The sequence below is a fragment of the Monodelphis domestica genome, chromosome 5, assembly GCF_027887165.1.
Source record: "Monodelphis domestica isolate mMonDom1 chromosome 5, mMonDom1.pri, whole genome shotgun sequence".
Taxonomy (NCBI): Eukaryota; Metazoa; Chordata; class Mammalia; order Didelphimorphia; family Didelphidae; genus Monodelphis; species Monodelphis domestica.
Window position 1 is genome coordinate 98,262,005 of NC_077231.1, and position 72,089 is coordinate 98,334,093.

At 43.0% G+C, this 72,089-nt stretch overlaps 1 protein-coding gene across 1 annotated transcript; it reads left to right on the forward strand.

Moving 5' to 3' along the window:
* The first annotated feature begins 27,793 nt into the window (after positions 1 to 27,793).
* Positions 27,794 to 48,602, forward strand: RASD2 (RASD family member 2). The gene is made up of 3 exons (XM_001366574.4): positions 27,794 to 28,183; positions 36,341 to 36,620; positions 43,285 to 48,602. Exons 2-3 carry the CDS (start codon positions 36,350 to 36,352, stop codon positions 43,812 to 43,814), a joined length of 801 nt encoding a protein of 266 aa, XP_001366611.1. The 5' UTR covers positions 27,794 to 28,183; positions 36,341 to 36,349; the 3' UTR covers positions 43,815 to 48,602.
* The last annotated feature ends 23,487 nt before the right edge of the window (positions 48,603 to 72,089 follow it).

The window sequence follows — 72,089 nt, forward strand, 5'->3', positions numbered from 1 at the left end:
ATAGATGTTGCTAACCATCCCTCAGTCTAACTTTAACTCTCTCTCCTAATGCCTCACCCTTTCTAAACTTATCCTTTGGCTGCTATCTCTACTCCTTCATAATTTCTCAGGCCACTACCCTTGCCCTGCCTATATTTGCTTCCTCTCTCAGCTCTGGCCATATAATTAACCAATTCAGTGCTACACTACTCTCATATCTCTTGTACCCAAGGCTCCCACCCTCCTTCCTGCTCATCCCTGCCCCAGATCCAGACCTAGCTTACTCTCAACACTGACCTCCTCTTCTCATGCTCAGACACTGCTGAGTACAACTCAGAGACTCACAACTTCCCTAACTGGTACATCACAAATTCACATTCTCCAACTTCAACTGAGTTCACACTGCAGAAAGGCAATTCTTTTTATGCCATTCTAATTGATTTTCTATTTGACTTCCCATAGAAGTTATTCCAAATTTTCTATGCCCTCATCAAGCTTCCCACATCTCTCCCTTCCTTAATTTTTGCAGCTATAGACCTTGTGGCTTATTTACTGAACAAATTGAGGCCATTTGCCATGAGATCTTCTCTTCTTTAATTGAAAACTCCCTTGATATCATCCTCCATTCTTGCCTCCCTGTCTCCATTTTCTAATAATATAGTGGCAATTCTTCTTTCCAAGACTATCCCCTTTATATGTGCCCCAAATCTCATTCCCCTCCAATGGAATAAAAAGTACAGTCTAATGATTGTCATCTTCTCTAGCAGATTGCATCTCAATTCTCTTCTCTCATAAAATTTCAGCCTCAATTTATCTACTGGATCCTTCCATATTGCCTTCAAAATGCCCATCCCTGATTCTGAAAAACCTTACTAAAACCCTAATTACCATCCCCTCACACTATTATTCTATATCTCTACTGCCTTTCTCAATCAAACTCTTAGAAAATGTTCACATTCATCACCTTCATTTCTTCATGCTCCTCAATCCTTTGAAACCTGACTTTGGACTTTATCATTCAACTGAAATTGCTTTCTCCAAAGTTACTAACAATCTCTTAGTTGCCAGATCCAAAGTTCTTCTCTTATTTCCAGGTTTCTTGGCCTTTCTGCTGTATTTTGGTACTACTGACCCCCTCCCCCCCTTGTTCCTATTTATTTCTTAAATTTGGGTTTTTATCATAAGCTGTGCTGGTTTACCTCCTGCCATCTGACTTCCACCTTTGCTGGATCATCATGATCCTAATTTGAATATTTCCCCAGACCTTCTGTCCTGACCCTTTCTTCTTTGTGTCTCTGTCTCTGTCTCTGTCTCTCTGTTTCTGTCAGCCTGTCTGTCTGTCTGTCTGTCTCCCCTCATCAGATTTCATGGCTTTAATTATCATCTCCATGCAAATGACTTACAAATCTAGCTTTAGTCTTTCACCCAAGCTTCAGTCCCTAATTTACCAAGTATCTTTTAGACATTTCAAACTAGATATCCAAGACATCTCAAACCCAACATATCTAAAATTGAACTCATTACCTTTCAAAAAACCCATCATCCCCTTCCCTCAAACTTCCTTATTTCTGTTGAAAACATTACCCACATGATATCTCAGTTTCAGAATCTTAGCACTATTCCCAACTCCTAATTCTCCTCCACTCCATAGACTGAATCTGTTTTCAGTTCTCACTGTTTCTACCTTCACATCCAGTTTCCCATCATTTTTCTCCCCTCTCTGTTCACTCACACAGCTACCTCCTTAGTTCAACTCTGACTTCACCCTCTTACTAGCTGTGTAACCAAGACTAGCACTTTCTCAGGGCTGCTTTCTACTTTTGATGTCTACCTGCCATCCAACTCATCCCTGTGGCTCCAAGAAGCTGTGGCATGCACAGTGGTCGCACCCTAGTAAAGCCATTTCTGAAGATGGGTTAAACCAGGTTGAATTAACTGATATCTACCCCACGCAGGTAAAAACTTCCCTAGCAGAATAGGTAGATGGGTATGAAAGCAGAAAGGTGCTGTGGAGCACTTGGGACTTGGTCAGACATGGAGATGCCAAAGTGATCCATTCCATCCTGAGCCATCACCGGTCATTGCTACTGGACTCCAGAGAACCTTGGAAGAGGGAGTGAGGCCAATAACTTTGGGCAACAATACCTCGTTTTATTTCAATTTATACTTGAGTCAAGACTTCACCCTTACCATTTGATATCTTTACCTTGGCAGCTTACTTTCTGGTGATGTGCACATAGATGATGACACATAGTGATGCAGGCATTGCAAGAGTTAGGGCAGTGTTTTGGAGACTGAAGGAAAATGTGGAAGAGAAGAGGTATTAGGCTGCCTACCTAACTGAAAGTCTACAGAGCCATTGTGATGATCTCCTTGCTGTAGTGTAGGCCTGTGAAACCTGGGCCATCTACCAACGCCATGAGGAAATTGAAGCATTTCCATTTGAATTGTCTAAGGAAGATTCTGAAGGTCACCAGGCAAGATTAGGTAGCAGATACTGAGGCCCTTTCTTGAACCGAACTGCCCAGCATTCAGATTCTGCTGCAGAGAGCAACCCTGATGGGTTGACCACACTGTTTGAATGCCAATTGCACTTCTGCTAAAAAAATAGTTTACAGTGAACTCACCAAGGCAAACACTCACATGGAGGTCAGAAGAAGTGATACAAGGACACTCTTTGGATCTCTCTGAAAAACTTTGGGATCAATTGTGAGACATGAAAGACACTGGCACAGGACTGTGTAGAATGACATTCCCACATCAGAAAGGCAATGGACTTCATGAGCAAAGCAGAATTACAGTAGCTCAAAGGAAACATGAGTGCAAATTTAGAAATCTCCATTCCAAATGTTCATATGGGCTATTTGTGCCCAATTTATGGTAGTTTGTATTTGTCTAATTAGTCATAGTTGGACACACTGTATGTTGACCTTGACATAATGATGTCATTTTGGTCCTCTTCAAATATGAAGGATAACCTACCCAAACTTATTTATCTATTTAGTGCCATACCCATTGAACTTCCAAAATTTTTTTTTTACTGTTCTAGAAAATACCATAAAAAAGTTCATTTGGAAGAAAAAAGGATCAAGGATATCCAGGGAAATAATGAAAAAAAATTCAAAGGAAGGTGGCCTTGCAGCCCCAGATCTCAAACTATACTATAAAGCAGTGGTCATGAAAACAATTTGGTACTGGCTAAGGGACAGAAAGGAGGATCAGTAGAACAGACTTGGGGTAAATGACCTCAGCAAGACAGTCTATGCTAAGCCCAAAGATCCCAGCTTTGGGGACAAAAATCCACTATTTGACAAAAACTGCTGGGAAAACTGGAAGACAGTGTGGGAGAGATTAGGTTTGGATCAACACCTCACACCCTACACCAAGATAAATTCAGAATGGGTGAATGACTTGAACATAAAGAAGGAAACTATAAGTAAATTAGGTGAACACAGAATAGTAGACATGTCAGACCTGTGGGTAGGGAAAGACTTTAAAACCAAGCAAGACATAGAAAGAGTCACAAAATGTAAAATAAACAATTTTGATTACATCAAATTAAAAAGTTTTTGTACAAACAAAACCAACGAAACCAAAATGAGAAGGGAAGCAACAAACTGGGAAATAATTTTCATAACAAAAACCTCTGACAAAGGTCTAATTACTCAAATTTATAAAGAGCTAAATCAATTGTACAAAAAATCAAGCCATTCTCCAATTAATAAATGGGCAAGGGACATGAACAGGCAGTTCTCAGCCAAAGAAATCAAAACTATTAATAAGCACATGAAAAAGTGTTCTAAATCTCTTATAATCAGAGAGATGCAAATCAAAACAACTCTAGGTATCACCTCACACCCAGCAGATTAGCTAACATGACAGCTATGGAAAGTAATGAATGCTGGCGGGTATGTGGCAAAGTAGGGACACTAATTCACTGCTGGTGGAGTTGTGAATTGATCCAACCATTTTGGAGGGCAATTTGGAACTATGCCCAAAGGACAATAAAAGACTGTCTGCCCTTTGATCCAGCCATAGCATTGCTGGGTTTGTACCCCAAAGAGATAATAAGGAAAAAGACTTGTACAAGAATATTCATAGCTGCACTCTTTGTGGTGGCAAAAAATTGGAAAATGAGGGGATGCCCTTCAATTGGGGAATGGCTGAACAAATTGTGGTTTATGGTAGTGATGGAATACTATTGTGCTCAAAGGAATAATAAAGTGGAGGATTTCCATGGAGACTGGAACAACCTCCAGGAAGTGATGCAGAGTGAGAGGAGCAGAACCAGGAAAACATTGTACACAGAGACTGATACACTGTGGTACAATTGAACATAATGGACTTCTCCATTAGTGTCAATACAACGTCCCTGAACAATCTGCAGGGATCTAGGAGAAAAAACACTATCCACAAGCAGAGGACAAATCGTGGGAGTAAAAACACAGAAGAAAAGCAACTGCTTTACTACAGGGGTGGAAGGGACATGAATGAGGAGAGACTCTAAATGAACACCCTAAGGCAAATACCAACAACATGGAAATGGGTTCGAATCAAGGACACATGTGATACCCAGTGGAGTGGAATAGCGCGTTGGCTATGGGAGGGGTGGTGGGAGTTGGGGAGGAAAAGAAAATTATCTTTGTTTCCAAGAAATAATGTTGGAAAATGACCAAATAAAATAATGTATAAAATTAAAAAAATATATATGAAGGACAACCACCAACGAATTCTTCTATAACTGAGAGGACTGGCCTCTCAGATTCCTTCCTGTTCTAAATCTATGCTCCAATGAACTGGGGTTTCAGGTGGGAGGTGGGGATCCAGTCCAAAGTCACACTTGTCTTAAACAACAAAGGCAAAATCCAGCTTCCATTATCTGGCTCTAAGTCCAAGAGTCTTTCTGCTCCACTCATCACTACTTCCTTCTCTTTGGATATGGACAGACAGAAAGGAAGGAGGAGGGAGGAGGGTGTTCCAGGTGAAGAGAAACCGCCATCTGTTATTTAACACATTTAATTCAAATTCAACAGACTAAGTTTATTAAATATCTAATATGTGTCAGGCACTGTGCTAGGAGATAGGGAAACAAAGACAGCAATGAAAACAGTCTTTGGTCTCAAGAAGCTGACAGTATTTTTGGTGAAAAAGTAATGACTGATCCATCCTGGAAGCATTTATGAAGCACTTATTATGTATCAGGCACTGGGCTAAGTGGTAGGGACCCAAAGACAAAAATGGAAGGAAGGAAGGAAGGAAGAAGGAAGAAAGGGAGGGAGAGACAGAGGGAGGGAGGAGAGAAAGGAAGAAATGCGAAATTTGAAATCCAAGAGTTCAGAGTTTAGCAAATACTTTTGCCTGGTATTATCTTGGACAAGCTATTTAACTTTTCTGAGCCTCAGTTTCCTCTTCTATGATTATGATTACTAGGCTATATGACCTCTGTGCTCCCTAAATTCTAAATTCTATGCTCGCATTTCATATTTTGACAAGCAGCAAAACAGTCTGTTACTTTCATTCTCTCTCTTTCCTATTTCCCTGTGAGCCCTTTTACTTCTTCCCTGTGTAACAAAACAAAAACACACTTTGAAATTTCTGAATAGAAGGAAGTCTGGAAGCTGGATGCTTCCTACAAAAGAGACCAGATGAACAGGGAGCTTGCCAGCCATGCCATCTGTCTCTCCCTCCCCCCCCCACTCTCTCTCTCTCTCTCTCTCTCTCTCTCTCTCTCTCTCTCTCACACACACACACACACACACACATACACATACACATACACATACACATCTTTTTCTGTTTGGGATCTTTTTGTGTTTTAGAAGCTATAATGTGGTGGGGCCAACAACAACGAAGCCAAAATAAAAATTAATTGGAAGGTCATCTCCAAGACTGGCATAATTTCTTTAAGTGGGTTCAGCTACCCATACTCCTTACCCCAGTCTCCTTTCCTTCACACAGAAGTAGGGTCTAGTAAAGTAGAGACCAACTAGAGGTTCCTAGAACTTTGACCCAGGTACTGACATGCAAGGAGCAAACTTTTTCCTTTCCCTCACACTTTTCTGGTCTTGTCCCCTTCCTCATTAGAAAAAGAATTGTCAGTATTACTACTACTACTATTATTAGAAGAAGAAGAGAAGGAGAAAGAAAGAAACAAACAAAGAAACAAAGAATCAAAGAAAGGAAGAAAGGAAGAATATGTTGACAAAGAACCCTGAATCAATGGCTGTCATCTAAATATGTTTATAATCAACCAATAAGCTTTTATTAAGTGCCTGCTACTACTAACCTTATCATCAGGAATTTCATCATCCTAGGACAGTGATGGTGAACCTATGGCACAGGTGCCAAAGGTATCTCTGTGGGTATGCACTTACCTCCTCTCCACACCCAGAGTTCAGACTAGAAAGGCAGAGTGACTCAGGTGGAGCTGCTCCCCTCTCCCTCTCCACTGCACCTGATGACATTTTTTTCACATCCCTCACCCCCTCTGCCCAGCAGTCCAATGGGAGTATACAGAGGGTAAGGTGGGCAGCTCACAGGTGGCAGAGCTGGAGGGGAGCAGAGGACTTAGACTACTCCCTTGCCCTCTCTACACCTACTGAAGACATTCGTCACTTCTCCCACACCTCCACCCAGCAGCCCAATGGGAGCACTTCCTCCCTCCCCTGGGTGGGGTAAGGGGTGGAGCAGGGCATGCTTGGCACTCAGTGAGGGGATGTGGCCCTATACTCAGTCTCTAAAAGGTTCACCATCACTGTCCTAGGACATTGCATCAGTCTCAGTCCTCCCACCTCAACAGGTACCCTCAGTATTCCCTGACTTTCTGATTAGAGTGATGAGCTCCTCCCAAAATCATTTAAGGAAGGTGCTCTGGGCATCTAATGCTTTAATTCCCATCTGGCTGCTCTCTTTTGGACTTTTCCAGCATGTCCTAATTCCCAAAAACTTGAAAGGAATCGCTTTCCCCAAACGTCTTTTGGTGTTTTTATCCCTAGCCTTCAGTGCAGTGCTTGGTACATAGCAGGTACTTAATAAAGGTTTATGGAATAACCCCCTACCAGGCACAATGCTAAACATGGGAGATCCAAAGAAAGCCAAAAAAGAAAAACATTACAGAAATGGAGGAGCTGATAATTTGAGACCAGAGCACTAGAAATGGCATATACAAAAGTTACATATTAAATGATCTAACATGTAGAATGCTTTGCAACCCTTGCAGCACCGTCTAAATGCTAGCTTTCATTATTATAGAAAGGTCATCTTTAAGGAATCTGCACTTACTAATTGGTGCAGATTCTGAAAGAGGATGGTGGACACTGGGAGATATTGTTGCACTCAATCAACGAGTACTTATTAAGTGTCTACTACGTGCCAAGAATTGTGCAGGACACTGGAGATTCAGAGACAGAAATGAAGCCGTCTCCTTCCTGAAGGTGCTACTTTCTTTGGAGGGAATCAATCTGTAGCTAATAATTATGCCAAGCTGCCCTTCCTGCTACCAGCCCATTATGTGTACTCTTGGGGGCTTCGCATGTTGAAGTTGCTGGCTGCATCCAGCCTTTAGGGCTGCTGAGAGGATGAAGCAATCACCTTATTGGCTACTGAGAAAGAAGGGCAAGGGATTCAAGAGATTTTTTTTAAAACCTTACCTTCTGTCTAGAATCAGTTCCGTGTACTGATTCCAAAGCAGAAGAGTAGTAAGGGTTAGGCAATGGGGGCTGAGTGGCTTGCCCAGGGTCACCCAGCTAAGAAGTGTCTGAGGCCCAATTTGAACCCACTTCCTTCCATCTCTGAGCCTAGCTTTCAAACCACTGAACCACCTAGCTTGCCCCCTCAACTATCTTTAAAAGGGAGTGACCTGAGGGATGGTTAGATGGCTCAATGGACAGAAAGCCAAGCCTGGATTCAGGAGGATCTGGGTTCGAATGAGACCTCAGATCTTCTTAACTGCATGATCCCAGGCAAGTTACTTAATCTCAAATTGCCGAATCCTTATGGCTCTTCTACCTTAGAATTGAGACTAAGAGGGGGCAGTTGGATAGCTCAGTGGAATGAGAGCCAGGCCTAGAGATGGGAGGTCCTGGGTTCAAATTTGACCTCAGACATTCCCCAGCTGTGTGACCCTGGGCAAATCTCTTAACCCCCATTGCCTACCCCTTACCACTCTTCTGCCTTGGAACCAATACATAGTATTGATTCCAAGAAAGAAGGTATGGGTTAAAAAAAAAAGAATTGAGACTAAGAAAAACAAAGAAATGGACAAAAAAGAATTACTAATAAGACAGAAGATAAGAGTTTAAAGGGGGGGGAAATAAATAAATGAATGAAAACAAATAAACGAATGAACAAATAAACAAATAAAAATAAAGGGGAGGGGGGAAGGATGCTCTCTGCCCTGATCTCTGCCAAATAGTAGACTATATCAGCACTAGTCTATCCCTGGAGAAGTAAGGGGGGAAGGCAATCTGGTTGGTGCCTGTGGTAACTATTCCCATGACAGATGGAGCAGGTACTAGGTTTGCTTTAGCTGAGTAAGCATCTTCTGCTTTGTATTAAACAGGTGACCAAAGGGCGATTCCGAGATGGACACATTTAATCTTAGCGGCGATCTTGCAAGTCCAAAATCCTGGGTCCTTTGGCCAGAGGTAACAGGAGACAGGGAGATTTCTGCCCCTGGAGAAGATGGTCAAGGCCAAAACTCTGCCATGACTTGCCATAAGACATCTACCTTGAGAGGGACAATGATTCTGCATTGGAGGAGAAATGGAACAATGCCTCTTTCAACAGTCTAGCAGATTGGTTCATATTCCAATATTCACATCTCAGCCTCCTGGAGGAATATAACAGTGGTCAGTTACTACCCCTTTAAGTCTTTGTGAATGCACTCTTCTACTCGCCTTCTGTGTTCAACTTTTCTTTATCTGTAGGAAATCAATAGCGGCCCCATACCTGATTTATATTATACACTCAGTACCCTTCTACTTCCCCCATCGGAGAGGACCACAGCATGAGCTAAGTCGAAGCTATGCCATTCTTTTCCTGGGGCCACGGGATGGGGATATAAAGAGCTAAAGAGAATGAGCAAAGGAGTCCAAGTCCTCTCATAGGATGCCAGGCTTCCCCAGGACTAAACCCAGGTGTCATATACATGGGTCACAGCTGAGACAGGACCAGGATGCAGCGTTCCAGCAGCAGTTATGACTGTTAGATGAGTAGAGATGACACATAAACGAAATAAACGCATGGTAAATTGTACAGGGAATTAGCAGCCGAGGGGATCTGGAAAAGCATCATGTAGAAGTTGGTGCTTGAGTAGAATTTCAAAGGAAGTCCCAAATTCTAAGAAACTGGAAGTGGCAATAAGGGTTCAAGCCCTGAACACTTTGGGAGAACTAGATCTGCAGAGAGGAGAGGATCCAATTAGATGATAATCTCCTGGAGAACAGGAACTAAGGGATATGTTAGTTTAGCACTAGAAAAACAGGCTTGAATCTAAGTTCTGCCAAGGTTGTGGGTCTCTGGGAAAGTCATTTGATATCTTGGGGCCTCAGTTTCTTCATCAGTTAAATGAGAACTAAATGGGTTTTTAAGTCCCCTTCAGCTCTCAAATCAATGATCCTGACCAGGGAAGGTGGCATTGAGACCAGCATCCTGGAAAGAGTCCTGTAGGATCATTATTAGTCAGTTAACAATGGCAGAACTAGGGTCTGAGGGTTATTCCCAGGGCTATCGACTCTGGCTTTCAACAGCATTTTAAGCATGAGGGTGGATAAGGGCTAACAGGTGCAGGCTGATCTGCAAATGAGGCAGGATTCTCCTGATAACAGCAGGGAACTGGGCCCTCTGGGGAGGCCTCACTATTCTAGCAGAAACAGACAAAGCATCCTTTAAAATCATTTGGACATCAATATAAAAGTGTCATCCAATTTAGAAATTCAGCTGGAACACAATGTTGCTGCAACACATTTCTGTGAAGCAATGCCTGTGCCTATGCACACAATGCCCAGGGACTTTAGACATAGTCTGAGAAGGGCTTATTCTTCCTCTTCTACTGAGCATTCTCTCTCTGCTCCCCTTAAGACATGCTGTTATTCCAACAATAACCTTGCCAACTTCCCTACTTTCATAGCTTGAGACCATTAAACCTAGAGGAAAACGTCTCAATCGAGGCGTCACAAGATTGGATTCTATTTTTGGCAAGTCCAGGGTGGTTGGCAAGCCTAACAAATGAGCCTTTCTCAGCTCAGAGGAAATGAACCACTATTTTAGGCAACACAAACAGACATGAAGGGTCCAGATCAAGGGAGGTGACAACCCTGGTCTTCTCTGCCTGGGACAGGCAAGGATCCTGTGCCCAGCCCTGGAGACGACTTTGGATAGAGACACTGATGGGCTGCAATGGATCCTTGACAGCCTGATGGTTAACCAAGGAAGATGGAAAGCCACGAGCCTGAAACCATTTCATATGAGGAATGATTGAGGGAAGTGGGATGTAGAGTCTAGAAAAGGGGAGCCTGCCCTTTCCCCCACGATCAGTAACTGAATTTTCATGGCAATGCTCTCCTTTGGTTCCATCTGACTCTCCTTCTCAGTGTCATCATCCATACTGACCCCCCTCTCTGTGGGTATTCTCCATTGTCCTATACTGGGTCTTTTTCTCTTTTTGCTCCATTTCAGGGGTTCTTAACTTGGGGTCCATGGATAAATTTCATGTCATCTGTGAACTTGAATGAGAAAAAAATTACATCGTTATTTTCACTCATTTTAAACTAAAATTTAGCATCTCCTTCAGTTACTGAAAAATATTGATCTCTGAAGACATTATCATGCTGCCAAAAGGGTCTATAGCACACAAGAACATTTATAAGCTGTCTATGTCTCTGTCTGTCTCTATGTTTCCCTCTGCCTATCCGTATCTTTCTCTCAACTTCTCTTTCTGTCTCTCAATCTCTCTTTGTCTCTGTCTCTCTCAGCTCCCATGAATCTAATTATGTAAATGATTCCCAGATTTTTCTCTCCAGCCTTAGACTCTCTCCTGAGAAAGACTACTTTACCAGCTGCTTTTTGGGGTATTTTAAACTGAATGTTCTGTAGTTACTTCAAAGACAACATCCTAAATCAAGCTCATTATATTTCTGCCCTTCTACACTTTCCATCCCAACTCACCTTTCTTCCAAACATCCCTGTTACTGTCAAGAGCAAGGGCACTGCTCTCTTTTTCAGTCCCTCAGGTTTATAACCTCAATATCATCCTTGACTCCACACCTTCTTTCACCCTAGCTATTAAAGCAATTGCCTAGTTCTAGCAATTTTACTTTCATAGGCATCTCTCTTGCTTTCTCTTTTGGTGTTTTATTTCCATTTAATTTTATTTTTTACCAATTACATGTAACAAAAAATTTCCACATAAGTTTTCCAAAGGTATATAACCCAAATTGTCTCCCTCCCTCCCTTTCCTCCTTCTTCCTGGAACTGGCAATCAATTCAACCTGGTTATTCATGTATTGTCATGCAAAACATAATTCCATATTGTTCATTTTTGTAAGTGAATGATCCCATCAAACCCAAAACTCAAATAAACAAGTGAAAAGTTGTATACTTTAATCTGTATTCTGACTCCAATAGTTCTTTCTCTAGATGTGGATAGCATTCTTTGTCATAAGTCCCTTAGAATTGTCCTGGATCATTGCATTGCTGAGAGTAGCTAAGTCCATCACAATTGATCATTCCACAATAGTACAGTTACTGTGTACAATGTTCTCCTGGTTCTGCTTGTTTCACTCTGCATCAGTTCATGTAGCTCTTTTCAGCTCTTTCTGAAACCATCTTGTTCATCATTTCTTACTGCACAATAGTATCCCATCATCATCATATACCATAATTTGTTTAGCCATTCCCCATTTGAGGGACATCCCTTTAATTTTCACTTCTTTGTCACAGGCATCTCTCACATCTGTCTCCTTCTCTCTACTAGTTCAGGCCATCAGTGACTCATCTCTCTTATAAGTAACCTCCGATTTGTTTTCCCTGCCTCAAGTCTTTCCTCACTCCAATATATCATCCAAACAACTTCCAAAGTGATTATTCTAAAGCAACGTGTCAAAACCCAGCCAGCCCCAACAACACTCCCTAGTGGGACCCAATCAGATTAAAATGGAATTGAGAAATCTTTAAAAAAATAAATAAAAATTCAATAAAACATAGATGATACTAATTTGTGGTTTTCTGAGTCAGTATGTGATTTTTCTACTTAACATCCCTCTTGTAAAGTACCTTGTCTCTCTCCTACATAGTCAATTCCAGTTGCTCTGATTCCCTGCAGGGTGAACTACAGATTTCCCTTCATAACCTGGCTCCAACTTCCTGCCATCCTCACTAAATCTGGTCAGGTTCATCACTTTGTTTGCTACAGGGTAATGGATTTCTCATTCACAAAAACTTGGAAACTATCTGCTAAGTCACAGAGGGACTGATTTATGTCAATAAGAGGATTACCCACAACAATTAAATCACAAATCCTTGATATATTAAAATAGAACTAATAATTATTGACAATACCTTATGTTTATATAATGTGGTATATAATCATTGCAAATCATTATATAGTAATATATTTAAATTTTTAATTCACATTTTAAATATTTTTAAATTAAAAAAAATTTAGCTAATCTAAATATTTAAATGAATATTTATTTTGAGTCTCACAAATTCCTAGGGATAGGATTTAAAGGTATTATTGTCCCTGCTGTTTTTTTTAAACCCTTACCTTCCATCTTGGAGTCAATTGTGTGTATGGGTTCCAAGGCAGAAGAGTGGTAAGGGCTAGGCTGTCGAGGTTAAATGACTTGCCCAGGGTCACACAGCTAGGGAGTATCTGAGGCCAGATTTGAATCTAGGACCTCCCATCTCTAGGTCTGGCTCTCAATCCACTGAGCTACCCAGATGCCCCTTGTCCCTGTTTTACAAATGAGGAAACTACAATTCAGAGAGGCTAATTTACTTTCCTGCACTCATATTGCTAGTAAGTGTCAGAGGCAGGATTTTAATCCAGGGCTCAAATTCACTACTTGATCCACAACATTGTCTCTCATGGAAACCAACACTGTGGGGAGTGTGGTCACACTTCTGGAACTCTCATTTCCCTGTCATGTTGAACCTGGAAATCTCAGTATCTGGCACTCCCCTAAAGGGTTGCCACTTGCTTCCCTTGCAAGCTCTCAGGCTTACAAGTCTTCAACATGTGGCAAGGTTTGACTCAAAATAGGAAACCTGCTAAAGAAAGGATCCTGAAGAGACAGACAGCCATGGTCCCAAAGAGGAGCAGAGAGGAGAAAAAGGAGGAAAATGAGTAGAGGAAAGAGAGATGAAGATGAGTAGAGAAGGAGGAAGGGAGAAGAACGAGGCAAAGAAATAGAGAAGAGGTAGAAAATGAGCAGATAGGCCTATTACTTGCACCCAAAGACAAAACTATAGCAAGTAATTCTGCAATCTGGGCAAATCTGGGCAAAGAACCACAAAATAGGCTTCCTTTGAACAGCACAAAAAATAGCCTCCAATGGGATTGTCAAAGCAGAGTCACGTGTACTTGTTGGGGGATGGGGAAAAAGAAGAGGAAAGAGAGACCTCAGATTTGGGCCAGCAGGACCAGTGGATGGAGAGGCCCAAGGATTCTATGAGGTTGATGTTGGATGGGCCACCAGGGGAGGGAGCATGGCATAGACACAAGGAAAAGGGTGCTGGCCTGTAGTCAGCAAGACCTGGGGTCAAACTCTTAGCCATGAAACCCAGAGAAAGTCACTTGATTTTTCTGGTCTCATTTTATTTGTCTTCAAAACGGAGGTGCTGGACTCAATGTACTCAGTTCCCTTCCATTTCTAAATTTATGGTTTGATGTCAGGGCTAGTCCAGGAAATATCTTACCTAGGGAATAGCAAACAAGGATGGAAGTGTTCCATCTCGTAACTTCCTATTTTAACTAATTACTCTTATTCCCTGTTGAGATGAATTTTTTTTTTATCTTCAGAATGAGAATAGTGCCCTCTAAAATTTATCACCCTAGGATGAAGCCCTCTTTGCCCTGCCATAGTTATGGTTTTGACTAAATCTTAATAATGCAAATAGAATCAAAGATTGAGAGTCAGAAGGACTTCATTCTTTCATTTGACAGAGGAGAAAGCTGTGGGCCAAGGAGTAGAGTGACTTGCCCAACTTCACACATTAAGTAGTAGTTATAGGATTTGAACTTGTGTCTATTGAATCTACATTTAGTGCTTTCCCCACTGTATCATTATACTGAATAGAGGGAGTCAGGAAACTTGGGTTCTAATTAGTGGTGTCCTAGTGCCAGCTTATACTGTTGTTGATTTAAATTTTTAGTTGAGCATTCATACCTCAGACATTAGCAAATCAGGGTTTGATTTATTTCATGAATTGATTAGACTTAAAATGTTAATAATTCAGATTATACTAAAACTGAGCCCCCTTTTTACCCCCAAGAAGGGAGATCCATATACCACTGGTTCTAGTCTTTGTCCTTCCTCTGACTGTGTGACCTTGGGAAGGTCACTCTCCTTTCTAGGTTTTGTTTTTCCCATACCTAACATGGAAAAGGTTAGGCTAGATGATATCTTGGGTCCTTTTTGGCTTGGATATTTTCCATATTCTGTGGGTGTATGTCCTCCTAGTCCTCCATGCTTATCCAAATCTTCATTTCTCCTTTACCTCCCTCTGTGCTGAGAGTATGATGAGGGTTATTATGCAGACACATTATTTCTTCCTCGACATTTATATAGCATTGAAGTCCTCCATTACTGTCATTTTCCCAACTTTCTCATTAGTGGTTTTAGGATTTTTTTTAAAGCCTTTTCATTACAAAGTAAAATATGTATGATCCCTAAATAGAAACAGTAGGAACAAAATTGCATTTGGGGTAAATGTCTCTCTGGCATCTTCCATTTCCATTTTTGTTGTCTTCCTTTTCATAACCCAGAGGTATGGTAAGTCAGTGCCTCAATGTGATCCAGAGGACAATGCCTGCCATCCAGAGTATGGACAGCCATTAGCCTGAGAGTCTAGGGATCTGAGTCAGGAATACAAGTTTCTTAGATGCCCCCCCTTGTTGTTTAGTGGTTTTTGACCCTTTGGACCCCATTTGGAGTTTTCTTGGCAAATATACTGGCATGGTTTGTCATTTTCTTCTCCAGCTCATTTGACAGATTGAGGCAAACAGGGTTAAGTAACTAGTCCAGGGTCATACAACTAGTATGTGTCTGAGGCTAGATTTGAACTCAGATCTTCCTAACTCTAAGCTCCCATGCTATCCTGGACCAACTCTGCATGAGGGACCAAACAGCATCACAGATGGGTCCATCCCTCCTGCCTATAATGCCACTACTTCCTCATGTCTGCCTCTTCAATCCCCTAATTCCTTCAGAGCCCAACTTCCTACAGAAGGCCTTTCCTGATACCTCTCTCTTGAAATTACTTGTTTTTTTCTTATCAGTGAATGCATTTTGTCCATTCAGGAGAATGGAAGCTCCTTGAGGGCAGAGATTGTTCCATTTTTTGCCTATTTATCCTTAGCCCCAACTGTGATTGGCATGTATTGAACTGAATTGAATCAGATTTCTCCTGCCTCATAAATGAATAGGAAGAAAAGAGGGATCTGTTTGGCATTTGGGAAATGAGAGAGGGTACTGTCAGTGCACAACACTCCAACAGTTTATTTTAATGTATTCTTAGGATCTGAGAAGGAATCACTTCCAGACAAATGCTTTAAAAATGCCTCCCCTTCCTGCCACACACAGCCCAGAAAAACTGTCCGTTTCTTGAAGGTGGCTGGGAGGGCTAGGGAGAGAAGAGGTGCCTTTAGTATTGATTGGATGTTGCTGACCTTGAAGCAAGCCCTTGTAAAGATCCAAACGTTGTCCCACAAATGCTCTGTTGATGTTGTCTGGCTGTGAATCTGGGATGCCACAATCTGAAGACTGCAAGGGCAGGGAAGGGCCACGTAGTGGGCATCAGCAGGCTACAACATATTCCTACCTTTGACCTACCCATGAGAACTGAAGTAAGGAATATCAGGAAGGAGATCTATGATCAAATAAGGAGATGGTGCAGCCATGCTACAACAAAGAAGCAGAAGAAATGAATAGCCTGAGTGCTGGGTGGTACCCAGGAAATGAAAAGAAACACAGAAGAAGGCTTCTAGCATGCTGGGTAGATCCTCTGTGGAGGGTTTGTGGGAGACTGTAGGATACACTGGATGTGGAAGCATGAGTAGAGGGCAGTTCAGTGGCTCAGTGGATAGAGAGTCAGGCCTGGAGATGGGAAGTCCAGGGTTCAAATTTGATCTCAAACACTTCCTATCTGTATGATTCTAGGCAAGTCAATTAACTCCCATTACCTAATCCTTACCACTCTTCTGCCTTGGAACCTAAGACAGAAGGTAAAAGGGAGAAAGACAGAGAGACAGAGACAGACAGAGACAGAGAGACAAAGACAGAGAGAGAGATTGAAGGCATGATCTGTGATCTGTACAACTGGAACCACATCAAAGATCACAGATCCATTGGAATACTAAGGAAAACAAGTGAAATAACGATGCTAGCAGTATCTTACACATAGTAGGAACTTGTTAAATTTTTTTCCTTTTTTTAAAAATGAGTTTTTATTGATATTTTCTGTTTGTTCACCTCACCATAGTTATCCCAAGTATCCTTCCTCCTGTCCAGAAAGCCATCTCATAGGACAAATAGTATTTTTAAAGAGGATAAAAATGGCATTTAAATATTGTAAATGTTGAAAAGAAGGAGAAAAAAGGTTATAAGGAAGGAAAGAGAATAAACGATGGAGAGAAAAAAAGAAAAAATGAGGCAAATAGTGGAGAAAATAAGGGAAAGAGAAAGGAAGGGGAGGAGGGGAAAAGAAAGGAAAATTTAATTGAGCAAATCATCTGCCCTTTCTAAATCTCAGTTTTGTTGTCTGTAAAATGAGGAGAGTGGTCTGGATGACCTCCAAAGTCTCCTCCAGTACTCAATCTATTCTGGGTCTCACCCTCACTGTGTTTAGAATTCTCAATTCGATTCTAGATCTTATGTTTTCTAATTCAGAATTCATTTTGACTCAGCCTTTTCTGGGAACCAAAGGCCCAGGGAAAGCTATTGCCCATCCCCCAAATCCCCACCTCATCCTGAAACTCCTTTAACTAGGGGATGCACTGGGGAGAGAGCACTTAATGACAACATTGGTATTAATGACAGAGCTTTCATTCGCCAAGGGCACAGGGATCATTTCTGCAGTAACAGTTCATCCCCTCAACCCCCACCTTACTGACACATCAAATCCCACCTCCCTAGAGGGAGGAGGCCACAGAGAACCAGTCTGGAAGCCAAGGGTCCACAGTGACTCAGAGCAGGAGATGGAGTTCCCACTGTCTCTGAGTTACTGTGTTTCACCCACAAGGGTCTGAAAAGAAATGTGAGACAGTACGGTTCAATGGAGAGGGGCTAAGAAAAGAGAGGAGGTAGATGAGGGGGAAGAAGACATGTGTGTGCAGAGGCAGTGGGGTATGGTGAGGTTGCCTCTGGACTTGAGGTCAGAAGATCTACTATCAAGCTCAAGTCTCTTGTTCATTAGCTGTGTGACCCTGGTAAGGAGAAAAGGCTAGAGCACTGGATTTGGAGTCAGGAAGACCTGAGTTCAAATTTGACTTCAGATGCTTAACTAGCTTGAGACCATAGGCAAGACATTTAACTTTTCTCTGGTTCAGTTTCCTCATCTGTAAAATTAGTGTTGGACTAGATGGCTTCTAAGATTTCATCCAGCTCTAAATCTGGGGATTTGAATCTTCTATATATTGTTCCTAGGTACCCCTTTGGCCAAGTAGATTAAATTGGATTCCTCCTCCAAGTGATGGTTCATCAAATGATAGAAAAGAGATATCTTGTCTCCCCCTGGATTCTCACCAATTCACCAATCTACAAGCATCGAAGTGCTTTGAGTTTGTGCCAGGCGCTGTCCTTGGTGCAAGGTATATCAACATAAATGAGGAAGTCCTTGCCTTCAAAGTGCATACAATTGATTGGGAGAAAACAGGATGGCATTCTCAGACCTCTCTAAGCCTTGCCGTCTCTACTCCATGTGCATTTATCCCCATCTCTTCCCCACCAGAAACTTGTACTCTGTGCCTGGGACCACCTTGGGCTCTGGTAGCCTTATCTTGCCAGGATCCAGGCCTTCACCTCACTTTCTGGCCATTTGCAGACCACTCTCTACTTCCTAGGCTCATCTCCCTCCTTTCAAGCATACCTTTATGCTTTGTCTTTCCCCATTATAATGGAAGAGCTTCAGAAGCAGAGATAGACTTGTTTGCTTTGTACTAGGCAGCTAGAAGGCACAGTAGGGTATTAGTCTTGGCATCAGGAAGACCTGAGACCCAGTTCAGTCACTGACACTGGGTGATCTTCTGCAAATCTGTTTGCCTCAGTTTCCTCATCTGTAAAATGAAGGTGATAATAGCACTCACCTCCCCAGGTGGATGTGAAGATCAAATGCTATGATAATCATAAAGTGCTTAGCAAGGTGCCTGGTGCAGAGTAAGTGTAATATGAGCATGATTAGCTAGTATTGCATTTGTATCCCCTATGCTTGGCACAATGCCTGGCACACAGGAAGTACTAAATGTTCTAGCCATAGATATATATATATATATATATATATACATACATTAATCAGCCAGCTGTTATTATCATGTCCCAAGCACTTCAAATTTCAAAACAAATGTTAAATTGATCCTGACCTCAACGTGTTTACATTCTATTGGCAGTTACAATGGGTATATAGCAATCAATCAAAACACTAAACATTTATTTAGCATTTATTTTTGGGTCAGGCATTAGAGATGCAAAGAAAAAGCATGAAATCTTTCTTCCATTAGTGAACTTCCATTCTCTTCTCCAGGTCAACATCTCTAGTTCCTTCAGTCAATTTCCTTATGGGAGGGCATCTGACCTCTGATGCAATGCACTTACAGATGCCTCAATCTAACAATCAATCAGTAAACATTGATTAAGTACCTACTATGTGCCAGGTACTATGCTAAGTGCTGGGGATACAAAAGAAGGCAAAAGAGTCCTGGCCCTCAAGGATCTTACAGTCTAGTCCCATATACTGCAAGGATATTCCTGAACCCATTCAATGGTCACAGAGGAAAGAAGGCAGGGAGGAAGAGGTGTAAGATGGTGGATATTGGCTGATGACTCACAGGCTCCAAATGACTGAAGAATGAGGCTTGTTAAATATTTAACAACTCTTTCAGTGTCTGTCAGGGGTCCAGCCAACAACCTCATTTTGTTCCAGGCTGCTTCTGCCTCTGGGTGGCATTCAGAAAGATGGCCTCCTGTCTCATCTGGTTTCATCTTGCTTCATCTTGCCTCAACACCCAGAAGAGTTCCTTACAGACAGCTGCCTACCTGCCCCTGTTGGGCTTTTGTGTCTCTGTTTCCCCTTTTCCCCATCCCCAGAGCTCAACTACAGAAGCAGTGACTTTTACTCAAACCGACCAGAGTTCAATTGATTTCAACTGCAGAACTATGAGAGATAACTACTTCTAGCCACCAGCCTAGGTGCTATTGTTGTTTACTCATTTTCAGTAGCATCTGACTCTTTAGAACCCCATTTGGGTTTTTTTTGGCAAAGATACTTTAGTGGTTTGCCATTTCCTTCTCCAGTTCATTTTACAGATGAGGAAACTGAGGCAGACAGAGTGAAGTGACGTGCACAGGATCTCACACAGCTGGGAAGTGTCTGAGGCCAGCTTTGAACTCAGATCTTCCTGGCTTTAGTCCCAGCACTCTATCCACTGTCCTACTTAAGTCTTCTCTTGTTTGGGTGGACACTCCTAGAGCAGGTCCTGGGACCAATTGAGACCTGTTCACATTCTGGACAAAGCTATAGTTAGTAAATCTCATTAGGTACTTAACCATAGAAGTCAGAGCAAGAAGGCCCCTGGAGACCATCAAATCCAATGGTCTTACTTTACAAATGAAGAAACAGAATTCTAGACAGTGGAACAGTCTAGTTGGAAAAGCGAGATCAATCTTGGAGATGGAAGGAGCCTCAGAACCAGTTCAGAGCTTCTTAACTTTTTATGTATTGAGGAAAATTGATATGGAATTACATAATTTATCAGTAGCATTTCTTTGGGAAATCATTTAATTTTCCCCAAGTTCCTTTGAACTATTAAAGTCAGGCGAAAACAGTCCACTTTATAATCTACTGCCAGTCTCAAGGTATCTAATTTGACTTTTCAAAGTCCTTACCTTTAAATGAAAATACCCTTTCTGGGAAACTTGTAAGTAAAGTGTTGAAAGCTGGCAGCTTTCTTATTTGGTAAAGACTCACCTCCCTTGTGATGAAGTAATGAAGGAGGAATTGAAGTCTTTATGTCCACTTACTCTTGAAATATCCAGCAGTGGGGACTGCCAGGGGAGGTCCAAGGAATGAACTGTCAGTCTAATCAGAAAGAGGTTAGAGCTTCCTATGTTGAGCAAGAGTCAGGGCTCAATAAGCTTATTTTCTGAGAATGAGGCCTATAGAAAAGTTAATGGAACTCATGTCCCCATTAATAAATTGTGTTTTTCTTGGGGAAATGCTTTATTGATTAAATATTCTCATATTCTTTATTGGCTAAAATTCCAGTATCATGGTCTTCTTTAGCAGTCTGTTGAAGCCTATGAGTTCCTTATCAGAATAATGTTTTTAAATTCATAAAATAAAATACAGAGGATTATAATCATAGCAAATTATATTGAATTAATTGTCCACTTAGTTGTTTTTTTTTAAAGAAGTTTTTCAATCTTGGGTTAAAACCATGTTATACCATACCAGAGGAAGAAACTGAGGCTGAGACTTGCCCCCAAATTCACCTGGCTAGTGAATGGTGGATTTAGGTCTTGAGAGACTGTTGACGCTGAATCCAGAAAACTTCCATAAGTTTTATTATTTAGTTGTCTAACCTATTAATTAACTTTTCATATGTGTATTAGAACCAATCAGTGTGACCTTAGGCAAGTCAGCAACCTCTCTCAGTTTCCTCTTCTGTAAAATGAAGGACTTGGACTAGATATCCTCTGAGGCCCCTTCCAGCCCTCTGATGATCCTACGGCATGTTTTCAAATGCTAGCTCTGCTGCTTATTACCTGTGTGACCTTGGGCAAGTCACCAAAACTACTCATTCATAAAATGGGCTAGATGGCTTCTAAGGTCCCCTTCCAGTTCTAAGTCTATGATTCTCTTCAGAAATGGGGAAAAAAATCTTCTAGATGCCTAGAACACGTCTATCTCTGCTCCACAGTGGACCCAATTCCCCTAAGCAGCCTGGGAAAATCTACAGGATGCCAGGTCCCTGGGCAATTGCGATAGATTCATTATCTACAGTTCTAGGAGAGTTGGAAACCTAAACTGGAGGAAGGACAGAAGGTGGAGAAAGTAGATTAAGTGGTCCCCCTTGGCCAGACAAAGAAACCTTCCCACTGCCGCCTTTCCTCTCTTTTCCCTAACATCCAGGTTGCCCCACCCACCAACCCACTGTTCCTCAGGCCACTGAACACATACTCTTATTAACCCTCTGGGCTTGTACTGCCTCTGCCTCACCCCGGAGTCTTTCCTGCCATTACAAAAGCACTTGTAGCCTCACCACCCTTAGCATCCCCAGAGGTGGCTGGTGGAAGCAGCCTTCCTCTGATTTCTCTCAGTTGCAATGCCTTCCTTCCTGAAACTCAGGCTAATGGCTGCCTTGGGGCCAGAGGGGTTGGTTATTGCTGCCTATGTGGAGCCCTCTTGGCCAATCCATGCTAATTCCATTCTTTGATTTCGGAGTTCACCACCCTTAGGAGAAGGGAGGAGAGAACGTGTGGCCAAGAGGGAGACTCCTCTGTCTCCCTCACACGGGTAAGTCCTGTTCACTGTGTTCCATGAACTGTGACCAGCACCTTCCATTTCCCTATTGCAAAAGGCTGCTCCATCCACTATGTGAGCATCCTCTCCATCGGGGAAGATGTCCACCCCTTCAGTGCCTGGGTAGTTGTGAGTAGTGTAGCTGGGGAAAAAATTCCTTCCCAGTGACCTCTGATGAAGGGCTCCTCCAGCTCAGCCCGGCTGGTCTTCAGATGGCAAGTGCACAGGACAGCACTGAGCGCCTCCCCAAACCTGATCCAGCTTGCTAAGATCCACTAGATCTTATGCTCTATTAGGACAGCTTTGAAAAGCTGAGCTAATCCCCAGATGATGAGGAGCCATGATCATAGAACCACAGGAGGAGCTAGAAGAGAACTTTGATAGAACTAGGAATCACAGGAGCTGAGTTGTGCCCAACTACCTGTGTGATTTGTTCGAGTAGCATTACCTGTCTCTGCCTCAATGTCCACATCTGTAAAATGAGGAGGTTGGGCCAGCAAAACTCAAAATCTCTTCCAGATCTCTCTCTATCAACTTGTGAATTGGAAACCTCTCATTTTATAGCTGAGGAAACAGATCCACAGAGAAGTCCTAGCCAAATATTTTACAACCAGAAAGATCTATAGCCTCCCAGGTTTCCTTCAAAGCCCCTCTTGGTTGCCTTCTTCTCCATAATACCTTTTCCAGTCCCAGTAGTTGCTATTGCTTTCTCTCTTTAGCTAACTTTGTATCACTTACCGTATACTCTGTGTTTACTGATTTATGAGCTATGTATCCTTTCAGGAGCAACTGTGGCTCTGTGAATAAGGGCACTGGGCCTGAAGTCAGGAAGACTTGAGTTCAAATCCAACCTCAGACACTTCTTAGCTCCTGGACCCTGGGCAAGTCACTTAACCTTTGATTGTCTGACAAAAGGATCCAGGGGATCCCCTGGAAAAGGAAATGGCAAACCACTCCAGTATCCTTGCTGAGAAAACCCCACAGATAGCTATGATCCATGAGGTCACAAAGAATTGGATGCAACTGAACAACAACCACAGCTACATCCTCCCAGTAGAATATCTAGCTCCTTGAAGGCAAAGCTAGTTTTGTTTTTCTCTTTGTTCCCCTAGTTCTGGGCCTGGCACAAGGTAAATGTTTAACTCCTGGAATATGAGTCTGATCTTCTCTCTCCAAATCCCTTTTCTCCAACACAAAACTGTCCTCCCAATCCAAGAACATCTTCTGAGACCAATAAAAATAAAAGGGGGGGGGGAGAGGATAGAGAAGAGAGTCACAGACAGACACACCCAGACAGAGACAAAAGAACCAAGCATTGACCAGGAGCCAGGCTGCCTGGCTTCTATTTTCAGCTCAATGAGTGTCACTTTCTTCTTGGGGGAGACATAGGACCCCTCTGGAATCCCAGCCCCTATAATACAGCTAAACATTCCTACAAATTCTGCTGATGTCTTCATTTAATTAACCAAGTATTTATTTAATGCCTACTGTGTGCCTGGCACTGAGCCTCCAGCGATCAAGAATGCAACATTAAAAGGGCTTTTGAAATCTGAGGCTTCTCTATCGTTCAGCTGTTATGAAACATCAAGGTAGATACACTGCAAATGTGAAAAACATGGGCAAGTTTTATTAGCTCTCCAGAGGCTGGGAACACTAGGGGGGTGAGGGGAACACAGAGAAAAAGCAGCCAGTAAAGGACAGGGATATCAGACCTCTGATGTTTAAATATAACAAAGATGGGTCATGGAGCTCTGGGTCCTTAAGGAGCCAAGTATAGAGAGAAAAAGACAATAATCAGCCACTGAAAATCCCAAAATCACTGAGGACTCCTGAAGGGAGAAGCAGACTGAGTCAAGAAAGTAAAGTTTAGATTCCCTGCTCTGCTCAAGAAGTCCACTAGCTCCCTATTGCCTCTAGAACCAAACATGCACTATTGTGTTTGATGTCGAAAATCCTCCCCAACTTGGCTCCAGCCAGCCTTTCCAAATTTATCACTTACTGTTGTTCGGAAGTTTTAGTTGCACCCAACTCTTCATGGCCCCAATTTAGGGTTTTCTTAGCAAAGATACTAGAGTAGTTTGTCATTCCTTCTCCAGCTCATTTTACAGATGAGGAAACTGAGGCAAACAGGATGATAAATGATTCACCGAGGGTCACACAGCTAGGAATCACTTCCATGTTTTAGAACCCCTGATTTTCTTCAAAGCTCAACTCAAAAGCTCTCTCCTGTATGTAGCCTTTCATGATCTCCAACTATCATCCCACTCAGCTGCCAGAGGCTCCACCTGAAATTTCTTTGTATCTATCTTGTGTCTTAGAGGTGCTCAGGTGTCCCACACAGAGAAGGCAAACTCCTTTGAGGGCAGGTATGCTTTGTTTTTGTCTTTGTATCTCTAGTACTCAACTTGTTGATTGATTGCTATGTGACTGGGCAAGTCACTTCCCCTCTCTGACTGGGCATCAGTTTTCTGTTCTGTAAAATAAGGGTTAAACAGGGATGATGCTTTCCAGGTCTACAATATTATGACTGAGTCCTGAGACCTATCAGATAGTTATCCAGGGCACTTCCTATTCTCTTCTGGAAGGGGAAGGTAATAGTTCAGTACATGCTTGTGGATGTCACTTGATTTTCCCAATCTTCTGGAGGAAGTACATAAGTTCATAATTCAAGAGCCAGAAAGGACCCCAGAGGTCTTCTAATCCAATTCTTTCATTGTACAGTTGAGGAATCTAAGACCAAGATGTAGGGACATGCCTATGGTCATGGTCACAAAGGCAATAAGTATCAGGTGACATTTGAACACAGGTCTCAGTGGACAATGGACACTGGGATTAGGGTAGAGTCAGAAAAACTACTCTTCTTGAGTTGAAATCCAGCTAGTAAGTGTGTGGCCCTGAGCAAGTCATTTAACCCTGTTTGCTTCAGTTTCCTCATTTGTAAAGTGAGCTAGAGAAGGAAATGGCAAATAGTATCTCTGCCAAGAAAACCCAAAACTCATGAAGAGTAAGACACAATTGAAAAGGACTAAATGACCTCTGATTTGAGTCCTCATATCACTGTATTGCAATGCCTCACTTGGCTCTTTACATCCTCCCTCCTTTCTTCCCTTTCTCCCTTTCTCTCTCTTTCTCCTCACGACCCTCTCTCCCCTTACCTTCTTTCTTATATCAATCCTAAAACAGAAAAGCAGTAAGGGCTAAACAATGGGGGCTTAAGTGACTTAACCAGGGTCACAACTAAGAAGTGTCTGAAGCCAGAACCAAAACCTCCTGTCTCTAGGCTCGGCTTTCAATCTACTGAGCTACCTAGTTACCACATACCTCCCCCCCCCCACACACACACACATTGTCCCTTGAGGCCAACCCCCAAGAACACATTAGACACTAGACTTGGATGAAGTTAATTAACCAGGTCGCTGGATTTGAGATGTAAGTCATCTGGTCCAACCCTTCATTTTATGAATGAGGAAATGGAGGAGGAAAGAGGAAGACTTCCAATAACACACAGCTAGGAAACTGGGATTCATACCCAGCTATCTCCAAATCTCCAGTTCTTCTCCTTGCTCTGACCATTCTCCCAAAGGAGAGTCACCCAGAGCAGCTCCAGGAAGAGGGGGTAGCAATGCCTGACACTTACATGGTATTTCAGATTTCTTTTCTAACTTTCAGGTTGGGCCAGGAATCATCTCCCTTGCCCCCATTTTCCAAATGGAGAAACAGAGACTGAGAGAAGTTAAGGACTCAAAGTCCCATAGTAGCAGAGTCAGACCTCAGACCCAGGCTTCTCAATTGGCAATCAGACAGCTTTCTTTACTCCCAGCCTTAGTTTAGTGCCTAAGATTCTAGGGGAGAGGATGAGTGCAGAAGGAGGGACAGAATCCAGGGAAGCAGTAAGATGCCCACAAAAATATCACTGCATTTGAAATCAGAGGACGGGGTTTGAATCCTAGCTTTGCTAGTGCTATTAACTATGTGATGTTGGGCAAGTTGCTTCTCGGCCTCAGTTTCCTGCTCTGTAAAATGAGGGAGTTGAACTAGATGGCCTTGAAGGTCCCTTTCAGGCTCTAAGCCTAGTCTTGTGCCATAAGGATTGGACTACAGAGCTTTCCTGTTTTCTTTTTGCTCCAACCGTATGCCAAGGAGGGCTTGGATGAGGTTGGGCAAAATAGATGGGGGCTCTGTGGTTCTTGAGTCACTCCAGTGCATCCAAGCTGAAGCAAGCTTCCCTCCTGCAGGGTGTCTGGGAAGGCCTGGACAAGGTGACTCGGAGCCCCTTCCTAGGAGGCACGTTCTTTGCCCATGTGCTCTGCATGGCTGAGTCTGATATCTGAGACTGGAGTGTTTGTGTTGCAGGAGGAAGAGGAAGGGGAAGAGGAGGAAGGTCGCAGCTACTTCTCGAGAGGAGAACGGGAGAAATTTTTCTTTTTTGAGGGAGGCGGGGGTCTGCCACCCCACAGGGCCAGCTGGATTTCCCAAAAGCCTTGCGGGTGGGGGTGGCTGGGAGGAGGTGGAACCAGAGACCCTGAACCCTTTCTCAGGAGGCGGCCTCGGCCGGGATTCCGGGTCCCAGGCTTCTCCCGTCCGTATCCCTGCGGGATCTCTTGGGGAACAGGTGGTCCCAGCCCAGGCTGTCTCCCGGAACCAGGTGCATTTTGCATCCCAACAGTCGCCTGCATCAGTCAGCCGCCTGCCTCCCCATCTTCACCTGTGCGGGGCAGAGGAGAGCGGCCTCAGCGAGTCCCAGTCACGGTGCCTACACTGAGGGGCCGAGGAGCCGCCCATGCCTCATCCCAGGGCCGCCCCCCCCACCCCGCCCCCTTCTCCAGCTACTGCCACACGCCAGTGCACGAGGAGCTAGCTGATTGCGGCGGCCGGGCGGCCGGGTGGAGGGTGTGTGTGTGTGTGCCTGCGGGGGAGGGGGAGAAGCAGGGGAGGGGCCGAGCTCTGAGCCCAGGTCGCTGATTGGAGGAGACCAGTGCTAGGGGGTGTGGTGCTGAGGGCCGGGGGCGGGGAGAAGGGTCAGCGGGCTATAGACACTGCAGTGCCAAGAGCAGCAGCGGCAGCCGGGGCTCAGCGGTCCCGCGGAGAGAGAACTACGGGAGGCTCGAAAGGGCGGACAGACGGACGAAGAGACGGACAGACGGATAGACGAAGAGATCAGAAACGGTGATACAGGCCGCCGGGGGCAGAGCCCTGGAGGAGCCGATCCCTTGAACAGAGACTTTAAAATCGCGTTTCCCCACCCACGCACCCACTAAACACCGGGAGACACCTCAGTCACCCCAAGGGAAGAGTTGGAGGCTCAAAGACACCCCGAAAAGTTCCCGAGGTGACTTTAGGGCCTGGGAGGAAGGGGGTGAAAAGGAACCGAAGACTAAGCACCCAGTCCAAAGAGAACTTTAAGAGGGAAGGCCCCCAAGGTGCCCCCCTGTCTCCTCCTCACCTCCCCCGTTCTCTAGAGAGGACGGCCTCCCGGGTTCCCAGGTCGCTCCTTACATTCGCTCCCTGGGCCAGTCCTCCAGGACAAGCGGCAATTATCTCCGGTGCTGCGGGCAGTGCCCGAGAGCAGCCAAGGGGCAGGGAAGAAGGAACCGGCCCTGGCAAGGTCTCTGGGCTCACAGGTGGGCACCTCCTGAGGGTGGGCGTAGAGGACCTCAGCTTCTCCTTCACGTGGGCAGAGGGTAAGGAATCTGGCAGCTAGGGAAGCAGGGACCCTGCCAACTTGGGAACCTTCTAAGAGGAGCGGGGAGGGAAACAGGTCAAACAGATCCATAGGAAACGGGCGGAACTGGTTGGGCTGAGAGCAAAACTGTTTTCCAGGGCATCTGGTTTAGATCCCGGGATTTTGTAACCCCTGATACCTGCCTTGGGTGAGCACTCACTGCTTGCCGCCCCTCAATCCCGCTACTGCTCTGCCAGGGCAGACACACCCCCACTCTACTTCACCCCACCTTCCGAGTCCCCGGCTACGGGGCTTTCTTCGAGCTCTGGTCGGTCGTGGAAGAAGGCTTCGCCTGAGCCCAGCAGCACCTTCGGAGAGCACTTCCATGGGGTTCAGGTCTCCGAAACCTTCGTACCCATCTCAGTCCCACCAGGCTTGGCCAGCAGTGGGGAGCTCCCGCAGCCAGTGACTTGGGACAAGTTCGAGATCGGCCCAATCGCCAGCTATCCCTCAGCCTCTAACAAGGCTACAAGGCAAATCGCTGTGGCTGCATCAGGGGGTCGGGACTGCCCCCTCCACACCCAGGTAAGAGAGAGGAACACTTACAGTGCAAGGCAACAGGATGGGAAAGTTCCGTTTCCCTTGGGACCACAGGATAATGGATTCGGAGTTGAAAGGGGTCTTAGAGACCACTGACTTCATCCCTCCCCCATTTTACAGATGAGAAACTGAGGTCGGGGAAATGGAGTCCTCCTAGTTCCACACAGCTAGTATCTGCAGAGCAACCCAAACCCGAGGCTTCCAGACCAGTCCAGGGCCCTATCTACTACAAACCTCTCCATACATTGCTTCTTCTGAGGATGAAATTATCGAGTGAATGGAGGCAAGCAACTCTATCCTCAAGGCTTTCTGTCCCACATCTGTCCACAGTTCGAAGCACTGACAAGGGACAGGAATAGAGACAGGCAACTGTCAAGCAAGGGGGAAAACCCTGGGTTGATAATGGGTGTCCAAAGGTTGAAAGAGCTTCTTCCTGCAGGGGATTTTTACCCTCAGAGGAAAAGGAAGAACCCAATGATAGCTCCTCTTACTCTTGTTGTTATTGTCTTCTTTCCTCCCTCAAGGGGAGGGGGAAGACTCAGTTTCCTCCTCTGTAAAATGAGGAGGTTGGACTTCACAACCTCTGAGGTTCCTTCTAGCTTTAGATTTATATTCCTAGGTTCTTCTAGGAGCTGAATGGAGCTTCTGGACTAGCCTGGGCTTGGCTCTGTGAAGGGATTCTTAGTGGGCCCTTTGAATCTAGCCCAGTTTATTCTATATAGATGGAGGTTTCAGTGGTCTCTGGCCTTTGCTTAACAAAAAGTCTCATTTGTATGACCATTTAAGGTCTTCAAAACTCCTTAAAACAATTATGAGATGTGTGGTATGGAGGGCTATTTTCTCATTTAATAGATGAGGAAACTGAGCCTTAGGAAAGGAAGTGACTTTCCTAGGATTGAAGAGCTGAGGTTTAAACCTAGGTTTGCCTGACTTTAAGTCATTTGCTCTTTCCATTGGACCATACTGCCTTTCTTATCCTGCCCCTTTGGGTATGGCCACAACAGAAGCAGTAGAGAAGATAGGCTTCAGCTTGAGTAGAAACTGAGGTTTCAGGCAGAAAGGGTGATGAGCAGTCCATAGGATCCTAGATACAGAGCCCGAAGGGACTTCAGAGGCTATCTAGGTCAACCTCCTTATCTTACATTAAAGGAAACTGAGGCATAACTGACGATTATATAGTTAGTAACAGAGATGGACATTGGGCTCGAATCTTATAAACTCCCAAGAAAAGGAATTTCTTTATTATATTTCTTTATTATCTTTCCTAAGATTACATAGGAATTGAGGTACAGTGGGGGAAATGGCAGGGGGTTGAGTCTGAAGACAAATGCCCTGGTTTTGAAACCCAGATCTGCCATTATGTGTCAGAGCCCTGTCTGGCTCCTTTCCTCCTCCATAAAATATAAAGGGCCAGACTAGACTTCTTTTTTCTATTTTTGTGACCCTAAGTCCCTTCCCTTCTCTCAGCCTCAGTATCCTCATCTATAAATTGAGGTGATTGGACCAGATGGCCTCTGAGGTCCCTTCTAGTTTGTGATCCTGTAAAATTCTGTGTAAAGGGAGTGATCCCAGAGATTTTATCTAAGGTGAACAGATTAGGAAGAAGAGACAGCAAGAACAGCTAAAAACTGGGCCAGCAAAAAAACTGCCTACAAACTGGCTATTTTAGACATCAAACTCAAGGAGGTCACAGTACCCCCTCTAGAAAATATATTTTCTCATAAAACACCCAGTGCCAGGCACCATTCTAGCTGTGTGTTGTGGAAGACTGTTGACATTGAGGCTTCATGACTTCAGGGTGACTGGATGGCAAAAGGCCACTCCGTCCTCTACAGGAAGTGCCTTAGATGCAAGGGGGTGGGGATGGAATAGAAACCATCAAGGGTAGGGCGTATCTAAAGAGGCTGCTTTCCAGGAAGCCAGGGACCATTCCCTCCCCACCCCTCCATGGTCTTGGACTAACAGAAAGGGCCCAAGAATAAGCCTCAAGACATTTCTCTTTGATTTTGGAGTCAAAGAACTTAGGATCCTACCTCCTAGAGATGTAAGGGACCTCAGAGGTCAACCCCTCCTCACTTTATAGGTGAAGAAACGGAGGCTCAGGGAGATTAAGGAACTTGTCCAAAGTCACCAGGGGAAATAAACTTTCATTGGGATTCGAACACTGACCCTCTGACTTCACAGTCCCCTAATGCCTTTACTATGGTTGCACATGAAGCCTACTTTTTGCCCTGATTCTGACACCACCATGGCCTGTCCCATTTTAGATTGCTCAAAAGGCTAGACCCAAATCTGGGATCCAATGAAGCATAATATGCTCATGCCCTGGGACCCCGGCAGATGGCTCAGGAGGTGGGAGCAGTTAATCATAGGATTTTGTGTTAGAAGAGCCCTTTGAAATCTCCTAGGGTTTTGACAGAAGAGGAAACTGAGGTCCAGAGAAGGGACCTAGGAACTGGAATTGTAGCTGTACATACAATTTTAGGTGTTATCTATCACCCCCCCAAATGTACAGGAACTTCCATTTCTGTCTTTCTGTCTCCAGTGCCTAGAACATTGCTGGACACATTTGATTGATTTATTGGTTGAACTGAAGAGCTATCCGTGACTATCTGAGTGATGTCTCAGAAGCTGGCTAACATGAAGGGATGAGGGGGGGTCACTCTCCTACTGCCCAAGTACCTCATGAAGTCATTATCCCCATGGGATGCTAAGATTGCTTTCATCTAGTCTGGACCTGATTCTAAATGGCTTTAGAAATTGTGTGGGTGGGTAGGTATTTGTGCATGTGTGTGTGTGTGTGTGTGTGTGTGTATGGGTGTATGGGGGGGAGTCTATAATTCCCTTCAGAGAAATTACTAGAGAAACTAGTGTTCCACCTTTCCACTAGATAGAAGAATCAGGAGATGAAAGGACCTAGGGGTCTGGTCCTGGGTTCAAGTTCTGGCTTTGGATGACACCTTTAAAGATCCTTCATGTTCTGACATATTAAAGTTAATCAATGCTAGTCTCATCTTGTAGCATTTAGAGAAGGGACATCCTCAGTGATGTATAGGGGAGAAAAGTGGGATGTCTCCCAGACATAGCTTTTGCTGCTTTTCTCTACCCTGCTCTTCCTCTTTACCTTCCTTTTCTCTTCTTCCCCATCCTCTGCTTCTCCTTCTGTTTCTCTTCTTTAGACTCTCTTTTCTTCCTCTCCTCCATTTTCCTTCTTTTTCTACTCTACTTTGCCTTTCTCTCATCTCATTCTTCCCCACCTCTCTATCTCTCTTCTTTCTTCCTTCTTTCTCTGGGTTTCTTTCTGTTTCTATCTGTCTCTGTGTCTCTCCCCTCCAGCTTTCTTTCTTATGAGAGCTAGGAGGGACCACAGACTATCAGAACTAAAATGGACCTTAAAACCAAAAATGTTGCCCCCTCTCTCTTCTTGATTTTTCCTTTTCCCCTCTTCTGTCTCTTTCATTTCCCCCTCTCACATCTGTCTCTCCTCTCCTCTTTGTATCTTCCATATCTTTCTCCTTCTTTTCCTTCTCCCTCCCCACCCTTTCCTCTTTTTCCCTCCTTTTCCCCATCTCCAACTCTCTCTACCTTCTGGGTTTCTTTCAATTTATTCCCTCCCTCTTTTTTGCTCCTCATTTCATCTCTCTCACTTATCTTTTATTCCCTCTTTTGCTTCCCCCCCACTTCTTTCCCCTCCTTCCTCCCTGACTATCTCTCTCCCCTATTTCTCTCATCTCTATTGCTTTTTCTCTATCTCATAATGAATGCTTGTTGATTGACTGATATCTCTGTTCTCAAATTTTTCTCCTTTATATTTATCTCTCATCTCTCCCTTTTCACCTATCTTTTTCTCTCTCCCTCTTTCTTATTCTTTCCCTCTCTGTCTTTGTCTATTTCTCTTACATTTTATTCTTTCTCCTTTTTAAACTCCTTCCCATTGCTTTTCCTTTCCCTTTCTCTCTTTCCCCCTTCTGTCTATTTTAATGTTTCTCCTATTTGTCTTCTCTTTTCTCTCCCTTGCCAACCACCCTCCCTCATTCCCTCTCTTTTCATCTTGTCTATTATGCTTTCATAATATGTGATCCTTGCTAAGCATCAGGGGATGGGAGTTACAGGATAGGGGTGCTGGTAGATTGTTTTTAGGGATCTGGGGGCCCCTGAGAAGTAGTCACCTCTAATTGCCTTAGGTCTTAATTTCTTTCCATTGCCTTCCAACCCCCTAGTCCCAGACCTGAGGTTGAAACATTGACCAGTTTTTGTTGTTCCTAACAGAGATATCCTAAGTTGCAGAGACTTTCCAGCTCCAGGAGGCATCTAATAAAGATGCCTACCACTGGGATGGGGTGTGTACATACATAGCCTGGGGAGTGGTTAAGTTTATATCAATCAGCATACCTACCAGTCCCTACTGGGAACAAAAAGACAAAAATGAGACAGTTCTTGACCTCAAGGAGTTTATATTCTATATACAACATATTTACTGCCAACTCAATAGCGAATATGTACAAAATAAAACAATGGTTTCTTCCTGGAGTCAAGAAAGAGCTAATAATCGGGGAAAGCACAAAAGACCCCTTGAACAAGGTACCCAAAGGCTTGAGATGGGAGATGGCATATGAATGGTAGAGGACGGTGGGAAGGGTACTGCATTTGTTCTCAGAGGAGTGGGTTTATAGGATGTTTGAATAGAGAATAAAGCCATCTAGTGGAAAAGGCAAGATTCAAACCCAGTCCATAATTCCAGAATGTCAGAGTAAGGTGGAAATATGATGATTCCTCTTAGGGAGATAATGGGTGAGCCTTTGGGCACCTGGAGTAATGCCCTCTTTTCCTGCTCTCTCCGCCCTAAAGGAAAGTTAACATCAGTCCTGCTTGACAGAACTGGCATGTAGTGCTGGGCAGACTCCTGCCCTAAGGGTCAGGAGTCTATTTAATTTAACCATGGTCTGGTTGAGCTGGGGGGGGGGGGAAGAGGGGACAAAATGGTAAGTATGTATTTAAAATACTTTGAATTTCTACCCTGACTTCCAGCTCTACCTCACATGGCCCCTCCTCTGGGAAGACTGCCCTGATTACCTATAAGAAAGGCTCTTGCTTTCTGTAGACTTAACATGGCAATACGGTGCAGATCATGCCTTGGTTCATCTTTATAAACCTCCTTGTGTCTGTCTTTGCACACAAAAGGTGACTTACTAATGGTTGTGGGATGACTACAACTCTACAATTCCAGGGGACCTCAGAAGTCATGGATCCCCCTATTTTATAGCTAGGGAAACCAAGGCAGAGAGAAATGAAGTAACTGCTTCAGAGTCAACTAGGCAATGAGTTTCAGAGGAGGAATGGGAACCCTGGTCCCCTGATAATCATTCCTGGGATTTTTCCACTGATCCACAAATGAATGAATGATTCCAGGGCTTCTGTGAGACTCAATAATGTATGTAAATCACTTTGCAGGCCTTTAAGCTCTATAAAAATGCCATTATTATTAAAATTCTATGCTAATACTCTAGGGAGAAAGGATGAGGCAGGTCCCTATCTAATAAAGAGACAAAAAGAGATTCAAGGAATTTCATCTACATGCATAAGGACCAAGGGCACAGGCAGGAGGGACTCCTTCTGACTTGAGGCATGAAGGCAATCCAGGAAGGCTTCCTAAAAGGGGTGGCAATTGAGCTGGGCCTTGAAGGTTAGGGAGAATGGGGGTAGGGGACTGGGAAAGGGAATTGGAGAAAGAATAAGGAAAAACATTTCAGAAAGGAGGAATGGTAGGAGCTCAAGTTCTGAGAAATAATGGTACAGATATGAGTCTGGCCAAAGGAGATAAGTCTGCAAGGTAAAATTAAGCTGAAGCATGGAAAGCTTTGAATGCCAGGATCAGGGGTCTGGACTTCATCTGGTAGGGAGTCAGAGGCCACTGGAAGGTCTGTTCTCTTTGTTTTTGCCTGTGAGCTTGGAGAGTTGGTTCATATCAACATCAGCCTTTTCCTCCTGCACCCTAAAGGGAAGTCCTGGGCGAGACCTAGAAAAAGCAGCAAATTTAAGTCCCATTTTGATGAAGTTTTTAGGATTACGAAGCACTTCCCTTCCAGTCATTCCATGATATAGACAAGCAGGAAAAGAATTTTCATGCCTTCCTTACACAGAAGGAAACCAAGACTCTGAAAGGTTAAATCATTTGTCCAAGGTCACACAGCTACCAGGGATCAGTGAGGGTTCAAACCCAGGACCCTTGGCTCTGAGTCCACTACATCATGCTGTGCTAGGAGTGAGTGGAAGACAAACTATGAGAATTTAGGTCTGTCTACCTGCCCTCCCATCCCAACAGCTATAATAATAATAATAATAAAAATAAAATGAAGATTAAAGCTAGCATTTATATAATGCTCTAAGGTTTTAAAAACATTTTATATACATTATCTCACAATAAACCTGGAAGATAATACTATTATTATTCCCATTTTACAGATGAGGAAATCGAGGTAGATAGCAGTTAAGTGGCTTTCTTGAGGTCACAGGACTAGTAACTCTGACTGGATTTGAGCTCTCACCACTGTGTGCCCCTACCTACCCATCCTGGTTTTTTTTTTTTTTAAACCCTTACCTTCCATTTTGGAGTCAATACTGTGTATTGGCTCCAAGGCAGAAGAATGGTAAGGGCTAGGCAATTGGGGTCAAGTGACTTGCCCAGGGTCACACAGCCAGGAAGTGGCTGAGGTCAGATTTGAACCTAGGACCTCCCGTCTCTAGGACTGGCTCTTAATCCACTGAGCTACCCAGCTGCCCCCACTGTTTGTTTTTTAAACCCTTACCTTTCATCTTAGAATCAATACTGTGTAATGGTTCCAAGGCAGAAGAGTGGTAAGAATTAGGCAATGGGGGTCAAGTGACTTGTCCAGGGTCACACAGCTAGGAAGTGTCTGAAGCTAGATTTGAACTTAGTATCCTCCCATCTCTAGTCCTGGCTCTCCATCCACCTAGCTGCCTCCTGACTTTGCTGTTTTTAAAAACCTCTAGCAAAGATGTTATTCCAACTGGACTTATGTGCCCATTTCAGTTTTTATAGCCCTTGGGGGAATTTCTTCCTCCTTTCTACCCTTAGTCTCTCCAGCCAGAATATAAATATGGATGCGCTGGAACTCTTATTTTCTGTAGCATGTTGCAAAGGAGAAACCCAGGTGGGACAAGCCTAAAGAGCTTGGCCCTGAGAGAAGAGGATTAGGGGTCAGGGAGGGCTGATTGGGCTGATTAGGCAGCTTGACAAGGCAGAAGAATGATGCTAGGGAGGGACCCTAGCATTATGAAACAACCAAGTCTCCTGGATGCCAAGACTTGCACCTTGAACTGAGCCTTCTCCATTGGATAGAAGGCTATTTCCTGCCCATTAATCTTTCCCCCAATCCCCACATAGAACTAAAAGAACAGAGAAGCCCAGAGATGGTGGTCACCCTCAAAAACCTTCTATGCCTTTGTTTATTCCAGAAACCTGCTCTTCTCCTTTGTTTTTGCCCTGACCAAACCCCTATCACCATCTCTTAGCATCATGGAACCCCAGGAAGTCAGAGCTTGGGAGGTGTCTTAGAACAGGGAATATCAGTCCTCAGGAGGGAGAGGGAGGAGGTTAGAACGAGAATTTCAGAGGTAGGCAAGAACTTACAACATAGAAAATTCAAGCTGAAAAGGTGAAAATCACAGAACACCAAAAGGACAGCCTGAGCTTCAGACCTTATCCAGTCTAGTTCCTAACCTGAATGGGTGTTCTCTTGGCAACATTCTCAGTAAAACAATTATGAGCATCTGAGCAAGAAGCAGTCTAGGAGAGTCTGTCTCACCCCTTAGAAAGCCAACGCCAGTTTTTAGATCTTTTCTTGGGGGGCAGTTGAGAGGCACAGTGGAGAGAATGCTGGCCCTAGAGTCAGGAAGACTCATCTTCCTGAGTTCAAATCTAGCCTCAGTCACTCTCTAGCTGTGTGACCCTGGACACATCACTTGATTCTGTTTGCCTTCTTAGTTTGCTCATCTGTGAAATGAACTGGAAAAGGAATGGCAAGCCACTTGAGTATCTTTGCCAAGAAAGCCACAACTGCATTCACAGTCTGAAACGATTGAACAACTTGAGCTTTTCCACTTTTTTCTCCCCACCATTAGCCCCAAGCGATGATGAAGACGACGTCCAGTGGGAACTGTGCACTCAGTGTGCCGGCCAAGAACTCCTACCGCATGGTAGTCTTAGGGGCCTCCAGAGTGGGCAAGAGCTCCATCGTCTCTCGCTTCCTCAATGGCCGTTTCGAAGACCAATATACACCCACCATTGAGGACTTCCATCGGAAGGTCTACAACATCCGAGGGGATATGTACCAGCTTGATATATTGGACACATCAGGCAACCACCCCTTCCCAGCCATGCGGAGGCTGTCCATCCTTACAGGTGAGAATCTAGGAGGGAGGAAGAAAGTGGGATGGGGGGGGGTGGGGACTGAGAGTTCCATCCCTCAAGAGGACAGAGGAGAGCCACTAAGGTTTGAGTACCATTGGCCTTGCCAAGATTTAGGAATGAAAGACCATGATTTTTTATCCCTCTCTACTGCTTTCTGGCTTATGACCCTGAGCAAGTTACTTTCCCTTTCTTAGTCTCAGTTTCCTCTTCTGTAAAATGAAGGAATGATCTCTATGGCTCTTTCTAGCACTACCATTCTATGACGTCAATACTACTGACATCTTTGGCCATCCAACTTGCTAATAATGTTGGTGCTTTAGGATTTGTAGGAATAAAAAAATAGGAGACCTCAAAGATCATTTTATCATTTTTTCAGATGGGGAAATTGAGGTGGGAGAAGAATAAGAGGAAGAGGTAATCATTTATCTAAGGTTACTCAGTTGGTAAGCAGCAGAACCAACAGCCTTTCAGTTCAAATCCAGTGATCTGGCTTTCTGCCTCAGCTGACCAGTGAAGGTTCCATAGACTTAAGCTGGACACGTTCAAGGCTAGGCAGGATCTGGATGTGGAGAGGCAGCGAGAGGCAGTCTAAGCAGAAGCAGAGGGGCAGAAAGACACAAGGCATGTCAATCAGTTCATCAGCAAGTATTTATTTAGGCACTTCCTGTATTCCAAACACTCTGCTGAGTATCAAAATCACAGGAAAAAATCTTAGAACCCTAAATTCTCCAATCCAGAACAAGTCCCTTTCAGGTAGTCAATCATTGAATCAGGGAAGAAACCTCAGTTGTGTCAAGCACTGTTCCTGGCACTGGTGATACAAAGACAAAAATGAAACGGACCCTGTCCTCAAGGAGCTTCTAGTCTATTAAGGACTGTCTGCAGGGACTTAGCTCAACTCCATCCAGGCCTGCTCATCCTGGGCAACTCTGGTCAATCCATCAAAAAATCATTTATTAAGCACCAGTTACATGCCAGGCACTGGGCTCAGCCCTGGAGATTCAAAAACAAAAGCCAAACAGTCCCTGCCCTCAAGGAACTTACATTTTTTTAAACCTTTACCTTCCATCTTAGAATGAATAATTTGTAGTGGTTCCAAGGCAGAAGAGTAAGGGCCAGGCAATGGGGTTAAGTGACTTGCCCAGGGTCACCCAACTAGTGCCCAGGACCTCCCATCTCCAGGCCTGGCTCTCAATCCACTGAGCCACCTAGCTGCCCCCATGGAGCTTACATTCTAATTGCTTGGATTCCTCCATAGCCTCTGTCTCACTTGACCTTAGCAGAACAGGAATGGCATCCCTATTGCAGAAGCCCCAAGAGGGTAAGAGCCTTGTTCAAGATCACAGAGCTAGGAAGTTGGGGATGAATGCCAAGACTCAGGATCCTCTCCCCTGTGCTCCTGGTGGTGAGGGGCACTGAGGGAGGTGAATCAGGACAAACCTATGACCTCAATTCATTGGAAAAACAACTTAGAGCAAGGGCTCCAAGGTGAGTCAGCTCTGGTGGTTTTGTATGCAGAGGAGAGCACAGTGACTGATGGGTACTCACTGGAGCGCTCAGCCCACAGAATATGCCCCATTAATATTGCATGACATTGTGGGAGGAGGGGCGAGCGAGGAATGCTTTCCCTGACACCATAAACCAGCTGGGGCTCAGACCCAAATGCATCCAGTTTGATGCGATGAAACACCGTTATTTAGTGCCTACTTTGGGGATGGGGCAGGGAGCAGCCACAGTCCTTCCCAGTCTTGGCCAAGGGTCTGGTAATCAGAGGGTCCTCATCCTGGCTTGGCCAGTGGTTCCTTACCACAGTGCCCTGGACAAATCACTGCCCCTTGGCTCATCCTGCTTCCTCCTCTTGAAAAGCGCCAGTCTCCAATCTCTGGCTCTCCTGCTCTGAAATCTGTGAGCTGAGAGCTCATGGGGACGTTGTTGTTCCTGAGCATCCTGAGAGGCTCACCCTTTGAGTGAGCACATAGCCAGCCAGCCAGCTGTGCAGATGCTTGGAGATGGGGAGATGCAAGGGGGAAATTGAGCAGTCAGCCTGTGGAGAATGGGAAGTGGAAGGATAATCGGAATGGACCATGCCAAGCCTTAGATACCAGGCTGGGGGATTTCTGTTTCATCTCGGGGCTGATCTGTGTCTTGGGGCTACAACTCCACACGCACAGCTCACTCCTTCTTTGAGCCAGAAGGTGTCTTCATGAGGTCCTGTAACCCCCAAAGAATTCTCTTCTTGGTATGGTCTTCTTGGTATCAGTCCTTCAATGAGGACTGATAATGACTAATAATAGGAATGCATAATAGCAGCTACGCTTATTTTTGTTTCTTTTGAAAAGTGTTTATTATCTCATTTGATCCTCACAACAGCCCTTTGAGGCAGTGCTATTGTTAACCTCATTTTACATGAGGAAGATGAGGAAACTGAGGCAAAGATCAATGAAGTGACATGTCTTAAGATCATACAGCTAGTAAGGGCCTGAGGCAGGATTTGAACTGAGGTTCTAAAGCATACCAGAAGAGCTATGAGATAGATATGGTGGAGGTTCAGTGACATGGGGAAAGAAGTGAACTACAGTGAACTACATATCCTAGATTCTGAAGTCACCAAGGGGGTGACTGCAGAGCAGAACCTATTTTTTCCTCCATGTTTGTCCTGTAGGAGAAGGGTCAAGGCTAATGTTTGGAGGATATTAGTTGGAGGGGAATGGGGTGAGAAATGAGAACAGCTATTTGGGCCATCTCAGCAGAGGGACTACAGAGTGGACTCTGAGTTCTTGGGCTAACGGACCCATGGAAGTCTGATGTGACCTGGAAGGGGGATGTCAGGGGAGGAAGCAAGGGGAAAGACAGATGCCCTCGGTCCTTCCTTCTCCAAGCACTGATGTTCTCAGTTGCCCATTCTGAAACCCATGCTTTGCCCTCTCCCCAGCTGGCCAGGATTGAGCAGGGAGTGAGGAAGGAAGATGTACTATAAGCCCCTTACCCCCCCCCACTCCCCCTTTGCTCCTGGCTCTGCTCTCTTGGGTCCAACAGAACCAGTGTGTCTAATCCCTCCTCTATCAGCCAGTCTTTCAAGTCCTGGCAGGTAGTTATCATGTATCTGGGTCTTCCCTTCTCCAGGCTAAGCCCCAATTCAGTTACCAATCTTGAAGCCTCTCACTCGCCTGGCTCTCCTCCTCAAAACAGTCTTTAACTTTTAGAGGCAGCTACCTAGGGGTCACCACAATTCCCATCGAGGAGTCAAGAAGACCCAAGTTCAAATGCCAGCTTCACACACTGACTAGCTGTGTGACTTTGAGCAGCTCACATAATTTCTGTCTACCTCAGTTTCCTCAAATGTAAAATGAGGATAATAATAGCACCTACCTCCCCTACAAAGAGATAATCTTTGTAAAGAACTTAGCACATAGTAACCCTATATTCCAATCCTACCTCGTACTATATGGTAGGTGCTTAGCAAATACTGATTTCTTTTCTTCCTAAACTCTGAGGACCAAACTCCAGATACTGTCTGACCAGTGCAGAGAATGGGAAGAACCCAGACATTAAATGTTTCTCATAACGTGGCCCAAGAGTCATTCTCTTTTGACTACTGTCTTCTCCTGTTTAGACTACTAAGGCCCCCAAATGTTTTTGGGACAGAATTTGGTCCTTTTACACCTCTCACAGATTTGTTATTATGAAATTGATTGGGAAAAGCTAGCAGGGATCAGTGGATGGAGAGCCAGGCCTAGAGATGGGAGGTCCTAGGTTCAAATCTGACCTCAGACACTTCCCAGCTGTGTGACCCTGGGCAAGTCACTTAACCCCCATTGCCTAGCCCTTACCACTCTTCTGCCTTGGTACAAATACACAGCACTGATTCTAAGCCAGAAGGTAAGGGCTTCAGACATAACAAATTGATTTTTGGGGACCCACAAGCAGCACTTGACCTTAATCTCTATTACATTTTAGCCCAATGTCCAAGCCTGTCAAGGTTTGGGGGGTTCCTAGCTCAGTCATCCAGAGTGTGCATTTTTCCTCCCAGCTTCATGTCCTTTGAACAGCATGCAATCAAGCCATTGTTAAAAATGTTAAATTTCATGGGGCCACTTCACTGGAGACCTCCTTCCAAGATGGCTGCAACCATAAATGAGGATTCTCTGAGTCTAGCCATCCAACCAGTCCCACATCCAGCTGATGGTATCAGTGGTTATCAAACTTGGGATCTCTTTACACTCTTAAAATTATCAAGGACCTCCCTCAAATAACTGAAGACCCACCTCAAAGAGCTTTTGGTTAGGGGGTCTATCTATCAATACTTAAAATGTTAGAAACCAAAACATCTTAGTATTATTAAAATAAAATAATAAGACCCCATTGTACAGCCCCTGAAAGGATCCCCAGACCATACTTTGAGAACCACTGGCCTAGACCATGTAGGATCCTAGATTTATTATAACACTGGAAGGGACCTCGGAGGCCATCAAGTCCAACCCTGGACAGAAGAGTAAACTGAGGCCCAGAGGGTTTGCCTGAAGTCACAGAGGTAGTAAATGGCAAGGCAGGAATTTGAACCTGTGATTCCTGACTCTGGATTCAGAGTTTTTTCCACCAACCAAACTGTTCTTTCATCTCTTCCTTTCCATGGGAAGAACCAAAGAGAGACTTCGAGAAATGGTTTGCTATCATTTAAGTAAATTTTATAGCAGTGTCCTGCTCTAACCACTTCATAACCTTATCAACAGGGGAAATAAAGATAGTTTGGCATGATCTCTTCTGAATTATTCATCTCTGCTTCCTTTAGGGACAAGCTTGGGAGTAGAGAGGGCCCCCAAAATCATTGTGGGGAAGAGATATGTCCAAGTGGAGACTAGATCTAGACCGTTTGTCTGGAACAGTATAGTATAATAGAAAGAGCTAATGGCATGGGTTCAAATCCCAAGCTCTGCCATTTTCTACCTTTGTCACCAGTGGCAAGCCCTTGTTTTCCTCCATGTGCACATTTGCCAGGCTGTCTCCCATGCCTGAAATGTATTCCTTCCTTGTGTTTGTCTCCCAGAAAGGCTACCTGATCTATCTTAGGGATTGTTCTGCTTGGCCTCCCATCACCCCCTGTACTGGAGCTAATATTAGTGTAGGGCAGAGCAGTGCTTGTGGAATTTGAAGACCCAACTAGAGGCCTGGCTTTGCCATTTCTAGCTGTGTGCTCCTGGACTAGATCTTACTTTCTCTGGGCCTCAGTTTCCCCATCTGTAAAATGAGATTGGATTCAGTGGCCTTGAAGGATCCTTCCAGCCATAACTTTCTCTGAGATCACCATCCTCTATTAGGGGAAACTGCTTGAGAATAATAACTGGGGAAAGAAAGGAAGGACTGGGGAGCCAAGGAGGTTTAAAGACATTCTGCATTCCGTATCACACCTCGCACACCATTGGCTCTCAGAAAATGCTAAAAGACATTAATTCAATAGCATTGTTCTCCCCAGCTGTGAGGCAGGGCTCCATTTTGGGAGGCAACAATGTGGAGAAAGGCAGGAGAATCCTCGGGAGTGAGGGATTATCACAGTGGGACATGGCCTGGCAGCCAGAGTGGAAAATATTGCCAGGCTAACTTTGCCCAAAGCTCCTCTGAGAAAAAGTCATGGTAACTGCAGTAAAACCGGGGAATTATTAACAATAACAACTTCTTTTTATAGCACCTTCTTCCCCAACAGTCTTGAGGGGAAGGTAGTGAACGTTTTATTAGCTCCATGTTATGGATGAGAAAACTGAGACTCTCCCATAAGATCAGACTAGAAGTCCTTAAGTCCAACCCCTCCTCCCATTTTAGGGATAAACTCATGGAACAGACTTTGCAGATGCTCATTCAAGGGAGGTGGATAGTCAAAAGGGCAGAGAAGGAAACTGAGGGCTCAGAACTTAGATCCCATCAGTTCAAACTTCCTTATTGTACAAATGAGGAAACAATAGTTAAGGGGCTTGCCAGGGGTCACACAACTGATAAGTGTCTGAGGCTGCATTTGAATCCCAATGAATAGAGTGCTGAACCTAGAGTCAGGAAGACCTGAGTTCAGATGTAGCCTTAAACACGTACTAGCTGTGTGACCCTGGGCAAGTCTCTTACCCTCTGCCTCAGTTTTCTCAACTATAAAATAATTATAATAATATTACCTGCCTCCTATGGTGTTGTGAAGATCAAATGAAATGATGTTTGTAAAGTACTTAGTAAAGTACCTGACACATAATAGATTCTTAATAAATCCTTATTTTCTTCCCTCCTTCCCTCTTTCCATCCCTCCTTTCCTTTCATCCCTTCTTTTCTCATTTCTTTCCCTCCTTCTTTTCTTCCTTCCTTTTTCCTCCCCTCCTTCCCTCTTTCCATCCCTCCTTTTCTCATTTCCTTCCTTCCATCCCTCCTTTCTCCCCTCTCTTCCTTCGTTCCTTCCTTCATTCCTCCTTCCTTTTTTCTTTCTTCCTTCCTTCCTCCCTCCTTTCCTTCCTTCCATTTGAGTGCCCTATCCACCACAAGCTGATGCAGAGAAATAAAGCATCTTGGCCCACACCACACAGTTGGTAAATGATGGAGGCAGAATTCACACCTAGGTCTGATGCCCTTTTACTGGCTCCCAGCATCTACTTAAACTAGCCTTCCTCTCTGATCTCTCCTACAGGAGATGTCTTCATCCTTGTGTTCAGCCTGGATAACCGAGAGTCCTTTGACGAAGTCAAACGTCTCCAGAAGCAGATCTTGGAAGTCAAGTCCTGCCTGAAGAACAAGACCAAGGAGGCAGCTGACCTGCCCATGGTGATCTGTGGCAACAAGAATGACCATGGGGAAGTATACCGCCAGGTCCCCACCGATGAAGCTGAGCTCTTGGTCTCTGGTGATGAGAACTGTGCCTACTTTGAAGTGTCAGCCAAGAAGAACACCAACGTAGATGAGATGTTCTACGTGCTCTTCAGCATGGCCAAGCTTCCCCATGAGATGAGCCCAGCCTTGCACCGTAAGATCTCTGTTCAGTATGGAGATGCCTTCCACCAGAAATCCTTCTGCATGCGCAGGGTAAAGGAGATGGATGCCTATGGGATGATCTCCCCATTTGCCCGCCGGCCCAGTGTCAATAGTGACCTCAAATACATCAAGGCCAAAGTCTTGCGGGAGGGCCAAGCCCGAGAGAGGGAGAAATGCACCATCCAGTAAGAAGAGTGTTGTAGGGAAGGAGGCTCACCCCAGCAGTGCCTTAAGGGACATGGCTCTGGAGAAGGTCCCCAGCCAAGCCTGGGAGGAATGAGGGTACTGGGCAGCAGTGCTGCTCTTTCTCCCTTGCATCTGGGAGCCCAATTGCACTGGACACCAAGGCAGCAGCCCCTTGGGCTCTGTAAATAGTTCTGGGTCTTCTCTGCTGCCTCCCCTCTCCTCGTTGATTCTCCCTGTCTCTTACTGGGATAACTGACTCCCTGCACCTGGTAGGAGAATGTCTCTCTGCCAAGGAGACAGATGAGAGATCTCAGTTGGGGTGAATGTGAGCCAGAGCTTTCATCTTCTGGAGGATGACACCTCATCAGTCGGAGTTCAGAAGGGGCAGGAGGCAGAATCACAAAGCCTTTCTCCAGGACTCAATCCAACTGAACCTCTGAACTCATCTTGTGGGTCACTGTCTCTTGGGTGAGGACTGGACTGGGCATTGGGTCTGGGGTCTTTGAGCCGTGTTGCAGTCCTCTGCTTGGGGGAGGGCTGCTCTGAGCAGGAGGGAGGTGACACATAGCTCTCCCATGAATTTGTGTCCTTATTTTCTGCTGTTGATTTTTTTCCTCTCCTGCGGATGCCCTCTTCCCCCACTCCCCAACCAAAGTAGACTCAGTGGTGTTCATGTGTTTGATATGGTGTGTTTGATGTACCAAGAATTTCTCTTCTTAAGCTCCTTGTTTTATCATTTGTCCTTATTCTCATGGCCATTGTCCCTTGAATGTGGACAGAAATAGATACCCAAACCACTGGACCATCCTAAGGAGGCCTGTGCCATCATTCTTAGCCAGCCCATCTGCCACCTGTTCCCTTTAGGGAGCAGGGAACGCCTTCCCCAACAGCCCATATTTACCACCTGCCCTTCTGTCCCCTCCTTGCAGAAGCACCCAGCCTGACTCCTGATTTCTCCCCTCACTGGCAGTGACCTTGGGCAGCCTTCCTTTGATCTCACAGGCTCATCTGATCAGTAAAAAGCATCTGAGCCTTTTCATATTTGGGAGAAGGAAGGAAAGAGAGTAGAATCTTGAGCTTAAGCTAGGACCCAGGGCTAGCGGCAAGAATAGGGAATGCAGAATCAGAAAAACTAATTTGAATCCCAGCTCTGCCTTGTACTGCCTGTATGACCTAGGACTGGCCATTTTGGCTCTCTGCACCTCAGTTTCCCCTTCTGTAAAATGATGGGGTCAGATTGGATGGCCTCTGAAATCCCTTATAGCCAAGAATTTAAAAAATAATAACTTCTCATCCTGTAGTAATTGAAGGTTTGCAAAATGCTCCCCCAGTGAAGGGGAAAAAAGTGGGAGGTGAATGTTGTTATACCCATTTTGCAAATGAGAAAGCTGAGATTCAGAGTGGGCAAATGACTTGGCTGGCCTATAAATGGCAAAGCATAGAAATAAACCTAGGTCTTCCGACCATAACCCCTGGAAGAACATCATCTCCACAATCCACATTTTGTTATAATGGATGGGATCTATGGTACCCCAATGAGGCCATGGGGAGTGAGATTAACTCACAAATTTGTGGCATAGGGAGGTTCTTTATAATTGGATCTCATTGTATTCCACAAACACCTGAAGCTCCATAGATCATGGATTTGGAGAATTATAAAGCTGAAGGATCATCTAGTCCAACCCTCTCATTTTTCAGATGGGAAAACTGAGGCTGACAAAATACCTCCCATTTCTCTAGTATTTTAAGGTTTTCAAAATATTCTCTTGATGAATTTGGTAAAGCTGGACAAGTTTTTTTTTTAATCTTCATCTTACAAATGAGAAAACTAAAACTCAGTGAAATGAGATGATTTATCCATAGCCACAAGGTAGAGTATGTCGGAGCTGAGGTTCAAACCCAGATACCCCAACTCCCAATAAAGAGAGGAATCAAGGATCTAGCTCAGGTTGAGGAAAGCAGCTGGATTTGGAATCAGAGGACATCATTTCAAATCTTTGTTTGATACTTTATAGCCTTGTGAGCTGGGGGAGTAATTTAACTTCTTTGGGCCTCGGTTTCCCTGCATACAAAATGAGAGGGTTGGATTAGGTAACTTGTAAATATATGATCCTATGATCCAAATCCAGTGCTCTTTCCATTTTCCTGTGCTTTCTGGCTGAGAGGTGAAGGGGGAGGGGGAGTTAGTGGCAACGACAGGTTTAGAACCAAGCTTTCCCCACCTGCCTCCCAGGTGCTCTCCAACCCAGGGAGGGAGAAGAGGAGTGGGAAGTAAGTTCTTTTGAAACCCTCCCCTGCTCTTAGATTCAATCCTAAGTATTGGTTCTAAAGCAGAGGAATTGCAAGGGCTAGGCAATTGGAGTTAAGCTACTTACCCAGGGTCACCCAGCTAGGACTCTGTCTGAGGCCAGATCTGAACCCAGGACCTCCTGTCTCTAGGCCTGGCTTTCTATCCACTCTATCTAACAGGGAGGTAAATGATATGATTCCCATTTTGCAGATGAGAGCCCTGGACCTCAGAGATGCAGAAAAATGTAACTGGGATCATTAACATGGAATCAGCCAGTAACAGGTGAATCTGAGAACTGAACCTAGGTCTTCTGGTCAGAAACGGTGGGGCTCTGTCCAGAACACCGTCTCTAAGAAGACCCTGCATCGTGTCATAATAGGACTTGGATCTGGAAGAGACCTCTGAGCTTGAGTCCAACCCCTTAATTTTACAGATGAGAAAACTGAGCCCCAAATCACATAGATAGAAGCATCAGAGGGAGGATTGGAACCCATGTCTTCTGATTCTAGAGAAGTAGGATTCATGGGTTCTCAAGCTAGAGAATAGATTGTATATTAGTCCTATTTTGCAGATGAGGAAACTGAGGTACAGAGTTTAAGTGACTTGACCAAAACCATGAAGATAAGTAGGAGAACCAAATCTTTTGGCACCAAGTTGGAAGATGTTTGCAGTGCACAAAGTTTCCTCCCATCTACATGTCTGTATAAATGGCCTGTAAAAGTAGGGCATTTTCTTCATACACACACACACACGCATGTACATATATATGAATGTATATGATGTATGTACAAACTGAACTGGAGAGGTCCGGGAACCCTTTGGGGCCATCCCTGTGTACATTTTGCTCACATTTGGTGCCTCATCCTCTGCTCCTAGGCATCTCTGTCCCCGGTGTGGCCAGGTGAGTTCTCTGAGACGTAGCTCCCCTAAGTGCTCTCTTCGTTGTGATTTCAGAGCCTTGGCGGTCAGAGGCAACAGGATGGGGACGAGTCCACTCCTTCCCCAGCCTCCTTCCTCTCCCATGTGGTCCCAGATCTGTGGGCTGATTGAGAAGTCATCAGCTGAGAGCTGCCAGTGGAGCCCAGGGCCATCTAGGCTGATCCTCTTATTATCCAAGGGATGTAAGTGAGGCTCACAGTGGGGGAGAGGCCAGAGGCACAGGAGGCAAGTGGGGAGTCAGTCAGGATTCGAACTCCAGGTCCCACTCGCACTGGGACTGGGTAAGCCTTAGTGTCTCGCGTGACTGCTTTCAGAGGCGTGATGGATGGATCTGCAAAGAAATGCCCACTTGCCCTCGAATCTATCTATGAAATTCCCTGCACTTGCAACAATCGTAAGAACAGCTCTTTCTATGGCTCTGTCAGCTGGGAAAGTCTGTTTCCTTAGAACAAGTCTGTGAGGTAAGCAGAACAAATTTTAAAGTGTCAAATGAGTCCATTTTACAGATGAGAAAACAGCCTCATGGAAATGAAGAGCCTTGACTGCATAACCATAGTCAGGGGGAGCTGGACCCGAACTGGAACCAAGGGACTCCGACCAAGATCCAAGGCTCTGTCCACATCCTTGTCCTGCCCCTGCTTGCACCCTGGCCCCCTGCCTTCTCTGCCAGCTCTTCCAAGGAGTCTCCCTGGAGTTTCTCAGCTGCCCGCACTCCCTACCCCACACACACACCCTTCTCCAGTTCCCCCAGTGTACATATGTCCGATGGAGAATTAAAGCCAGCTTCTTTACCAAACTGTCCTCCCAGCTCCAGGCAAGGCTTCTCCTTTGGACCTCAAATACAACAGAAGTCAGGGAAACTGGCAAGGGAACGTCCATGAGCAAAATCACACTCCTAAGGACGGTAACATTGTTCAAAGTCATATTTCTAGGAATATTCTTACTGGAGTTTCATGCTATTCATTATTAAGGATGCTCTTAAGTGTTATGAATACTATTCATGAGGATTAAGAATGTGATTAATAGTCATAGTTCTTAGTAATGTTCTTAATGCTAAAGACCTTCCCCAGCCTGAGAATGGGGTCATCCGAGGCTGGAGGAGATCGCAGAGGGCATCTAGTTCCACCTTGTCATTTTACAAACGGGGAAACTGAGGCCCAGGGAAGTGAAGAGATTTGCCTGAAGCCTCATGAGTCATAAGGGTCAGAGACAGGATTGGAATGTAGCTCTCCTGACTCAGCACATTATCTGCTGTCCTACTCTCCCTTCCCACTCCTCCTCCTCTCTCCCCATTGTGCTGGTGGTGTTCCTTTCTAACTTTCTTGTCCTGTCTATCAGTGCTTAAGCTGATTAGACATTAAGGTTCCAAGGATGAGCTTGGCTGTCAGCCCCCTGTGCTGGTGGTGGCCATGGTGGACACCGAGTTAGTTCTTTGTTGTATGTGTGATATGTACCACCACCATAGACTGTCAGCCCCTTGAGGGCAGGGAACCAGTCTGCCTGTGTGCTCTGTATAGCGCCTAGCCCTGTTGTGAGGGTTCTCAATAAATATTGGACAGCAAGAGCGTCTTCTTTGTCTCTGAGAGAGGAAGTAGATGGTGGTGGCACAGGCAGGTATGGGTTGGAGGTCCAGATATGCTATTTGATTGGGTGGAATTCCTCCAGGGATTAAGTATAGAGATTCTGGGGCAGTTAAGCAACTCAGTGGATAGAGAGCTAGATCCAGAGGGGGGAGGTCCTGGGTTCAAATCTGGCCTCAGACACTTTTTAGCTATGTGATCCTGGGCAAGTCACTTAACTCCAGTTGCCTAGGTCTTACTTCTCTTCTGCCATGGAAGCAATACTTAGTATCATATCTAAGACAGAAGGTAACAATTAAAAAAAGAATAGAGGTTCTTCTTGGAGCCTGAGAAAAACCATAGCTACATATCAATCTTTTTTTCTGAAAGACTTGAACTTAGGAAGTCCCAAATTCAAATCCCACCTCCAACACTTACTATGTAGCCCTGGATAAATCATTTCATCTCAGTCTACCAAAATGGGGCTGATAATAGCACCTCCTTCCCAGGGTTGCCATGAGACTCAAATGTCATAATATTTGTGAAGTACTTTACAAACCTTCAAGTATCCTATAAATGCTACCTGTGGAATTATTTTCTTTTTAAATATTTTCCCATGTTTCCAGGATTTATTTTCCTCCCCTCTCCTCTTCCCTCCCCCCTCCCAGAGCCAACAAATAATTTACCTGTGGAATTATTCAATTAGATTTTGGGAGACAAGTGATTACATTTCTCCATGCCTCAGTTTCTTCATCTAGAAAAGAGGGAGAGCGGTACCAGCCCCTTTTGCTCAGCCTATAAAGGTATTTTGAGGCTAAAAGTAGACTGTTCATGTGTGTTTTATTTTAAAATGTAAAAAAGGATGTCTATGAGATCATAGATCATAGATTTGGGATTAGAAAGGACCTTAGACACTCTATAGTCATTTTACTGATGAGAAAACTGAGGTCCAGAGAGATGACACACCTTAGAATTATAAAACTAGAAGGAACTTCAGCAGCATCTCATTTATCTCCCCTCCATTTTATGGATGGGGAAACTGAGGCCCAGAAGGGTTCAATGACAGAGGGTCACCCAACTAGTACAAACCAGAGCTAGGTTTGAACCAAGGTCCTATGGCAGTGGCAGTGCTGATACTGAAGTGAGGAAAATGCATTCTTCTTCATGTATCACATAAGCATATATTATATATAATCTTGTCCTTAAAAAGTCATACAGACTTCCGGGTAATCATGGCTGCAATCTAAACGCCACATGCTTCCTCTCCCCGGCACCGAATGAAATAGATTACATCAAAGGAGCATAAAAATCACCTTTGGCGGAACAGGATTCCCCAGTACCCCACAGAGGCGAAGGTACGTGGGGTTTGAACATTTCCACACTATAAGAAGGAAGAAAAGCTTGCACAGAAACGTGAACTGAGCCACCCTTCCCCCTCCCCCCACCTCCCCCCCACCAAACCAGAGCGAGCTCCCGGAGCACTCACTGGGACACCGAGTGAGTGGGGAACGTCTCTGTCTGGGAGGGGGCACTCCAGGGTCCTTGGGATCTGGGGACTGCCAGGAAACAATGTCTCAGAGTGGTTTCACGGAAGAACCCGGCGCTGAGCATGGGCTGCGGAGCCTTACTCGGGGTGGTTGCGCTGATCATCTGGGCAGAGCTAAACACCAGGGGCAGACCACACGCTGATTATTTGGGCAGAGCTGAACACCTGGGCAGTTTGGATGTGATCAGGGGCCCAGCTTTCTAAGAAACCTCGGAGGCTGGGAAGAACTAGTCTGAGGCAACCTAAATTCACAGAAAACCTGTCCATATCACCCAGACCCCAGACCAAAAAGGAAAGGGGAATAAAACCACCAAAGGGATGGCTCACATGGCCCAAAATCAAGCCTCCAGGAATAAAGGGGAAAAGGTGACTATTGAAAACTTTTATGGTGGAAGTACCCAAGGAAAAGAAGAGAATGAGGAGGAAATCCAAAAAATATCAGAACATGCCTCCCAAAATTGAAACTATCAACAAGCTCTGGAAGATCTCAAACTGGAACTTATCCAAAAGATGGAAACCTGGAAAGAAAAATGGGAGAAAGAGATCAGCAGCCTGACAGATAAGAATGCTCGATTGGAAAAAAGAGCTCGAAGCATCCAATAGAAGGGCAGACAAAGCTGAAAAGCAAAACCAGTCCCTAATGACCAGAATTAAGCAACTCGAAGAAAGTGAGATCATAAAACAGCAAGAATCAATAAAGCAAACCCAAAAAATTAATGAATTAGAAGAAAACATAAAATATCTCACTGAGAAGGTCACAGATTTGGAAAACAGAGGGAGAAGAGACAACCTCTGAATTATCGGTCTCCCAGAAAAACCAGAGATAAACAATAAACTCGATATTATTCTACAGGAGATTATAAAAGAAAATTGCTCACAAGTTCTGGAGCAAGGGGGCAAAATAGAAATAGAAAGGGTTCATAGAACACCCTCTACACTAAATCCCCAAAAGACAACCCCTAGGAATGTAATTGCCAAATTCAAGGGCTTCCAAGAAAAGGAGAAAATCCTACAAGAAGCCAAGAAGAGGAGCTTCAGATATAAGGGGGCTCCCATAAGGATCACACACGACCTAGCGGCTAACACACTAAGAGACCGCAAAGCATGGAACACGATATTAGGAAGGCAAGAGAGCTGGGTCTCCAACCAAGAATCAACTACCCAGCAAAACTGACTATATACTTCCAGGGGAAAGTATGGGCATTCAACAAAATAGAAGATTTCCAAGCATTTGCTAAGAAAAGACCAGAACTTAGTGGAAAATTTGATATCCACGCACAGAAAGCAAGAGAAACATGAAAAGGTAAATATGAAAGAAAGGGAAAAGGAGATAAATCTTATCTTTTTCTTTAAGTCAAACTCTCTTCTATAAGGACTACATTTACATCAAGTTATATATATATTAATATGTGGGGAAAATGTTTTGTGTAACACTCAAAAATTGTAGCATCATAAGAGTAGTTAGAAGAAACATACATAGGGAAAGATTGGGGCATTAAGAAGATTTGGGGAAAGTGGGGGCAAAGAAAGAAAAAGGGAGGGGGGGGAACTGTCGATAACACTAAGATTTACTTCAAGAAATAGGGAGGGACTTAATAGAATAATCTTTCCCATATAAAGATTCACATGGGAAGAGGAGGGGAAGAACTCTCATATGAGAAGGAGAGGAAGAGAGCATAAAGTGGAATTACTTAAACCTTACTCTCAGTGAAATCAAATCTGAGAGGGAAGAACATCTAGATCCAGTGGGATCCTGAATTCTATCTTATCCATTAGGGCAATAAAGAAAGGAAAATTAAGGAGGGGGAGGGGGAGGGAGTATAAAAAGGAAGGGAAGGAGAGGGGGGAGGGGAAGGGAGCATAAAAAGGGAGGGGTTAGAAAGGGAAGCATCTCAAGGGAGGGGACTAGGGGGACTGACCTAAAGTAAATCACTGGTTCAAAAGGAGATAGCTAAAGAAGAAAGGTCAGAACTAGGGGAAGATATCAAAATGCCAGCGAATCCACAAATGACAATCATAACTTTGAATGTGAATGGGATGAACTCACCCATAAAACGTAGACAAATAGCAGATTGGATTAGAACCCAAAACCCTACCATTTGTTGTCTTCAAGAAACACATATGAGGCAGATTGACACTCACAAGGTTAGAATTAAAGGTTGGAGTAAGACCTTTTTGGCCTCAACTGATAGAAAGAAGGCAGGAGTTGCAATCATGATATCTGACAAAGCCAAAGCACAAATAGACCTGATCAAAAGGGATAGGGAAGGTAAATATATTCTGTTAAAAGGGAGTATAGACAATGAGGAAATATCACTAATCAACATGTATGCACCAAATGGTATAGCATCCAAATTTTTAATAGAGAAACTAGGAGAATTGAAGGAGGAAATAGACAGTAAAACCATATTAGTGGGAGACTTGAACCAAGCACTATCAAATTTAGATAAATCAAACCAAAAAATAAACAAGAAAGAGGTAAAAGAGGTGAATGAAATCTTAGAAAAATTAGAGTTAATAGACATATGGAGAAAAATAAATAGGGACAAAAAAGAATACACCTTCTTTTCAGCACCACATGACACATTCACAAAAATAGATCATACACTAGGTCACAGAAACATGACACTCAAATGCAGAAAAGCAGAAATAATAAATGCAGCCTTTTCAGATCACAAGGCAATAAAAATATTGATCGGTAAGAGTACATGGAGAGCCAAATCAAAAATTAATTGGAAATTAAATAATATGATACTCCAAAATCGGATAGTTAGAGAAGAAATCATAGAAACAATTAATAATTTCATTGAAGAAAATGACACTGGCGAGACATCCTTTCAAACCTTATGGGATGCAGCCAAGGACAGAGATCAAGGAATTGGAAATGCGAATAGAAAACTTGAGAACGAACAAATTAAAACCCCCCAGAAGAAAACCAAACTAGAGATCCTAAAAATTAAGGGAGAAATTAATAAAATCAAAAGTGACAGAACTATTGAGCTAATAAACAAGACTAGAAGCTGGTACTTTGAAAAAACAGACAAAATAGACAAAGTACTGGTCAATCTAATTTAAAAAAAGAAAGAAGAAAGGCAAATTAACAGCATCAAGGATGAAAAGGGGGATCTCACCTCCAATGAAGAGGAAATTAAGGCAATCATTAAAAACTACTTTGCCCAACTATATGGCAATAAATATACCAACCTAGGTGATATGGATGAATATTTACAAAAATATAAATTGCCTAGACTAACAGAAGAATAAATAGATTTCTTAAATAATCCCATATTAGAAAAAGAAATCCAAGAGGCCATCAAAGAACTTCCTAAGAAAAAATCCCCAGGGCCTGACGGATTCACCAGTGAATTCTATCAAACATTCAAAGAACAGCTAACTCAATACTATACAAACTATTTGACATAATAAGCAAAGAGGGAGTTCTACCAAATTCCTTTTATGACACAAACATGGTACTGATTCCAAAACCAGGCAGGTCAAAAACAGAGAAAGAAAACTATAGACCAATCTCCCTAATGAATATAGATGCAAAAATCTTAAATAGGGTACTAGCAAAAAGACTCAAGCAAGTGATCAGAAGGGTCATCCACCATGATCAAGTAGGATTTATACCAGGGATGCAGGGCTGGTTCAACATTAGGAAAACCATCCACATAATTGACCATATCAACAAGCAAACCAACAAGAATCACATGATTATCTCAATAGATGCAGAAAAAGCCTTTGATAAAATACAACACCCATTCCTACTAAAAACAATAGAAAGCATAGGAATAGAAGGGCCGTTCCTAAAAATAATAAACAGTATATATCTAAAACCATCAACTAATATCATCTGCAATGGGGATAAACTAAATCTATTCCCATTAAGATCAGGAGTGAAACAAGGATGCCCATTATCACCTCTACTATTTGACATTGTACTAGAAACACTAACAGTAGCAATTAGAGAAGAAAAAGAAATTGAAGGCATTAAAATAGGCAAGGAGGAGACCAAATTATCACTCTTTGCGGATGACATGATGGTCTACTTAAAGAATCCTAGAGACTCAACCAAAAAGCTAATCGAAATAATCAACAACTTTAGCAAAGTTGCAGGATACAAAATAAACCCACATAAGTCATCAGCATTTCTATATAATTCCAACACAGCTCAGCAGCAAGAACTAGAAAGAGAAATCCCATTCAAAATCACCTTAGACAAAATAAAATACTTAGGAATCTATCTCCCGAGACAAACACAGGAACTATATGAACACAGCTACAAAACACTTTCCACACAACTAAAACTAGACTTGAACAATTGGAAGAACATTAACTGCTCATGGGTAGGACGAGCCAATATAATAAAAATGACCATCCTACCCAAACTCATCTATCTATTTATTGCCATACCCATGGAACTTCCAAAAAATTTTTTTACTGATTTAGAAAAAAACATAACAAAGTTCATTTGGAAGAACAAAAGATCAAGGATATCCAGGGAAATAATGAAAAAAATACAAAGGAAGGGGGCCTTGCAGTCCCAGATCTCAGACTATATTACAAAGCAGTGGTCACCAAAACAATCTGGTACTGGCTAAGAGACAGAAAGGAGGATCAGTGGAATAGACTGGGGGCAAGTGATCTCAGCAAGACAGTATATGACAAACCCAAAGATTCCAGCTTTTGGAACAAAAATCCACTATTTCATAAAAACTGCTGGGAAAATTGGAAGACAGTGTGGGAAAGATTAGGTTTAGATCAACACCTCACACCCTACACCAAGATAAATTCAAAATGGTTGAATGACTTGAACATAAAGAAGGAAACTATAAGAAAATTAGACAAACAAGACCTTTGGGAAGGGAAAGACTTCAAAACCAAGCAAGAATTAGAAAGAGTTACAAAATGCAAAATAAATAATCTGGAATACATCAAATTAAAAAGTTTTTGTACAAACAAAACCAATGTAACCAAAATCAGAAGGGTAGCAACAAATTGGGAAACAATCTTCATAAAAACCTCTGACAAAGGTTTAATTACTCAAATTTATAAAGAGCTAAATCAATTGTACAAAAAATCAAGCCATTCTCCAATTGATAAATGGGCAAGGGACATGAACAGGCAGTTCTCAGCCAAAGAAATCAAAACTATTAATAAGCACATGAAAAAGTGCTCTACGTCTCTTATAATCAGAGAGATGCAAATCAAAACAACTCTGAGGTATCACCTCACACCTAGCAGATTGGCTAACATGACAGCAAAGGAAAGTAATGAATGCTGGAGGGGATGTGGCAAAGTGGGGACACTAATTCATTACTGGTGGAGTTGTGAATTGATCCAGCCATTCTGGAGGGCAATTTGGAACTATGCCCAAAGGACAATAAAAGACTGTCTGCCCTTTGATCCAGCCATAGCACTGCTGTGTTTGTACCCCAAAGAGTAAAAAGACTTGTAAAAGAATATTCATAGCTGCCCTCTTTGGGGGTGGCAAAACATTGGAAAACGAGGGGATGCCCTTCAATTGGGGAATGGCTGAACAAATTGTGGTATATGTTGGTGATAGAATACTATTGTGCTAAAAGGAATAATAAAGTAGAGGAATTCCATGGAGACTGGAACGACCTCCAGGAAGTAATGCAGAGCGAGAGGAGCAGAACCAGGAAATCATTATACACAGAGACTGATACACTGTGGTACAATCGAAGATAATGGACTTCTCCATTAGGGACAATACAATGTCCCTGAACAATCTGCAGGGATCTAAAAAACACTATCCACAAGCAGAGGATAAACTGTGGGAGTAAAAACACTGATGAAAAGCAACTCCTTGACTACAGGGGTGGAGGGGATATGACTGAGGAGAGACTCTAAATGAACACTCGAATGCAAATACCAACAACAGGGAAATGGATTCGAGTCAAGAACACATGTGATAACCAGTGGAATCGTGCTTCGGCTATGGGAGAGGGAAAGGTGGTGGGAGGGGGGGCGGGGAGGAAAAGAAAATGATCTTTGTTTCTAGTGAATAATGTTTGGAAATGACCAAATAAAATAATGTTTAAAATTCAAAGAAAACATCATACAAATAGGTCTTGGTATCTCCCCACCTTTGCTTCCCTTCCCAGTCTTAGAATTGGGTCAGGAGCCATTCTGCTGGGTCTCCCACAAATAAGCACCATGATGTGGGGAAAGGGGGAACCAACCACAAGTCTCCAAGGAATGCACTCAGAATTTTAATTCCTTAATCCAGCCCTGCTATTTGTTTGCTGAGTGACCTTGAACAAACCACCTAACCTCTCTGGGCTCTGCTTATAAAAATATAGATGTTGGAATAATCACTTTCATCTTTAAAATATGATTCAAAGGGTTTATTAGGAGTTGGAGGGACAAAGAACCTTAGTGTTCAACTAGTCAAGGACTCCTTAAATTTTTTCTTGTCTTGGATCCTTCGCACAATCTAGCAAAACCCATGGACTCTTGCTCAGAATGATAGTTTTAAAATAAATAAAATATTAAATATCATATCAACAATAATAAATAAACTAAAACAGGATTACAAGGGAAACCAGTTATTGAACAATAGTAGTTCAAATTTTTTTAAAACCCTTATTTTCTGTCTCAGTGGCAACTCTAAAAACAGAAAGGCAAGGACAAGGCAAGTGGAGTTAAATGACTTGCCCAGGGTCACATAGCTAGCTAGGAAGCGTCTGAGGTCAGATTTTAAGCCCAGGTTCTCCCGATTCCAGGCCTGGAGCTCTCTCCACTGTGCCAACTCACTGCTTTGGGTATTCAAATATCTAAACAATGAAAAACAAGATCACAGACTCCTTCTCTAGTCCAAACTCTTCATTTTATTCCTCTGATCATGAGTCCAGGAGGCTTTCTACTACCCCACCACAGCCCTGGATGTAGGACCAACAAGTGCCAGACTGGTGACAAGAGGAAGAATGATAAGAGAAAGAACCTCAGGATGGTGACAAGGTCAGAATGAGGCAGTGAGGAAAGAGTCTGGCACCATGAATGTCAGTGACTCGGGTACTTTCTAGGATGAGCAATCCTGAATGGCAAGTCTTTCTCAGTTTATTTCCCCAAGGGAAGTGTTTCACTTCCTGTTGTTGATAGTTTGGAGAAAGGAGAACAGAGTTAGCCTAAGGAGAAGGAGAAAACTCGACTGAGAATCAGCTTGCTTGGCCACCCTACTCTTGTGTGACCTTGACCAGGTTATGTCTACTCTTATTGTTTTAGTTTCTCCTTTGGAAATAAAGGGGCAGCAGGTATCAGATTGTCAAAAAAATTAAATGATAGAGCTTAATGTTGGTCTAATATCAGAGAAAACAGATATACTTATACATTGCTGGTGGAATTATAAATTGATACCATCTTTTTGAAAGAATAAATAAGTTTACTAAACTCTTACTCTCTGTTAGGCATCGGGCTAAGTTCTGGGAATGCAGATTAAAAAATGAGAACATCTTTAACACCCCCCCCCCAAAGAGGTTGTATTCTAAAACAAGAAGTAGGAGAAAAAAACTTGGAGAAAATATGGAAGTCTATAATAAGAATTTTTTTAGATCTTATGCTTTGACCCAAAGTTCTCCTTATTGAGAATACACCCTAATGATGTAATTAAAAAGAAAAGACTTATCTGTACAAAAACATCAATTGCTGTCCTAGTTGTAATTTTGGGAAGTCAAAATAACTTATCCATTAAAACTCTGGAGAATGGCTGGATAAATTAAGCCAATCAATGTAATTATATGACATTATGATTTCTCCTTTGTGGGTACCCTCTTTCCTGTTGCAGATTGCCCCCTACAGACCCTCTACATAAACACTGTTGTTGCCAAAACAAACAAACAAAAAATCACTGGATGACAGATTCCTTTGGAGGGATGCTCTCCTCACTTAGCCTTGCTGGTTCTCAAAGCTAGATATTCTGCATGGCACAAGACTCATTCCTACAGTCACCTTTCCATCTCAGGAAGACCTATCAGAGCTTTGCCCTCCACTGACTGACACTATCTTTGAGAACAACAAAGTCACTTCTATCCCATGCTGAGACATCCTTGATGAGGATCAAGTGTCAAGGAATTAGGAAAGGCATGAAATGAAGCAAAGCAAAGGGAAACTGAAATAGAACTAGCTTCCACTATGAGAAAGTCACACAGGGGAGAGAGGAAGTGAAATTTCCATATGATGACAACACTGGACAAATAAGGGGACACAAAGAGATTCTTGTTTTTGTTCTGAGTAAGTTAACATATTTTTATTCTAATCACTCTGTATGGTTACAGTGGGGATGAAATTATTTATAATAAGAATAATTTAAGGATAAAATACAATAAAATAAAATGAAGGAATTAGACTAAATGATCTATAAAGTCGCTCTGAACGCTGACATTCTCTGTTCTAAGGTCCTTTCAAGCTCTAACATTGCATGTTCTAGGTTCCCTCCCAGTTCTGACACTCTATATCTGCTATTCCATCATCCACCAGAACAAAATAAGAGATCTAAGGACAAGCTTCAAGGTAGTGTAGGATCCCTTCTTCCCACATTAAATTCAGAGACTTCTTCCCATTTGCTGATTCCCACAGAGTGGGAAAGGACTTTCTTATGCAAAATTAATTTTAACACCATCTTAAAACAAAAGAACAGTGTTGAAGTACTTTTGGATCCATAATCTTTGGTTTTCTTTCCATATCAATGAAACTCACAACTGATGGTTCTCATCTTCCAGTTGGCCTGTGTGTTCAGCATTGGTTGAAAGAGATCTGAGAGAGCATAGAATCTCACATATTTATAGCTTGAAGGGAACTTAAAGACCATGGAGTGATACCCCTTCTCTCTATAGATTAGGAAACTCAAGCCCAGAGAATGGAAGAGATTTGCCCAAGATCAAAGAGATAACATGTGGCAGAGCCAGAATTTGACCCTAGCTCTCCCAAGGTCCTCCTAGTCCAAGTCCTTCTCAAAGTATATGTAGCACCCCATAGCTACAGTGGCAAGTGGTTACCCAGCCCACGCTTAAAGCTCTCTATTACTCTTCAAGGCAGTCCAATTCCTTTTTGGACACCTCTAACTTAATCAATTGTTCCTTGACTTGAACCCCAAACTACCTCTTGTTAACTTGGTACAGTGAAAAGAGCATTGCCTCTGGAGTCATAGGACCTGGGTTCAAATCCCACTTATGACATTTACTACCCAGCACTTAGCCCACTGGAAGATGAAGTTAATCTGGAAATTCTCTGAGCTCTCTATAAAGGAAATGGATTTATTGCTCTGCTCTCCAGCTTCCAGTCAGAGGGGAGAGTCCACTGAGGATGTTGAGAAGGTGTTGAATATCAAAGCTGGATCAGTCTCTGTGTTGGTGAGATTTCAGGCAATGAACTTGTCCTGGAGAAAGCATGAAATTACTGGGGTTGAAACCAAGCAAGAGAAGCATAAAAAGATAAAAAAGAAAAAGAAAAAATTTAAGGGACTCAAGCAAAGCAGCTGATGGAAAATGACAAGATGGCTTCTGACATCCCTTCCAGCCCTGAATTTATGATTCCTTTATACCCATTCATCTTCCTCTTAAGAGTCAAGAAAAAAATTATTACATGATATTGCATTTATACTCTGTCATCCAAATTTTGCAGAGAGCTATCATTACCCCCATTTCTAACAGAAAGACTTCTCTTGTCCAGGTAAACTGTCTCTGATTCCTTCATTAGTCCCCATATCCAGGTTCATAGATCCCTCATTTTTTTGGCCATCCTTGCCACCTTTCAGATTGTGTCTGAAGGGTGGTTGTTGTTCAGTTGTTTAGGTTCTCTCTGACTCTTTATAACCCCATTTGGAGTTTTCTTTCTTTTTTTTTTTCTTTGTATATCATCCTAAATACCTTACTACCACACCCTCTGTCTACGTATACTTCTTCTAACAACTGTGATAATTATAAAAATTTTGAGAGTTACAAATATTACCTTTCCATGTATGTATAGAAATAATATGACCTTATTGAGTCCCTTAAATCTTTTCATTTTTACTTTTTTATACTTCTCTTGAATTTTGAATTTAGACATAAAACTTTCTGTTAATGTCTGATCTTTTCTTCAGGAATGCTTGGAAATCTTCTCTATTATTAAATAACCATTTCCCCCTGAAAGAATACTGTCAACATTAAAGTTGTGATTTGTGTGTGTAAAGTGTGTAAAGTAAGTGATTCTTGGTTTTAAACCCAGTTCCCTTGCCTTCCAGAAGATCATCTTCCAAGCCTTCTGATCCTTCAATGTATTGTTTTTAATGAGATGTTTAATATTTTCTCCTATTTTTTCATTCTTTTAATTTCGTTTTATTGTTTCTTGATGTCTCATGAAGTCATTAGCTTCTATTTGCACAGTTCTAATTTTTAAAGAATGACTTTCTTCCAGGACCTTTTGATCTTCCTTTTCCATTTAGTCAGTTCTACTTTTCATGGAACTCTCTTCTTCATTGGATATTTTTGTCTCTTTTTCCAGGAGGTCAATTCCACTTTTTAGGAAACTTTTCTTTTTTTTTAATATATTTTATTTGATCATTTCCAAGCATTATTCGTTAAAGACATAGATCATTTTCTTTTCCTCCCCCCACCCCCCATAGCCGACGCGCAAGTCCACTGGGCATTAGATGTTTTCTTGATTTGAACCCATTGCTTTGTTGATAGTATTTGCATTAGAGTGTTCATTTAGAGTCTATCCTCTGTCATGTCCCCTCAACCTCTGTATTCAGGCAGTTGCTTTTTCTCGGTGTTTCCACTCCCACAGTTTATCCTTTGCTTATGAATGGTGTTTTTTTCTCCTGGATCCCTGCAAGTTGTTCAGGGACATTACACCGCCACTAATGGAGAAGTCCATTACGTTCGATTATACCACAGTGTATTAGTCTCTGTGTACAATGTTCTCCTGGTTCTGCTCCTCTTGCTCTGCATCATTTCCTGGAGGTCGTTCTAGTCTCCATGGAACTCCTCCACTTTATTATTCCTTTTAGCACAATAGTATTCCATCACCAACATATACCACAATTTGTTCAGCCATTCCCCAATTGATGGGCATCCCCTCGTTTTCCAGTTTTGGGCCACCACAAAGAGCACAGCTATGAATATTTTTGTACAAGTCTTTGTGAAGAAACTTTTCTTCATTTGGATTTTTGTGTCTCTTTTTTTCCACTTGACAAATTTTGCTTTTTAAGCTATTATTTTCTTTTTGCATTGTTTTCATTTCTTTCCCCCATTTTCTTCAACCTGTCTTATTTGATTTTTAATTTGTTTTTGAGTTCTTCCAGGGCCTGAGATGAATTCCTATTTTTCTTTGAAGTTTTGCATGTTGTTTTGTTCGCACTGTTGCCTACTGAATCAGTCAGTCTTGCTCTTTGTCTCCATAAAAATTTTCTATGAGCAGGTATTTCTTTTGCTCTTTGCTCATTTTCCCAGCCTTTTTTTTTTTTGCCTGTGGGTTGGAAGTTCTGAAAATTGCCAATTCTGCCTCCTCTGCTGATGATTTGCAGGACTTAGCACACCTTGAGCTATCTTACCCTGAGGTTAGCGGCTTCACCACAGACAAGAAAGGGTCAAGTGCTATGTACTTTAGGGACTCACTATAGGTTGAGATTTCCAGGAGGTGGATGTGGGGTGTTCTGCTGTTGGCTTAAGCATAGTCCCAGGATCGCAAAGTTGGCTTATGCCCAGGCTCTGAACCTGGTGCAATAGGTTGGGGTGGGCATCCTATACTCCCCTGTGTGCAGTTTTACTTCCTGTTCTCCCTTATTCCATGAAAAACTCTCTCCAGCTACTTTATAAGTTATCTGCAGGAGAGCCCCCTCACTCTGTCTCCTTGTTGGTTCCATGACTCCAGTAATTTTGAGGGACCATTTGGTTCAGCATTCATTTTGCAGAGGAGGAAACTAAAGACCCAGGGAGGTCACACAGGTAGAATCATAGATCTTGAATTTGAAAAGGCTTCTAAGGCAATCTGATCAAATTTCCTTGTTTTACAAATGAGGAAATTGAAACCAATAAAGTTAAATGTCTTATAAAGGATCATGTGTTTGAAGCTGGAAGGGACCTTAGAACCTATCTAGTCTGACCCCTTCATTTTACAGATAAGGAAACACTTCAGAAAACTAAATGTAGGAGGAAGTTAGGCAGCTCAGTGAATTGAGAGGAAGGCCTAAAGACAAGAAGTCCTGGGTTCAAATGTGGCCTTCAATACTTACTAGCTGTGTGTCTTTGGGCAAGTCACTTAACCCCCATTGCCTAGCCTTTAGCACTCTTCTGCCTGAAAACATATAGACAATATTGATTCTAAGACAGAAGGTAGTGTTTTGTTTTGTTTTTTAAAGAAAGCTAGATGTCTTGTCAATCATCATAGATTTAGAGCTAGAAGGGATGTCAGAACCTATCTGGTCTGGCCCCTTCATCTTACAGATGAAGAAGCTCAGGACTAAAAAATCCAAGAAATCTAGCCAAAGTCACACAAGCAGGAACTGGCCCAGAACCCAGGTCTGCTGCTCCTGGGTGAGTTGCTCTTTTCACTAATCCACGTCACGTCTCCACTGGACCTGTACTCAAAGCCCTTCCCTGTTGGAAAGACCTGCTAGTTTATGTTCTGCTGACATTGCCTTCAAGACCGATAGAATTATGACCATATATAGATCATCTAACCCAACTCTCTGATATTATTTATGAGTAAACTGAGGCTCAGGGAGGTTAAGAACAAGCCCAGGCATCACAGAAGGATCTTGGGGGACAAAAGTTTTTCAGAAGCTCATAAACAACTGAACCCAGCTATGAAGAGCAGAGTAAATCTGGTCTTGTAGATGGGATGAGCTAGAAAAGACTTCAGAGTCACCTAGCCCAGTTGTGTCCAAAACAAATGGCAAGATCCTACTGGCCACATATTGGCATAGGAAACCACAAATTAATATTACTTATGTTGTACTGTATTTTTATTTATTTTGTTAAACATTTCTCAATGACATGTGTTTTATGCCTCTGACTTACCTAATCTTCTTATTTTAGAGATAAGGAAACTGAGGACCAGCTAGACAGAGAATCTTGCTAGGGGTTACACAGGGACCTAGTAAATATCAGAAAATCATGAGGGTAATAATGTTAATAGGCAAAGGGAATGGAGCCCAAAGTATCATTGACTCATAGCTGGAAGAGCCTTAGGGGTCCCTTCTTATTTTCCAGAAAAGGAAACTGAAGTCTAGGAAGTGATCTGCCTACATTTGGCGTTGGGGATTTCAACCTATGTCCTATGACTCTGGAGCCTGTACCTGTGATGGCATTAGTGATGGTATCATCAGTCAGTCTATCAACAAGCATTTATTAAATACCTTCTATGTGTGGAGTTTTGTGCTAGGCACTGAGGACACATAGGTATATGACAATAAATCCATTCACAAGCATTTTTTTTAAGTTCCAACTTTTTTCTAGACTAGGGACTGGGTTTATAAATACAAATGTGAAACTAAATTTGTCCTCAAGGAGTTTCCATTCTAAAATTATAGCTAGCATTTGATAGTGATTTAAGGTTTGCAAAGCACTCAACTTATTCTTTTGATCCTCACAATGATTCTATGAGGCGGGTGATATTTTAATTCCCCATTTTACAGATGAAGACACTGAAGCAGGATTTGAATTCAGGATCTGAATCCTGACTTCAAATCCAACACTATCCACTTCTTGACCTAGCACGTCCATTTGCAGGGTGTTCCAAAAGGCTTAGTGCAGCCTTAAAAGTATAAGAAGACTTTTGGGACACTGCATATGTAGACATATTCAAAATAGAGACTAATATTGGTCAGTATGAGAGTTAGGATTTGAACTCAGAGCCTCAGTCTTCCCATTCAGTTTATTTTCTCCTTTATCATGGTAAATAGACCTGAATTCTTCCTTGGTGGACTGGTAGTCAACCAACGTTTAAATGAAACATTTCATGTCAGCCTTCCATTCCCCTGCCCCTCCTGAGGCAGAGATACCTGTGTGTGCAGAGAAGTCAGTGTTTAGGCTATTAGCACTTTATTCTCCAATGAACTAACCAGCAGAGCCTGGAGGCAAGGGAACCATTGAATCCTTCTTAGAAGCCAATTGGCTGAAGCCTCCCGTGGAGCAAGGCTCCTTGAAGGCAGAAGGCTGTATGTGGATATTATTCTCCGGTTTCCATATCAACCACCTCCTGTCTTCTCAAGGCTGACAATGGGAACCCTGTTGCCAGTCAGGCAGTTGGCAGCATCTGAGATGCGCAGCCTTCAATGCACTGAACTACAATTCACTTGGTGTTGGATTCAAGAGGAACTCAGCCATGATAACTGCCAGTGGCTCTTAGGGAGTGGAGATGATGGGAGCAGCCACCACTGGTCAGAGGCAATGATAATGTCTCTAGAGCTCATGTATGGTGTTGGGTTTTGCAGTTTTCAAAGCACTCTCCAGTGAAATGGGTAGGAAAAAGCAGCATTGGCTCTCTTTGGCAGATAAGCCAAAGGAGGAGGCTCAGAGAGGTGGGAGACTTACCAGACACCTCACAGTTATGAAATGCCAGTCAAGACTTGAACTCAGGTCTCCTGATACCAAGTCTATACCTTCTTTGGTACACCATGAAGACTTCTGTTATTGTTGATGGGAAGGGAATTAGCTACCACCCTTATCCAGCCCCAGGGATGCTGCCAAATTCATCTTCCCAGTTCCTGGGAAGGAACCACATCTTATCCTCTGCTCAGTTGGAAAAAGGCTAAAATATAAGCTTCCTTATTCTGTCTTTGAATGCTATCGTAACAACTTTATAAAGTAGTTCAAGTAATATTAACTGCATTTTAGAGATAAAGAAACTGAGGCTTAGTCAGCTTCCCAATACCACATAGCCAGTAAATATTAGAAGCAGGCAACACTTGTCCAAGATAAGTAGTCTTTTACCATCTACCTTGTGCTCCTCTATTGTTCTACAAAATATTCCCTATAGAATAACCTGGGGGTTACTAAAAATAATAACACATTTATATAGCACTTTCATGTTTGCAAAAAAAATTATTTCATTTAATTCTCACAGTAACCCTATGAGATAGGTTCTATTATTATCCCCACTTTAAAGATGTAAAAACTGAGGCTTTTGAAAATGTGGCTTGTTTAGATTCACCCAGCCAGTATTAGAGGAAGGATTTAAAGCCAGGTCCTAGAGACTCCAGGATCAACATTTTTTCCACTAGAGCTCAATGCTTCTCTGGGAAACAACTTGAAAAGCAGGTCTTAGAAATATTGAGACATGGCAGCACTGAGGAAATAAGTGTGTTGTCTGCTAAGGGGACTATTTTGTGTGTGCTTATATTTATCTCTTTTTAATTTCTTATTTTATTTTAATAACAAATTTCTACATTAAGTTTTCTGAAGTTATAGGATCAAAATTGTCTCCCTCCCTTCCTCCCTTCCAGCTCTTGGCACTGACAAGCAATTCAATCTGGATCATACATGAATTATCATGCAAAACACTTCCATGTTATTCATTTTTATAAGTGAAAAATGTTATAGTCAAAACCCCAAATCCTATACCCAAATAAACAAGTGAAAAAATCATAAGCTTTCATCTGCATTCTGACTCCAACAGTTCTTTCTCTGGAAGTGGGTAGCATTCTTTTTCATAAGTCCCTCAGAGTTGTCCTGGATCATTGTATTGTTTTGAGTAGCAAAGTCCATCATATTTGATCATTGTGCAATATTGCTGTTATGGTGTACAATGTTCTCCTGGTTCTGCTCATCTCACTCTGCATCAGTTCATGTAGGTTTTCCCATTTCTTACAGGAATCAAGTAGTTCATTATTCCTTACAGCACAGTAGTATTCCATTACCACCATATACCACAATTTGTCCAGCCATTCCCCAATCGAGGGATATCCCTTTAGTTTCCAATTCTTTACCACCACAAAAATAGCAACTATAAATATTTTTGTTCAAGCAGGTCCCTTGGAATGGCTGGACAAATTATGGTAGATGATGATGATGATGATGATGATGATGATGATGATGATGGAATACTGGAGCACTATATTGTGCTGTAAGGAATGATGAACTGGAAAAATTTCCATGAACTGATTCAGAGTGAAATGAGCAGAACCAGGAGAACATTCTACACAGTAACTGAAACATTGTGGGGGCAATCAAATGTAATAGACTTTGCTAGTAGTAGCAATGCAATGATTCAGGACAACCGTGAGAGATTTATTTATTTTTACTAAAACCCTCACCTTCCATCTTGGAGTCAATACTGTGTATTGGCTCCAAGGCAGAAGAGTGGTAAGGGCTAGGCAATGGGAGTCAAGTGACTTGCCCAGGGTCACACAGCTGTGAAGTGTCTGAGGCTGGATTTGAACCTAGGACCTCCCATCTCCAGGCCTAACTCTCAATCCACTGAGCTACCCAGCTGCCCCCTCCTGAGAGCTTTATGAGAAAGAATGCTATCCACATCAAGAGAAAGAACTATAGGAGTAGAAATCCAGAAGAAAGCATAAGATTTATCACTTGTTTATATGAGTATAGGATTTGGGGTTTATTCTCTTACAACAACAATGGAAATGTGTTCTGAGTGATAATACATGTATAACCCAGTGGAACTGCTTGTCAACTCTGGAGGGAGGAGAGAAGAGGGGAGGGAGACAACATGAATTGTGTTATCATGGAAAAACATTTTAAATAAATACATTTTTAAAAATTAAAAAAAAACAAGCAGATCCTTTGTAAGGAGACTGTTTTGAAGGGAGCATTTTCAACCTATTTTTCCTACTCATAGGATCATAGAAGGATAGAAGCCTTCTGGCCCAATGTCCTTCCTATTTTACAGATGAAAAAAACTGAGGTCTGAAGGTCTAAATGACTTTCCTAAGCCAACACAAGAAGTAAATAAGCTTCTCACTCAGGTCCTATGTCTCCAAATTCATCACTTTTTCCATTATATCACAAAGTTATGGTGATCTTATAAAAATAAATCTCATTAACTCATCTCCTGGACCTGTATGCAGGAAAATTATCCAAGTTGAGCTTCACCAACATCTACAGGACACAGAAACAGAGAATTAAGAACCATTCCCACAGAACTCCAATCCAATCCAGACATCTCTCAGTGATCTCTATGCCAGGCTCAGCAGGGACAGGAATATTTTTCACACACCATTAAAATGACTTGAAAGACCTCCATGAACTGATGTAGAATGAAATAAGCAGAACCAGGAGAGCATTGCACACAGTAACCGCAATATCACAGATGATCAAATGTAGTAGACTTTGCTACTAACAGCAATACAATGATCTAGGACAATTCTGAGAGACTTGTGGCAAAGAGTACTATCCACCTTCAGTGAAATAACTGTTGGAGTAGAAATCCAGATGAAAACATTATTTATCACTTGTTTAAATGGGTATTGGATGTGGGGTTTTGGTTTTATAAGATTATTTGCTTACAAAATTAATAATATGGAAATATGTTTTGAGTGATAATACATGTATAACCCAGCGGAATTGCTTGTTGGCTCCAGAAGAGGGGAAAGAAGAGGGGAGGGAGACAATGTAAATCGTGTAACTTTGGAAAATTTATGTGAAAAATTGTTATTGGAATAAAGTGAAGATAAAAAACGTAAAAACCTTTAAAATGCATAAATCATTTAATGGGGTATTGTCTTAGAAATGGAAGACTCGAAAGTCATTATGTCCAAGCTGTCCCCAAACAGATGTTTCCCTGTAGCTTTTCAAAAATGTTCTTTCCAGCTTCTCCTTGAACACTTCCAGTGATGAAGAACTCATTACTTCATGAGGCAATTTATACCATTGCTGAATGACTTTCATTATCAAAAAGGATTTTTTCTCTACATCAAGTTAAAGTCAGCCTCCACAAAACCTTCAACCATAGCTCTATGTGGGATCATTTTGATTCATTAAAGGCAAGAAGGATTTAGCAATTGTAATAGATGATATTTTGATTATTGGTTACCTTGCCAAGGATGATTTCAGCTACTCATTGTTCAGTGCTTTGCTGAAATCTGGGTATACTGTATCTATTCCTGACCTCCTGCTGATTTTATAGAATGATATTCTTAACAGAAAAGGGAACCATGCATAGGCTCTTCTATACTCTGCATACGAGTTGTTATCTTGAATGCTTCTGGGGAATCTGGGGACTCTTTCCCCTATAACTATGGAGACCCAGGTGCAAGCTGTATTCTGAGAGATAGCGGAGTGCACTCTGGTTGGGGGCAGAATAATTCCCAAAGTGATATGATTTGGTGGGGGCAACCCTCTCTCTCAAGACTGAGACTGTTCCATTAAGTCCCATGCTTAGGAAGAGGGCCATGGGTTTCCCTCACAAGCTATGATCAGAACTGTGCTTTAGGAGAATTCATTCCCCAACTATTTTGAGCCCTTAGTCCAGGCTCCTCTCCCCTGCCCACTCCTTACCTCCTTCCCTTCCCAGCATTTTTCAAGGAGCAATATTGGATTGCTGTGCATGTCACGCACTCTCTCCCTGACTCTCATTTCTCTATCAGAGCTACTAACAAACAATTGAACTGTCCAAAGGGAAAAGGAGTGCTCCGATCATTAGCCAGTGAGGAATTAGGAGAGAGTCGGTTCATTGGAATTAGAAGTGGAGGAAACAGACCTGCAAGGTCATCTGTCCCAACCCCTTCATTTTCCAGAGCCCAGAGGACCTCAGAGAAGGAAATAACGGACTTTCCCAGATCACACAAGTAGTAAGTGCAAGAGCCAGGATTCCAAGCAATGTTCGCTTACTACTGAGCCAGTGTTCTTTCTCTCACACTCCATGACAATTCTTGAAACATAATCTATTTACCAAAATGTACATCTGTATATAGTCTCAGTATTGGAGCAACAAGGAGACAGGGAAGACTCTAGAGAAGAGGAGAAGCATAAGAAGGCATCAAGAAGTTCAATATGGTGGGGAGTGCAGGAGAGATTGGAGAAGAGAGAAGATGACATAGTTTAGACTAAGTAGTGTTGGCAATAGGGACGGTGAAGAAGCAAAGAAAAAGCAGCAAGGGCTCTCTGGTGTGAAAAGCTGGAAATTAACGTTCTCGGCAACATAAAGACGTGCATTGTCAGCAAGGGAGGGAGGATACTGTGTCTGAAGCTATTCACAAAAGTTGTCTATTGGCAACAAATATTGTCAATGTTGAGAGATCAATTCTGAAGATTACTGAAAAAAAGACTTCAAATATCTCCAAAGTCAGAGCCATTATTATTACTGAAAACAACAACAACAATAGATGACCAAGAAAGTATCAGTCAGTAGGCAGCTAAGTGGCACAGTGGATAGTGTGTCATGTCTGGAGTCAGGCAGACTCATCTTCCTGAGTTCAAATCTGGCCTTAGACACTTCCTAGCTGTGTGACCCTGGGAAAGTCACCTAACCTTGTTTGCCTCTGTTTTCTCATCTGTCAAATGATCTGGAGAAGAAAATGACAAACCACTCCAGTTCCTTTGCCAAGAAAACCCCAAGGAGGGTTATAATGAGTCAGATGCAACTGAACAACAACAAAAGAAGGGAGAGAGGTTTGGAAATGAAGGTAATGTGAAAACAAAAGACAGTTTTTAAACAGGCTTAAAAAGAGAAAATATTAGTAACTCCTGGTTGTATCCCTCCTTTCTTACTTCATTAAAAGGCTTTTTAGGAGAACAATTTGCACCTGTAGAGATAGCATTCTTGATGAAAGTATGAAAAAGCAATAGGTTGGTTTTCAGAAAGAATATCTTCCGGCAGATCATAACAGTTGCCCAATTGACTGAAAGTTACAGAATACTAAATCCCACTGAGCCTATTGTTTATCAACTATAAAAAAGCATTTTACTCAGGAGAGCAAAATGGTTCCCCAGAGGTTCTTCCACAATAAAGAGTGTTGCCCCACAGCTAAGGCAACATCATACAGGGTTCATAGAAAGATGCAGCAACAAGTCAAGTCAGCAAGCATTGTTTAAAATCCCGCTGTGTGCAACACATTGTGCTAAGCACTGGGACTGCAAAAAGGGGGTGGGTGGGAAGGGAGCAAGAAGCAGTCCTTGCTCTCAAAGGATTCACAGGTAAGGGGAGAAATAGCTTGAACAAATGCATGGAGACAGGAGGTTGGAATGTCAAATCTGGGGAGCGGCAAGAAATTCAGTTTAGCTGGAGTGAGTGCATGACATGGAGGCTAGAGGAGTAGATTGGATTCAGGCTATAGAGAACACTGGACAAAATAGTTGCCTGACATCATACAGGCAGATAGACACACACAGGTTTAGGTAAGGCTAGAGAAGGAAGGGCCCACTTACTACCCTTACAATCTCAAGCAACTACTTTCTCTCCCTGAGCTTCAGTTTCTCCGTTTGTAAAATTAGGATAATAATTCACATACAAAGAATCAGATAATATATGTGAGAGCTCCCTGTAGCCATGAAAGTTTTATTGGGGTGCCAGCTATTTCATGGCATCCACACCTAGTCCACCCAGTCATCCCATGCCACTCAGTCCATCAACCTAGGGAAAAAATCTTTGGGCTAATTGCTAGTGTCCTTCCCCCTCCTCTCTCCAATTAATATGTATTTATTTCAGTTGTATCCTATATTCACTTTTCTGTAAACATGTTGTATCCATAATGAGTGTTCAGTAAATTGATTTTTAAATTATTATTATTCAGAAGAAGAAGAATATAAGCTTCTTGAGGGTGGGGAAACTCACTTTTAAAATTTGAAGCGCTAGCACCCTGGACAGTGCCCAGCATGGAGTGGGCACTGAATACAAGAAACTAAGTACTATGGAGAGAACTGATCTTTAGGTTCTCTGACTGGAATTCCAATCCTGCCCTCCAGCCTTCCTACCTGTGATATTTGGGGCAAATCTCTTTACCCCTCTAGGCAGCAGGGTCTGCATTTGTAAAACCTGGAGGGTTGGTCTAGATGCCCTAAATCTATGATCCCACAAATAAAATGTTCCTCAATTATGGGATTTTGCCGAAGAGTTGAAAGCTCTGTAAGATTCTCAGAAAAAGAAATTCTCAGTTTGCCTTTATGTGAGAGACAGGCAGAGGAGGAGAGACAGAAAGAGACAGACACAGAGACAGTGAGAGAGAGGGAGGGAGGCAGGGAGGAAGACAGACAATCTGTGTGTATGTGTGTAAGAGAGAGAGAGGAATAGACACAGAGAGAACAGAGATTTGAATGGAGTTGGGAAGGATATTGGAAATCCAATATAATTCCTTTGTTGTAAAAAAATAATAATTTTTCATGTTGAATCCCAAGTTATCTTGTTTCTATATGCCAATAATCTCTGGAAATGCCATCCCTTTCCAATTGGCCCCATCATTTCACAGATGATAAAGAAAAAGTCTAAAGGAAAGTGGTCTCTTGTGATAGTAGCAGACTTGGAACCAGAGAGGAGGCTGGGACCAGAGGAGTGGATGGCCAGTGGGTGCTTTCTGGTCTCAAAGCTGTGACAAAGATTGACTTCTTGAGTACTTTCTCCAGAAGGCCACTATGTGGGAGAAATTCAAAGACTGGTGGGCAGTAAAGACCAAGACTTCCTGCCTAATCCAAGCACTAGAAAGTGAGATGTTCTTCTCATAAGATCTTGGGATACTCTTTAAAAAAAACAAAAACCTCTTACCTTCTGCCTTTGAATCAATATTGATTCTAGAAGAGAGTAGTAAGGGCTAGGCAAGGGGGTCAAGTGACTTGCCCAAGATCACATAGCTAGGGAGTGCTGAGGCTGGATTTGAATTCAAGACCTCCCATATCTAGACTTGGCTTTCAATCCACTGAGATACCTAATTGCCCCACTACTCATCTACTCTTAACGGACTACTGGGGAGATAAAGAGAAGGATGCTTCTAGCATTCCACTGCCCACAGTAGCACCTGATATCAGTCCCTGACTTCATCCTAAGCCCTGGTC

What these genes read in the sequence shown, in the direction of transcription:
- RASD2 (XM_001366574.4), top strand. Translation starts at nt 36,350, where the DNA reads ATGATGAAGACGACGTCCAGTGGGAACTGTGCACTCAGTGTGCCGGCC. An exon ending in GAGGCTGTCCATCCTTACAG is followed by an intron (nt 36,621 to 43,284) that starts GTGAGAATCTAG and finishes TCTCTCCTACAG; the next exon opens with GAGATGTCTTCATCCTTGTG.